We start from the raw sequence: 64,757 nt of genomic DNA on the forward strand, positions 1-64,757 counted from the left end.
AAAGGGAGCGCTTAGCTATTTGCACCTGTGCTAGAGTTGGCACACAACAAGTTCAGATGAAAGCAAACACAATTTGTGCTAAATACATGTTGGCTATTATTATTATTACTTATAAGCCCACCTTTGTAAGATGTGCATTAGAAACTATACTTCAATGCACACTTGCAGAGGTTGGTGTTCAGGTCGTGACTCTAAGATTTATTTTAAAATTTTAACTATAGGTTTTGACTGACTACCTGGCCACACTAAATTATTCATAAAGATTAACCATTACACTAACTATTCTGTGTATGTGTAAGAAATCCTTTCCAGGTATTTAGAAATAACTTCACCCTGACATTTATTTCACTGAGCTGTGACCATTTAGAAATTAGAAGTCGGGGTTTTGTTCAGTGTTTTAGTTACCTATCATTGCTTTAAATAGAAAACCACAAACAGTTGCTAGGAATTGGCTGCAGAGATAAGTGGGAAGGAAACCCATATGAGTTGGAATAGAACCAGGCTAATGAACAGCCCCTCACTCCAGCTGCCTTGCAGATCTGCTCACCAGCCTCTCAAGATGAAATTTCTAACATTCTCTTGTTGCTCCTCATTGCCACTGATGTGTAGCAACTGTAGGGGTAACACCTGAGGACCCTTCTCACTAATCCGCAGCAAGTGCTGGATGTTATGGAGATAAGCGGTTTCAGGTAGACAAAGGAGGGGAAAACCTGAGCGATGTAGGGAAAGGGTGTCATTGTTAGAGGTGCCACCTTACAAAAATGTAACATTTGTATTACTGGTATCCTGGCATTCAGAGTCCTTGTGTCCTAATAGTTCAGGGCCCTCCACCCAAAAAAGTACCACACCCAGGCCTGTGGATCTCTGAGAGCGTCTTTTCCTGTTCTCATCACAATCTTTTATTTATTTATTTAATTTTGAGATGGAGTCTTGCTCTGTCACCCAGGCTGGAGTGCAATGGCACAATCTCTGCTCACTGCAACCTCTGCCTCCTGGGTTCAAGAGATTCTCCTGCCTCAGCCTCCTGAGTACCTGGGATTACAGGCGCGTGCCACCACACCTGGCTAATTTTTGTATTTTTAGTAGAGGGGGGTTTCACCATGTTGGTTAGGCTGGTCTCGAGCTCCTGACCTCGTGATCCACCCCCCTTGGTCTCCCAAAGTGCTAGGAGTACAGGTGTGAGCCACTGTGCCCAGCCAAAATCTTTTATTTTTTTGACCCATCCCTCAGAGCCTCTTCTTAAAAGATTCACATTGTGTCTGTCTATGTATTTCAGGACACATTTATTCATTTACTCATTCAATAAATGTTTAGTGAGAACCTACTATTCCAGGCTCTGTTCTTGGAATTGGGGACACAACAGTGAAAAAGACAAGTTTCAACTCTTCTTTGATCATCTATTCTCATTATCAAGAGTGATATATAATAACATGTCAAGTAATTGTAAGCGCTATGAGGAAAAATAAAGCAGAGTAAGGGGTTAGAGAGTAACAGAGGCTGCTTTATCTGATAGGATAGCTACAGAAACCTCTGGGGGATATGGTCCTTGAGCCTGTGACCACGGGAATGGGGCATCATTGTGGGCAGAGGGACAAGTGCAAATGCCTTGAGATAGGAATATGTGCTCACAGATTAGCAAAAGGGCTGGCGTGTAAGAGTGAGGGAGTAGGAGCCAAGGCAGGGATCTGAATGTGGGGATGAAGCAAGCATAAATGTCTTAATTCACTTAATGCATGCTCCTCCAGAAACCCCTGAGCAGTTGGAGTGGTTGATGTTTCAGGTAAGCAGGGGGTGGAGGAACTTGGGGACCACAGAGCCTTTGAAAGCACTCATAATTCACAACCAACCCTGTGAATGGCTCTCTTTCCTACCAGATGCAAATCTTATGAGAGAAGGAATTATACTTTTTGGTTCCCTGCTGTGTCAGCTAACATGACATGTATCTGACTCCTACCAGGCACTTCATACTACTGTCTAATTGGATTGGACTCTAGCAGTCACAGCAGATCCCTGGCATTCACTAAGTTAACAACAGTCATTTCAGCTGCTTATGAGCAATCTCAAATCAGAGCCTGTGTAGGAATTTCCTGGAAAAACAGCTACTAGGTGGGAGATCAGCTATGAGAGTCAAACAGGCAATAGATTTGGAGTATTAAGGCTATGCACTGGAAAACCCTGGCTCCAGATAAGGATAATATTTAGAAAAGTGCTAGGATTAGGAATTTGCAAAGATCTCAGGATCCATTCCTTGTGAATATCAAGTGTCTACTGAATAAGTTTCTCCCACCTGAGAAACTCCTTAGGAACCAAGTGGCCTAACCTTGCCTCTCATGATGATATTAACTTAACTGTACTTACACATGGCCATCTAAAATTGTAAGTACTTTATTTTATCTATAGTTTCATATTATTGATTAGATCAGATTAATACAATTGGTTGTTGTCTTTTTTTTCTGTGCAGTGAGAAGTCAATGAATATTGTTGATTAAATGAATAAATGACCTAAAATCTCAATAAAAGTGAAAAAAAGGGCTAGCATAATAAGAAACAGCTAAAATAAATAGTTCCCTCTTATAGCATTATTACTTTCACATTATTTTTTAAAATAATATAACTAATACTAAGCAGGGGTTGAAATAACTTGAAGAGCCAGAGAATAAATCCTTTCTCATATTTCAATAAAAGATTTTCATTCTTCCATCTATCCATTCATTCATTAATTCTTTCAACAAATATTGTTAATTAAGCACTCTCTCCATGCTAGGCACTGTACTAGATGCTAAGGATAGAACATAAGACAGAGATTATAGTCAGCTTCGATGGAGACACAGACAAGGAGTTAGGCACTCTCACCATGCTACAGCTTCTTCTAAGAAACCATAGCAATATCCAGGTTTTCCTCCATGCTGCTAGTTTTAGAACCCCTGGAGAAATGTGTCTTCTGTTGGGAGCAGTCAGCCTCAAGTTCAGTGCCAAAGCTACATGGACTCTCAGAGCTGCTTCAGTCCATTCCTGGTTTCACTGCAGCCCTTTTGATCACTTCTCCCAATCATGCTTGACAAATGGACACAGATCACTTTTCTTGGGAGCAACGGCTGCCTTAGGGTACCTATATTCCTTTCCTGCCAGTTCTGCCAGGCACAGGATGAGCCTGCAGAGATATGGGGGCTGGCTTTGATCACCCCATTGGCTGCCTCACTCTAGGAAGTGGGTGTGACTTACTGTCAACCCTCTCCCTTCCTCTGTCCATGCCACTGACATTACTTGGCTCCTTTAGGGAGCAGGGTCATTTAAATGCCATTTGCTATGTTCCATTCTCTCTTCCCACCATCCAGCCCCCTGCCATATACCGAACGTGTCCCACCAAAATTCATATGTTGAAACCCTAATCCCCAAGTGATGGTATTTGCAGGTGGGGTGTTTGGAAGGTTTTTAGGTCATGAGGGTTAAGCCTTTATGAGTAAGATTAATGCCCTTAAAAGGAGAGATACAAGAGAGATTTCACTCTCTGTCATGTGAGGACATACCAAAAAGGTGGCTGTCTGTAAACCAGGAAGAGGGCCTTCATCAAGAGCCAACCATGCTGACACCTACATCTCAGACTTCCCAGCTTCAGCACTGTGAGAAAGGAGTGTTTGTTATTTAAGCCCCCTAGTCTAAAGAAATTTGTTATTGAGGTCTGAGCTGACTAAGCCCCCAAAGAATGCTCTAGAGGAGTGGGAAAAAGGAATAAAGAAATAAATTATGAGTATCCATGATGTGCCAAGAACTGTGTCTAGCACTTCCTATACTTCATTCATTTCCTCTCCCAATAGCTCAGTCTGCAAAGTAAAGCCAATGGAGTTTTGAACCCTAGCTCCACTATTGATTAGCATGACTGTGGGCAAGTGACTCACAACTCCAAGGCCCAAGTACCTGGACAGACAGAGTAGCAGGGTCATTACTAGTATACACCCTGTGTCTAAACCCAGCTCTGTGCTTGTAAACTGGGTGGCCTTGGCAAGCAGCTTCATCTCTATGTATTTCAGCTCCTTCTTCCCTAAAATGGAATGATAATAGCAGCAGCCAGAACAATAAGGGTTGTTGTGAAGTCTAAAAAGCTAATATAAGTAAGACACTTTGAGTAGTAAAGAACTCAAGGTAAGAATGAGCAATTATTCCTGTTGAATATTTTTAAAAAGTGTAATTTGACCACAGTGTTTGGCAGGAAGAAACACACATCAAAGTCTTGCTATTATTGATGTTTTTATTATTAATTATTACTTTAATAGTAATGTCATTACTTTTATTGCTATTGCTGTTGTTACTTTCAGGCTTAGAGGTGATAGACGCGCTGTCTTCTCTATGGAAGTACTTGAAGAGAGAATGACAAAGCACAAGTGCTCCAGCTCCTTGTCACCAAAGTATGGGCTGGGATCCTGCAGCATGGGCATCACTTGCAAGCTTGTTAGAAGTGCAGAAGCTCAGACTCCAGCCCTGACCTATGACTCAGATCTGCATTTTTAACTAATCCTCCCAGGTAAATCAAGGACAAGTTTATGGTTGAGAAGCACTGCTCTGGCACATTGGTTCTCAGCCTCGGCTTCCCATTAGAATCATATTTGAAAAATGCTGATGCCTGGGCCCCCATCCCCTTGCCGCCGCCCCGCCCCCCCACCCGGAAATTCTGTTTTAATTGGCAGGAGTACAAGGGTTTAAAAGCTCCCTGAGTGACACTAACATGCACTGAGGGTTGAGAACCATCCATCTAGCATTTCGTCCATGGGGAGTTTGGCTACAGGCGCAGATGGGAGTCTAGTTTGTTCAGCAACTGCCAGTGAGAGTTCTGGTTTGTTTTCCTTCTTTTCAGGCCCTAAAGGAAGTGGAAGTACAAAGGGACATGAAGAGGGCACATTCTTCTCTCCCCACACCCACCCTTCCCCCATCTTCATTCCAGCTAAGAGGACATGTGACAAGGCTGGGACAGGCTTGTCAGCCAACGTTTCTGTTTCTCTGTGTTGCACTTCACAGCATCCAAGCTGTACTGGCTGGCCGTGTCTCTCTCACTCAAGTCACTGTGCCAGTTGGGCTTGGCTTTTCTGTGGTGGAAGCTTGTTTTTCCTTGAAATGAGGTCCTTCTCTTGCTTTTCTGTTTTTGCCCACTGCTCACAGCACCCAGAGGTTGCTTGGTTGGAGAAAACTTGACCAGAGATCTCCTCTCAACCTCTCATGTGAGACTCTTGACGCCTGGTGGAAAATCCAAAATCTCAGCAGGCTCTGGCAAGTTATCTAAGTGAGTGTTGCTGTCAGGACAATGGCTCCTGCCTCATCACAAGGCCAAGGACTTGGACAGTGGGGGTGACTGTTGTTATATGGGGATGAGGGCCATGTGGCTGCCATTTTTTGAATATTCAAGAGAAGCTTGGAACTTAGAATTTAATTTTAAAATCTTCAGGTTTTTCAATGTTGGCAGCTAATTCAAAAAACTTAGAAGCCCTACTGGCCAAATTGACCTGTTGGCCCACTGACCTCTGAAACATTCCCTGTTTTCTAAATGACCCATTTGGGTTGGGAAGTTGCCCCAAGCCATGGAGACTAACTTAAATAATCTCACTCTACTTCTGGCACTGGTAGAAAAGATAAAACACCTGGGGTCTTCTGAGTCATGTGTCCAAAGGTTTTTAATTCAGGTGACTTGTTCTGGGCTTGTTAGGCAGATCCTCTGCCAAAGGAATGCCCTCCTATGCCCAGGCCCATAAGTGGCTGTTTCTAACGGCACCATCCAAGTCCTCTGTGTGTTCCTGGGGTCACAGTGGACCTGTATGTCTGACCTGGGGTCAAATATTGTAGGAGTTGTGCAGAGTATGTCATATTGCCCTGGGAGAGCTGAACAGATGCGATGAAAGAAAGGCTTACACTCTTCAGTCTTCTCCCTCCCCTCCTCTTCTCCCTCCCCTGAATAATAGACAGCCAAGCATTTGACAGAGCTCCTTGTTCAATGCTGCCATGTCTCTGCTAGTGATCAAATGTTTCTCCCTCAATATTCTCTTTATACAAGATGATGTGACTTGAGTTTGTTGCTAATATTAGATTTGCAACAGATGCCCTCATTGTTGGGTCCTGGGTACATGCAGAGCAGATTAATAATCCAAAGACAAAGGCCTCAACTGCCCAGTGACTTTAATAGCAAAACTTGCTGCAAGGGACAAGGGCTCACTCTGCATTGGGCAAAGTGAGGGGGACGGGCCTGCAAAAGGCCCAGAAACTGAGTCCAGCATCTAGATGCCATTGGAAATGTAGGTGGAGCTCTTCGTGGGAGGTGGAAGGAAGCACCAGGAAGAGGAATCTTCAAGGGGTCATAAGCAATAATATTCAGGTCTATGGTAAAAATGACAAGTCATCTAGTTACCCCTGGTGGCTACAATTTGGACCCAGGGGAACCAGGTAGCAAGCCTAAGAATTCAATAGATATGTCAATGGACATAGCCAATGTCATGGTTCCTTCTGCTCCTTTTCATTTCTCTTAATAAAGCTTTTTTTAGACAAATTGTAAACCTCCATGGTTACAAACCAAGAACCTCCTGGGTCTAAGCATGAATCACTAGGATTTTCTGCTCCCCACCTGATTTGTCTTCAGAATACTCTCATCTCACCTCTACAAGGGAAGGTGTTTCTTAATATCTACCAATGTGCTTTTTTTTTTCTAATTTTATTTAGTTGCCTGAACCTTATGGAAGTTAACATTGCAAACCATGAAAGAGAATGTGTCTATCTCTCTTTGTCGCCTCCTACACATAGGCATTTTCTTAAGGAGTAATGCTCTGGCCACAATGATCCCACTGCTATTGCACTGGAAAACTGCCTGAGACTTAATCAAAGTCAATGGATCATGGGTATTTTGGTCTTAAGAGGTTGTACTAGAAAGGTTCTGTGCTTTAAAGGTCCTATCTTGATTTGGAATTGAATTGTCAGGTTGAATCCTGAAGCTAACCAGTTTATAAACTGAATTTACTGTTTCTGAAATTATAAACCAGAGCCCTAAAATACTTGTCTTGTAAGTTCCAGATTTTCATAATTCTATGTTTTCTCTAAGTGAAACTCTGCCCATCTACTTACAGAGATGAAAGAAAGGACTAGCATTTATTGAGTTATGCTATGGGTTAGATGCTTCATATTGGTTATCTCATTTAATTCTCATGTCAATAATACAAAATAGGTATTACTATTCCCATTTTACAGATGAGGAATTTGAGGCTCAGAGAGCTCAAATAGCTTGTAAGTGGCCGAGCTCAAATTTAAACCAAAACCTCCTGATGCCAAGACCTGTGGTTTTTCCATTTGTCTGTCTTTTTGTTTGGGAGTCTTTTATAATTCCCTGATGCTGTTACATGTCAACTAAGACAGACACATACAGACTTAGAGATGGGACTAAATGTTTTCCCTATTTTTTTTCCTACCAATTAAAATAAACAGCAATTGTTTTAACTCATAAGTAATTACAATGAAATGGTTACCTAGGCAGATGCATTCCTGAAATAAATGTATAAAGTTCTGTGTGGAAAATATAGACGACCTGGTGGTAAGCTGAGATTGTGGGTTCCAGGATGGCTGAGACCATGTTTTATACCCTCTATGGCCCCAGCAATCTGTACTGAGTCTGGCCTGTGGGGTCCACTCTGTATTTGCTGAGTGAAGGAATAAGTTTCTCCTCTATCCACATCCATATTGATGTGAAGTCTGATATTAGTTTTTTCTATTTAATGTGGTAAAAGACCCAAAACATAAAACTAATCATCCTAACCATTTTTTAAGTGTTAAGTATATTCACATTGTTGTGAAAAAGATCTCAAGAACTTTTTCATCTTGCAAATTTCAATTTCTATACCCGTTAAACAACAACTGCTATTATTTTTAAACATCATCCACATTTAGCTTTACTAGAACGAAGACAGCTCTGCTCACATTTCAGGTAAACATGACTCAACCTCCTGCTGCTTATGCATCAGCAACTTTCTTGACTCAGTAAAACACTGTCTGCCGCCCACACATGGGTTCAGCCAGGCAGGCTTTCTTTGATTTGGTCATTATTAGAAAAAAAATCAGGCATTCTAACCCCAATAGGAACTACTCCTCAGCTTCCTCAGCTCTCCTGATAATCCAAACTGGATTAGCTTCCTAATCATTTGACAATTCCTTATATGTGCTAGAGAGACAAGAGAAGAGAGCCAAAGAAGTAGCTGTAGGGGTCTAGAAATTAATTGTTATTCTAGTTTGTGAAACATTTTTCAACATATCTCATAATTAAGTATGATTTTCCACCATTCCCATTGTCTTTCCAGAGCTTCTCCTCCTAAATTAGACTTCTCCGCAACATAACACACAGTACTACCCTTATCAGAGCATTTCTCATGCTGTATTGTAATTGCTTGTCTGTCTGTCCTCCCTACCATACTTCAAGTTCTGTGATGCCAAGGTCTGTGTCAGTCTTGCACTGGAATGAAGATGGGTCTAGCATGAACTCAATGTTACAGAACTCACTAGCTGCATGAAGGTTTCTCCACTTTGCTCTGCCCTAGTCTAGGGCAAAGCCACTTGCAAATAATTAGCTAGCTTGTGCTTTCTCTTCTGGTTGTCCACATGACACTGAGAGGTGCTGGCATGAGCACCAGGAGAGCAGGAACTAGGCTAAACTTTGCTTCCCCTAAATACCCAGCATCTAGTCCCATTGCTGGCTCATGGTAGATGTTCAAAAAACATTCTGAGGATGAATGAATAAGAGCAATGAAGACCCAAATGAAGTTTCGTAAAGAAAGTTTTATTCTTTCATTCATCTACTCACTCACTGTATTAGATGCTTACTCTATAGTAGGCACTATGCTCATGACTAAGGGGAAAGGTAGCAATTATGAAACAGGGGGTTACTGGCTTAATAGGCATAATTAGAAGGGGCTCTTAACCTCATAGAGGGGAGGAGGGAGTGAAGTTGAGGACATGCTTGTCAGGAAGGTGAGTGATTGAGGAAGTGATGGTTAGCTAGATTATTGGGAAAAAAAAAAAAGCTAGATGAAATGAGTAAAGGGATGAGAATGGGTGGTGAGAATTCCAGGACAAGGGGAATAGTTTATGATGCAAAGTTTCAAAGACTAGAGAGAGCATCAGGCTGAGTTCAGTGGCTCAAATCTGTAATCCCAGCACTTTGGAAGGCCAAGGCAGATGGATCGCTTGAGCTCACGAGTTCCAGACCAGCCTGGGCAATATAGCAAAATGCTATCTTTACAAACAACACAAAAATTAGCCGATGTGGTGGCACACACTTGTAGCTGCAGCTACTAAGGAGGGTGAGGTGAGACGATTGATTGAACCCATGACGTTGAGGCTGCAGTGAGCTGTGATTGCACCATTGCACTCCAGCCTGGGTGACAGAGAGAGACCCTGTCTCAAAAACAAAACAAAAGAGAGAAGATTGTGCATTCATGGAAACACAAGAAGCTGAGTGTGTGGGCAAGGTAGGAGTGGAGAGAGATGAGGCCTGAGAGGGAAAGGCCGGGTCTCTGGGGTCATGGAAGTCAGCTAGTATGTCAGGCTGCATCCCAAGGCAAATGGAGAGTGATTAAGTGCTGTAAGGGTAGGGTGACATCGTCAGATTTATGTTAGGAAGTCATCCCAGCTGGAGAGTGGATTAGAAAGGATGACAGGATAAAAACTGGGCATGACAAATTAGGATGGCTTGGTCAGAGGTGTGATGGTAGCGATGCAATTATCACCAGAGCAGTGAGGCAGGGGAAAACAGTGTCTAGTTGGGCTCATATTTTTAAATAACTTTGGACAGAACCAACCAAACCACAGAAGTGCATGTCAAATGTTTTATTCCACATCAGCCATTACTTTTCATCCTCAAGCCTTTGCTGAAGGCTATGGAACGATGTTAGCTTTGGCTGGGTCTCAGTGCAGAGACCTAAGAGGATCTGGTTTGAAACCTCTTTCCCTGTGAGAAGAGAGTCAGTGACCAAATGTAGAGACATCAGTGAATTATAGATGGACCTACATGTTTTACACATACAGATGCTGCTAAAGACAGTTTTCCCCTAAAATCAGCAGTTAGCAAATGTTTTAATTAGATCAAGGCATTCCTACCTTGTAGTTTGTTCCAGAATCTTGGGGTGAGAACATTTGTAATTTGCAAAAGTAATATTTTATCTGTGGAAGGCAAGCACATGGAAGAAAAATCTATTGTACTATAAACTAAAGAAAATAAAATCATCCTGGCTGTGGGATGTACAAATGTTCAGTGTTATATGTGTGTCAGTCACTGAGAGAGGGCTGGGGAAAAAACTAAAGTCTGCCACAGGGACTGAGTGGCAGAGATATTTATGCTTATCAAAGGTGGAGGGCAGGGATCAAGAAATTTTGAGAAAGTGAATTAAAGTCTTATAAATACTTTAGTCATAAAGGCCAACGATGTATTGTATTATACTTTCTGCATTTGTTAAAATACAACATAATCATATTTGGCATCTAATCACTCCAGATTTTGTGGTAGCCACTGGGATCCACCAACCACCTTTGTCCCTAGGAGTACATGATTTAATAAAGAAGACAGATACAGGGATCATTAACACTCTACCATGATAAGTATCATAACAGATACATGTTTAAAGAACTCAGAGAAGAGAGGGACTGATTTCTAGTTGTTCAACTGTGTTTATATATCTTTATGGCAGACATCATAAGTCAACATTGGGAAACCCTATATTCAACCTTATAAAATAATGTAAATATTTTTAAAATCCTATAAAACCTATAATCCTCCCAGCATCCCAGGAGCAGCATTGTCCCTGTGGGAAGACTTGATTGAAGCCTACAAGGATGAGATGACTGAGATACTAGTACCAGATGATCAGGGTCATCATCCAGATCAAAGGGGACTTCAAGTCTAGCCTCTTCCATGACATCACACTAAATGTGTCCCCTCCTTTTTTTAAAAAACTAAGATACAAACTTTGGTTTCATTTCTGGGACCAAACGTAGTCAACATTTTCCAGAATTAAAACCTGTAAGAAATTTGTTCTTAAGTTCCAATGTATAATCTCTTGAATAGCTTACTTCTTTATGGGCTCACCTTACAGATGTGCTGTGAGTTAAAAGAAAAGGCCAGGCTTGGGAAGCAGAGAGACCTCTTTCAAATCTGTCTCAGGACTCACTGGCGTGCCAGCTTAGGCAAGAATCAACAGGCTCTGGTCTCAGTCCCTGTAGTGGCACACTGGGGAAACAGACGACATCGTAAGATGAGGACAGGCCCTGGCCCTGGGTAGCTGCCCTGACCCTATCTCTGCTGCCACCATCCTACCATCCTAGTCCAAACTACCATCTCTCATCTGGATTGTGGCAATTGTGGGGTGTTTTTCTTTTCTTTTCCCCTTTTTTTTTTTGAGACAAAGTCTGGCTCTGTTGCCCAGGCTGGAGTGCAGTGGCACGATTTTGGCTCACTGCAACCTCCGCCTCCCGGGTTCAAGTGATTCTCCTGCCTCAGCCTCCCAAGCAGCTGGGATTACAGGTGCCCGCCACCACACCCAACTAATTTTTTGTGTTTTTAGTAGAGACGGGTTTCAGCATGTTGGCCAGGCTGGTCTCGAACTCCCGACCTCAGGTGACCCACCTGCCTCAGCCTCCCAAAGTGCTGGGGTTACAGGTGTGAGCCACCCATTTATTCTGTGTCACTTCAATCTACCAGTCTCTTCCCTGATAGCAAAAAGAATCGAGTCACCACCTTTAAAAGATGAAAATCCTCAACATGATTTACAATATTTTTCCAAACTGCAGGTCATGAGCCATTAGTGGCTCACAGAAAAAATTTAGTGGGTCAACACCAGCACTTTTTTAAAAAAGTGAAGTAGAACAGAAATATGAAATTGCAATGCCAATCATAAGCATAAGAATTATTTCATGAAACTTTTCTCATTATGGGTCTTCTCAAAAAGTGTTTGAAGGCCTCTGGCCTATAATACCCTGAGTAATATGACTCTTGCCTCCTCCTTTAGCCCCACTTCCCATCATCCCCCACGCCGTTCTCTGCTCTATACCCACACTAGCCTTCCTTAAATTCCTCCAATACGTCATGTGCCCTTCTGTGGGAGACCAGTCAGCACATGGTTTTCCTCCTTGCCTAGTTAATGTCATCCTCCAGGTCTCAGCTCAGATGCCACTTCTTCAGGCAAACCTTCCCGGATTACATCCTAAACCCCTGTAGCTGTCAGGGTCTCACAGATCTGTGTTCAGTTTTTAGTTATCCCTTTAATAGCATGTTTCCTCGGTTAATGACAAGCTTTCCCACTAGGCTGCCTTTGTGACCGCAGGGGCCCTGTTCTTGTTTACCCCTGTGGTAATCCAGTGCCTATCTCAGGCTGGCACCTAGGCATTCAGAGGGATAAATGAAGGAAAGAATTGGCCAACCTGTTGACCAATGAACTTGGCTGGCCTCCTTCCTTGCTTGGTATCGGTTTTTTTTCTAACCCTTGCACCGAGAAAACCACACAGGGCTGTACTGTCTGCCTAGTTTAGGAACTTCCTTTAACAGTATTTCTTTACTCTCTGAGTTTCTGGTGAGCTAAAAAAGCAAAACAAAAAACAAAAAACTGCATCAAAATTGTATGCGTGTGCTGGCCGTTGAGTACTTCGGTGGAGAGTGGGAGACGGATCTTCATGAAATTTCAGAGGGGAACTCTGCCCATCCACTCCGAACCAGCCGCAGCTCCGCGAGCATCTCACGCCACCCCTCTGCATCCCCAGGGCGGCCGTGGGGCGCGCGCGATCGGCAGGCTTCTTGGCGCCCAGTCCATGCGACTATCTCTTCCCAGCCCCGGGACTAGGCCCACCCCACTCGGATTCTCCACTCTTGGTAGCGCGCGTCCCCGCGGACTGCTGAGACCAGGCGGCACGGCGGCAGGTGACCCGCGTCTCCAGTCTCGGGCGCAGCCCAGGGGACGTTGTCAGCATCGCGGAGCCCGGCCCTAGGCCTCTTCAGCCATCTTCAGGGAGGGAGGCGCGGCCTCCGGACGCGGACCCGCCCCCGCCGCCTGGGCCGCCCCGCCCGGCTCCGCGGAGCGCCGCGCTTAGGTTGCGACTTCCCTTCCCTACCCTGCTCGGCTGCGTAGCGCGCTCCAGGACCAGCCTGCAGAGCTCGCGCCGCGGCAGCCCAGCCGCTCGGCCCCGCCGCGCTCGCAGAGGCCGCCATGGGCACCGCGCGCTGGCTCGCGCTGGGCAGCCTCCTCGCCCTGGCTGGGCTGCTGGAAGGCCGGCTCGTGGGCGACGAGGAAGCCGGCTTTGGCGAATGTGACAAGTTCTTCTACGCCGGTACCCCGCCTGCGGGGTTGGCGGCCGATTCCCACGTGAAGATCTGTCAGCGCGCGGAGGGCGCTGAGCGCTTCGCCACCCTCTACAGCACCCGGGACCGCATCCCCGTGTACTCGGCGTTCCGCGCCCCGCGCCCTGCGCCCGGCGGCGCCGAGCAGCGATGGCTGGTGGAGCCTCAGGTAAGCGAAGTGGTTCCCGAGCCGGGCTGCGCGCGCCGGGGACCGTGCCGCTGGACTTGCCCCCAGTGGCAGCTACCGCGAGGGGCGGGCCGGGAACAGCAATCCCTACGCCTTCGGTGCCTTGGGCCAAGAAACCTGGGTTCCAGATCCACCCTGTTGCGTCCCCGGAGTTTAGCCTGCCTCGCCCCCTGTCGAGGCTACGATAAGAGCCTGGCGATCTGCGAGCCTTCACTTCGTGAGCTGCAGGGGCGGGAGGTTCCCTGTGGGAGGAGGTTCTCCCTACATTTCTGAGCAGACATCCGCAGTGTTTCATTCCTGAATGGTGAAGAGCTTGATACAGAGACCCTGGAGAGTGTTCAGATCCGCAGAAAGCCGAGGCGGGGCGCTCACAGGCCTTCGTGCAAGTTATTGCCATAGCGCTCATTTGGAGGTGGGTAGGTGGGCATTTTCATGCCCATTTTACAGAAGAGGAGATTAACCCAGGGGGTTGAAGAGACTTACGGAAGACTACCCAGTTAGTAAGATGGGGCAGGTCTTTGTCCAGAAATTCACTGCCTTTTCTACTAAGTAAAGCTTCTCTTTTGCAGAGCTCATCCTAGCCTGAAAATCCTTCCTCTACACACGGCATTGAGTAAATTCGATCTGCGGTTGTGTTGAATTAGAACAATGAAATAAAGATACAGATTTTTAGAAACGCAATGGGGTACTTAAAAATGATAGGGAAACATTGACTACCTCCAACTGATGGAAAGATAAGCCAGTTTTTCCTGACTCTTCATATCTATATTATCATACCACTAGGAAATCATGTCAACCTCTCATGGTGTTCTGTCCCATCTGGTAAAGGTGACCAAACACTTGAGAAGCCCTCAGAGTCTTCCGAACCTGCTGGCCTGCTCTTAATACCTCTGCTCAGTTGGCCTCCTCTCTAGAACACCCTGCCAGACTCCCCTTTGCCCTCTCACCAGCCTCCCACCCCTGCCCATGCTGCTGGTGGAGGAGCTGACCTACCGCTCTCCCTTTGCTGACGGCCACAGCTGCCCAGGACCACACCAGTGGACAGGAGGCTGGCTTTCAGGTGCTTTATTCAGAGGCTGTGGGTTGTATCTCATTCAGATATTTCTAGCTCTGAGGTCTTGGCCAGGTCTCAAACAATCTGCACCTAGTTTTCTTATCTTCCTCACATCCTTCCACCTACCTCAACTGTTGATAACACTTGTTGAGATCAGGCATGTGAAAAAGACGTTGTCAGTTGCACACACAAGACACATTTAAATCCAAAATTAGTTTTCCACCAGCTGCACCCCTAGAGCTCACAGGGTGTTCCCCACCTCTCATCTTGCATTGTGATTGTGTGCCTGCGAAGAAAACAAATGAGCTAGTCCTTTCCCCTTGATCTCATGGACAGCTTGGGGAGACAGAACATACGTCTGAGGAAATCATGGGAATGCATGCTAAACAAATTTCAGTTAAATTCAGAACATATTTAGTGATCTCCTGCTGTGTGCCAGACATTTGGGATACCAAGAGATCTGAGTGCAGTTCTGGAACAAAGGCTACCTGATCTGCAGGTGGAGTTTGCTGGGTGGAGAGGTGGTGTAGTGTTTGATTAGAGCCATGCTATGTGGGTTCAAATCCTAGTTGCTCCACTGACTAGCTATGAACTTGGGCAGGTTAAATTGGAGATAATAGCATAGGGTGGTGTGAAGATTTAATGAGTTACCATATATAAAGTTCTCAGGTGTGTGACACATGAGTACTAAGTACTAGCTGTTGCTATGATGTAAGCAAAAAACCATAATTTAATAAGGGTGAACAAAGTCCTATTAGATTTAATCTGTCTTTGAGGTGATGGAAGCAAGCCTTAGGGTCAGGATGACATTTGTGCTGTGCGTGGAAAGGTAAGGCAGAGTTTAGAAGGGAGGCAAGGAGGAGGACATTTCAAGCAGAGGGAACAAACATCATGAGTGAGAAAGGCATGGCAGATTCAGGGATCTGTGCATGAAGAAGTTGGAACAGGTAAACTAATACAAATAGATTAATGTACTCAATTGCTCAGAATAAAAGGGAATCATGGAAGGGAGGGATCAGGTGGGGAGGAGCCACCAAGGAAGGCTTAGGGAGGCAGAGCCATTTATGCAGCTAGGGAAGGAGTGAGTCATAAAGGAGCATAGTTTGACAGAAAGAAGTACAGGGAACCAGGTAACATGGAGACCCTGGGTGGGATAATGAGGAAGGGGACTGTGGAGATTAAAGAAGATGGGAAGGGAGGGTGGAAATAGTTACAAATGGCAGCTTGAGAGGTAAGATGTACAACGGTTCTGAAGAGTACAAGGGGCCTGAGTTCCTGCTGTGCTGAGAGGTCAGAATGGTCACTGTGGCTGAGCACTGCAGGATGCTTTTCCCTGCAAGGTAGTTGGCCTCCCACACCAACCCCCTCAACCTCAAGTCAAGTCAGCCAGGATCCAGAGAGTATTGGGAGAGAGGGAGGGAGGAGGAGGTGTGAGGTGCAGCTGGGCCTGGAGTGCACTGCAGCAAACCTGCCCCCACTGCTGCCTGCTCCCTGAGGCCCTGCCTCCCAGCCAAGATCCCCACTGCAGAAAGATGCTCAGAGCTCAATGTGTACCCTTGGTTGCTTCCAAGCATTTTATAATGCTGAGTCTCCTTGTGCCCACATCACCTTTTTATGAGGTCAGTGTTACCAAGAGGCCCCCGCACACAGGGGAGGAAGAGGCAGGAGACCAGAGGAACTCAGTGCTTGCCTCCAGTGATGAGTCAGGCAGGGCAGCAGTGACACTGAATTCCCAAAGCCCAGTTCAGCAGCTTTTGAGGCCACACTGCAGTTTCCCTTTGAAAAGAATCTCCTAAGTCAAAGATCACAGAAACTTAGTCACTCTTGTGCTTAAAATCTGTAAAGTGTTGCCTGCCCAACCCCTACAGGACAAAGTTCACACTGCAGAATGCAGTTTACAGGCCCTCCATAGCCTAGCTCCTGTCTCCAGCTCCAATCTAATCTCTCACCATGCCCCACCCTCATATTTTATGTTCTAGCATTATCCAGCTGCCTGGAGTTCCTCTCATAAACCAGACTGTTTGTGATGTCTGTTTCTTAGCTCATGCTGATTCCCTTTGCCCAAATTCCCTTTCTACACAGACCCCATCTTATCCTTCACTTCCTGCCCTTACTCCATCCTTTAAGACTCTGCTGAGGTGTCACCTCCTCCAGAAAGAATTCCCCACCTGAACTGTATCCACCTCCTGAGTTAGGTCCACCCCTTCAGTGCTCTTATAGTTTTTCTATTTTCATACTTACCATATTGTTTTGTAATTATCTGCTTATGTATCTGTCTCCCCAACTTGAGCCCTTGAGGAATGATGATTGCATCTTACTCATTCTTTTCCTAGTGCCCAGCTTATAGAAAGCACGCGATAAGTGTTGAATAAAATAATTTGATGTTGGGAAGATCAATCAGGCAGGAGCAGGTGAGATGTTCTGCTTCAGTTTTCTCAGTGGAGCGCTTCCTGTTTCAGAAGCTTGCAGCATGGCTGGCCAGCAGCAACTGTTACAAACATGCTCCCTATGCAGAGCTGGAACCCTGCTCTGCAGCCACTCCATCAGTCTTAGCTTTGGCCTTTGAAACTATCCCAAATGATTTTGATCTCTGCTCTGCCTACAGGAGATGGTTTGGAGGAGTTCTAGTCAAGACTCCAGAAACCTGAGAACTGGATTCTGGTTTAGTGCAGGAAGCCTCAAACCTTTTAGTTTGTTGACTCCTTTCCACTTAATGGAAGAGTTTTTAGATAAGATACCAATGATGCCTTCCTAAAGTGCATTTCTGATTTATGCCAGAAGCCAACATATAAAGCTCTATCATTTTATAAACATGGAAGGAACTGAATATATAAATTATATAATATATATTATATATTGTACATATTAATTATATAATATATAATTTATATATTCAGTCATAATAGTGTATATTTGTTCAATCTTACAAAAATACTGTGAGGTAGATATTATCTTCTTCATCGTAGAAAGGAGGAAACTGGCTCAGAGAGGTTAACTGAGGTGTTTAGGGCCACACAGCTTGTTTTCGAACTCATTACTGATTACTCTTCTGATACACCATGGAGGTTCTTTGATCTCACAATGGATCCACTGCGTTAATGGTCTTAGGACTTTAATTTTCATCTTTTATGTGAGAATTCTAATTTCTACTCCACTTCTATTTCCTGACAGTCATAGGACAAGTGGGAGCACTTATTTGGCTGCATAAAGGTTGCTGAAGTGTCAGTTAGTCAGTTACTCTGGAATGAAGGGGATATTCTGGTTAACTGCAAAAACATTTTCCTGGAGGGCACAGTAAGGTCTTATTTCAGATCTTAGTAAATGCAAACGGTTGTCTCAAATTAGAACCTTGATTAAGTCCTTGATTTATAATTTCCATCCGTGGCTTATACAACCTGAAACAGAAATACTGTTCAATTTGTTCCAACCTCAGCCTTCTTTTCATTGTGTCAGAGAACAGATATATAGACCATGACACACTTAAATCTCTGTGTAAGGAATGCAGTGAACAGGACAATCCTGATTCTTACTCCTTAATTAAGAGACTTAATTCATATCCCTGCTCTTCCATTTACAAGCTATGTGACCTTAAATTCTTCCAGCCCCATTTTTTGGATCTGTTCGTTAAAGGTCGTAACAGTGTTTATAGAGAGGTTGTGACAAATAAACAAGATAACACATGAGAGCATGTGGCATGGTACCTGGAATATGGTAAGCTCTTAGTAAATATTAATATGTATATAAGGTATTACTTCAGTAGGTGCTAGGCACACGTGTGCGCACACACACACACACACACACACAAATGGAATGTTGGATTAGATAGGTGACACCTACAATTCTACAAATCTCTCCTAAAATGTAAAATATCTATCCATGTATCTTCTCAAATGCTTGGTATATGTCCCATATTCATGTAGCAGATGCTTCATAAATGCATGATGAGAGACGAAATGTGTGGAAGATTGAATGAATGGATGGAGGGTGGATTTGAGTGATTAAAAGCAAAAACAAACCAAACAGGTACCAAAGACATCTCCACCCTCTCTGTCCTGGGAAACCAAGAAGTGTGTTGTCAGAAAACAGTGAGCAATGGCATTCCAGTCTATTGTGCTGAGACTGGATAAGACTGGGAAGTGCCTGACCCAGGGGATGGTTCCAAAAGCAGTCACTCACAATTTCTTCCTTACTGTGATGCACACAGCAAAACAGGGGCCACACATGCTATCCTTTGTTGAATTTTTCCCTTCTGGCTTTTTCTTCATCTTTGGATTTATTGTTTCCTTTTGTTTTGCAGGCCAGTCTCAGGAAGTTAAGGTATTTACCTATGTTGGTGGAATATTTCAGGGACATTTGTCCTGAAGCAGTCCAGTAGTGACAATTCCCTACACTATTCTTTCAGTTTAGACTTATATCTGGACAGTCTAGGCAAGGAACTATCATTTATTGATCCCTTACCATGTCAAAGGTCTTCACATTCTAACTCATCTCATCTCTATAACAACTCTAGGTATTATGACCTGTATTTTATAGTTTAGGAAACTGAGGTTCAGAGTGGTTAAGTAACTTATCAAAGGTCACACAGCTTCTAGATGGCAAAACCTGGACAGGAGTTTATGAGTGCCCAAATCCAAAGCTCTTAACTCTCTTTCTTCTCTATCACACTGTTTTCTAACTAAAATGTTAGTTTTTTCTCTCCAGAATCCAAACTGGCTGACTAGACTTGTTATTTTATTTTTAATCCAGTTCTTTGGATGGTTTATGGTTTCACTATTAACATACCATTCTGTAAATGCCAGCTTCAGATTTCTTTTAGCTCCGTTACTGGTGATTCATGGTGATTGAATGGCGCTTTCCTTGGGGAATTGAGATTTTATTCTTTGGGCATAAAGTTTCTCTTCCTTTTAAACTCTCAGCTCTGAAAGTGAAAATTTTAGAAAGTAAATCCTCTTATTTGCCGGTAGCATTTGTTTTCAGTTATCTGGTGTGTCTTCTAGAATTACTGTTAGTCAAGAAAGCTTTTTTTTTTTTTTTCCCAAATTTCCTCATTTGAGATGCATGTTATATCTTCTGAGTGGTGACTTACCCTTTCATTTTCGTGAAACTTGACATCTATCATAGCAATAATTCATTGTCTGTCGATATATCTATTTGGCCACTGAAAGGAAGGAGAAATAAAAAAGAAACTGACTCATAGGCTGAACCAAGAATAGAAGCACTGTTTAGTATTCCAGTCATGCTTCATTGACCTAGTGCTGAACAGAAGTGTGGCTCAATCAAAAGGTCAAACAGAGGGTATTTTGTATTTTTAATCAAAGCTGAAAATATGGGTACATTTTACTTTGTAGAATAAACAGATGGCTGAAATATTATTTGAAAATATAAATGTAATTACATGTTTCAGTTGACTTATACTTTAAGGGCTGATTGGTCTTTAGTTTTTATTGACTTCCAGTTGGCAGGGACACCTAATGCTTTAAGAAGGCCCTGAGCCCTCTGTCAATTCATTTTAGTCAACAAATCTTTATTGAGCATCTGCTATGTGTCAGGCACTATTCTAAGCCCTGAAAAGAGAGCAGTGAACCAAACAGACAAAAATACCTACTCTCATAGGGTTTATATCTAATAGAGAATATAGATTATAAAATACATAAATAAAAGACAAAGCCCCAAGCGCGGTGGCTCACGCCTATAACCCCAGTACTTTGGGAGGCCAAGGCGGTCTGATCATTTGAGCCTAAGAGTTCGAGACCAGCCTGGGCAACATGGCAAAACCCCATCTCTACAAAAATCAGCCAGGTGTGCTGGCATGCACCTGTAGTCCCAACTACTCATGGAGGCTAAGGTGGGAGGATCATCTGGGCCTGGGAGGTAGAGGCTGTGGTGAGCTGAGATCATGCCACTGCACTCCAGTCTGGGGGACAGAGTAAGACCCTGTCTCAAAAAAAAAAAAAAAAAAAGGCATATTAGACAGTGATAATTGTTAAGGAGAAAAAGTAAGGAAGGAGGCTATGAGATATCAAGGAAAAGGTGAAGTTTAAAACAAGGTTTCCATCCAGGGAAGAGATCACTGAGGAGATGACTTTTGGGTACAAACATGAAAGAAGTAAGAAAGCCAATTATGCAGGCATCTAGGGGGAAAACGTTCTGGGTAAAGGGAATGGTAATTGCAAAGGCCCGGAGGCATGAGTGTGCTGAGGAAGAACTAAGAGGCTGGTTTGGCTAGAGAAGAGTAAATGAAGAGAGTAGCAGGAGATGAGGGCAGAGAAGTGGGGAAGGAGAGGGCAGATCATTTAGATTCTTCTGAGCTATTTGTAAAATATTGGGGTTTTACTGTGTGTGAAATGGGAAGCAATTGTGCAGGATTCTGAGCAGAGAGCTTCGATGTGATCTGGCTTACATTTAAATAGGACCATTTTGGCTGCTGCATTGAGAATAGACATGTGGTGTTAAGGGCAGAAGCAAAGAAACCAGTTAGGAGGTTTCAGTGATCTGACAAGAGACAGTAGTATCTTGGATCAAGATGATAGCACTGTATATTCTGGATATATTGTGAAGAAAGAGCTCATAGCCTTTGGAGTGCGAGAAAGGGAAGAGATGACTCCAAGGGTCTGGGCCTGAATGATCAGAAGAATGGAGTTGCCATGAATAAGACAAAGATACAAAAGGAGGGGCTGTTTGCGGGCCATATCAAGAACTCGCTTTTGTTCATAAGAGCAAGAATATAATACTGGTTGAGTATCCCTAATCTGAAATGCTTGGGACCAGAAGTGTTTCAGTTTGAGGATTTTTTTTTGGATTTTGGAATTAGTGGCTGAACCTCCCAAATCTGGAAATCTGAAATCTGAAATGCTTTAATGAGCATTTCCTTTGAGTGTCATGTCAGTACTCAAAAAGCTTTGGATTTTGGAACATATTGGATTTTGGATTTTCAGATCTGAGATGCTCAACCTGTAGTGGCTACCAGGGGCTGAGGGGTGGGGAAGATGAGGAGCTGTTGTTTAATGGGTATAAAGTTTCAGTTATATGGGATAAATCAGTTCTAGAGATCTGCTGTACAATGTAGTGCCTATAGTCGACGATATTGTATTGTGCACTTCAAAATTTGTTAAGAGAGTAGATTTCATATTAAGTTTTCTTAATACACACACAAAACAAACAAAAGGACACAAGGAAAGTATGGGAGGTGTTGGACATGTCTCTCTCCTTGGTTGTTGTGATTGTATCATGCATATTTGCATACATTCAAACCCAGCACATTAATTATGTGATGAGTTATTACATATTTATTGCACATTTAATTCATCACATTAAATATGCACAATTCTTTGTATATCAGTTATACTTTGATACAGCTGTAGGAGGAAAAGGTACTCAGTTTTGGACACTCTGAGTGCAAGATACCTTCAGGTATTCAGTTGGCCTTCAAGTAAGTACAGTCTAGAGCTCATTGGATGCTTATCATGTAGCAGGAGGCACTTTTCTAGTGTTTTTCTTTTCACACGTAATTTCATGTAATCCTCAGCACCATCAGAAATAGGTACTATTATTATCCTTCTTAGAGGAGGAAACAGGCCCAGAGAGGTTAAACTACTATTGTATGTTTACACAGCTAAGAAGAGGTGGGGCTGGGGTTTGAACCTGAGCTGTCTGACACCAGAGCACACATGGACTGCTTCTGTTACAAACCTGTTGATGTGTTGGGTGAGCTCCTATTGAATGCTCTTGAATGAAGTTTGTCTTTTAAAAGTTCACGTGTTCATTTACCAGGATTTTATAGAGGGTGTGTTTCTAGCTCTGGCAGTCACACGCCCATGAATATCAGAGGCTCACGACTTCCAGGGTGTGCCTTTGTGGCTATAGGAAGGGTGGGGTTATTGCAAGTACTGCATTGGGCTGAGGGTGCTCTGCCCCCTTGTACAGTCTTGTTCTATACTGATCCATCTTGAGCTCTTCTGTGATCCTTATGCAAGCAGACATTTTCCATAAGGCACCAGGTTAGAGCTGGGAAAAATGGATCACCCAAAAACTGTGTTAACTCTGTTGAGCAACAGATTTTGTCCCCTGCATCTCAGTGAGTAGCAGAGATAAGAGGGTAGGGGATAGGGTCTTGCATCTCTGGGAGTATGGAGACATTGCTGCCAGACAGGCTGTTGGATTGGATGTGGTGCATGAGCCTGAGGAGAGCCCATCTCCTGTCTCAATGCCAGCTGTCCCTAGGGGTGGGAAGGAGGTGCCCAGGCCAACTACACCCTCCAGAGCTCCACTCGTTGAGCAGAGGTGGCAGACCCACACATCCATCATCCAGCCCTAGTCTGTTCAGGAGCGCCTTCTCTGCAGCCAGCTTGGCTCCCAGGAAGGAAGACCAGCAGAGCACTTAAACTTAATAACCCAGTAATGTGGTAAGTCCTACTTTGGGACAAGAGGAGGGACTTTGCTCTAACTCAGAACATATACCTCCTTGAACGTGCCAAAATTCCTTTCTCCTTTATGACTGTTTAGTAAGCTAAAGTCCTTCACCTTTGCAAGTTGTTGCATTTGTCCCTATATCGACTTGATCACAGCTTGATAAATGTGCCTTCCCTCTATGTTTGTGAGATGGCAGCATTGGTTTCAGGAAATCTGCTTGCTGTTATCTTAGTGTTTATAACTAAGGGAAGGAATTGATCCAAGTCAACTTTGTTGATTAAATGGACCAGGATGAATGGTTAAATAGGAACCCCATAATTAAATGGCTACTGTTGATGTTTCTGAAAGATTGGGCATCCACTATGGTCTCAGGAAACACAGAAACACGGGGAAAGGAAAGCCAAGTGTGTGAACCATAAAAAACTTTTATTCTCATTCTTGGATATCTCCATTGTATCTAGAGCCATAGTATCCATCATAGAACCAGATACATCTCCTTCATAGACATGAGGTGTTTGGGGTGGTTGATGACCTTACTTTCTGCTCCTTAGTGGACAGACTTCCTTCCTGTACGAGTCCTGCACAGACTTATCTGAACTCTGGGGCCCAAGTTCCCATCATCTACCTAAGTCTCTGCAAGACAGCTTCCTTACTGGTTAACCCATCCACCTGGTTCTCCTCTAGCCTTTCTCTACTCTGAAGGCCTCTTTGGAAACCCTTCAGGACTCCCCATTGCTCTTCAGATAAGGACACAGCTCCTTATCATACTCTACACAGCTCCTTATCCTGCATAGTCTGTGCCCCTTCCCTTTCCAGCCTTATCTGGTTTCACTCAACTTGCAGGTCTTTAACTCTGGCCACTTTGGCTTCTTTCTGGTTTTTATTATTATTATTTTTTGAGACGGGCTCTTGCTCTATTGCCCAGGCTTGGGTGCAGTGGCGCGATCTCAGCTCACTGCAGCCTCTGCCTCCTGGGCTCCAGCGATCCTCCCACCTCAGCATCCCGAGTAGACCACAGGCGTGCGCCACCACGTCTGGCTAATTTTATGTATTTTTTTTCTTTTTGTAGAGTTGGGGTTTTGCCATGTTGCCCAGGCTGGTCTCAAATTTCTGAGTTCAAGTGATCCTCCTGTATCGGCCTTCCAAAGTGCTGGGTTACAGGTGTGAGCCACCATGCCCAGCCTACTTTTTTTTTTTTTCTTTTTAAAATGTCCGTGTTCTCTCCTATCATAGATCTTTGTACCTGCTGGGTGTTTTTTTTTTTTTTTTTTTTTTTTTTTTGCCTTCCATGATATTCCCAAGTAGGTCAACTGCCCATGATACTCTCTAGTAGCACCAAACACACCTTTCTTTGCTAATAAGTTGCAATTATACATTCATTTGTGTGACTAATTGAGTGGCACCCATCTAGATTCTAAGTTCCCTGAAGGCAGGGGCCAGGACTATTGGTGCTCACCATTGAATCCTGGTTGTCTAACACAAAGACAGCAAACTTGATCTGTGAAGGGCTAAATAGTAAATATTTCGGGCTTTGTGGGCCATATTGTCTCTGTTGTTACTATTCAACTATGCTATTTTAGCACAGAACAGCCACAGACAATACATAAATGAATGAGTATGGCTATGTTCCAAGAAAACTTAATTTATGAAAACAGGTGGTGGGCTGGATTTGGCTCATGAGCTGGAGTATGCCAAAACCTGGTCTAGCGTAATTCCAGCCCTTAGTTTGTGATCAAAAAAGTGTTGTTGAACAGTAAGCACTTGGCAAATATGGATTGAGCAGTGGCAGTAAAATGTGCAAGCTGTGCAGTCCTGTTCTTATTATGGCACAGCAGCCTAGATCTAGACGTACAGACAGTTTTCAACTAACCTTTTTATTGTCTCGGTAATAGTGGTTGTTATTTACAATACTTAGTTTTTTAAGATTATAAAAGTAACATATGCTCATGGTGAAAATTTTTTTTAGCATTTCAGAACTGTATAAAGAAAAGCTCCCACTTCTGAAAGATACCCAGTCTTTACAATTTGTGTGTATTTATGTAACATTCCAGAAATTTCCATAACACCTAGAGACACACGGACTATTTCATAACTTTTATTCTAGTTCCCAAGGTTCAGCATTTCTTTGAACTCTATGAGGCCACATCTAACAAGCCCCTCAAACAACCGCCATACCAATAGAGAAGAGTGTAGGGACCCCTTTAGTAGGTGAGTTTGCACATAAATGTAAACAATTTATTTTATTAAGCATTTTAACTTAGAAACAGAAGACCTCAGGACTTCAAATATAAAGTCTACCTCATCATATTTTCCTTTTTAATTTTTCTTTAATTTTCTTTCTTCCACGGACATTTTCGATTGTCCAGCTACATTGCATATTTCTTTCAAGAATATGTAACTCACAGGTGGCTTGAAAAAATCCGACCTTCCTTCTCCGACCTTCCTTCTCCTTCCCTGTTCCTGCACAGAAGGGCATTATCCTTTTCCTCTTAAAGAAGAGGAGGCAGAGGCCCAGGGAGTCACTGGTCTGCCCGAAGTCACAAGGCCAGTAAGCGGCAGAGCTGACAGATCTCCACATTTTTAATCTGGTGTTCTGTTACTAAAGCCTACTCCCATTTGGCTTCACGTTTAGAGGGCCTTGAAGAAGAGCTACCTTCATAAAGCCCGGGAGAAAACCCAGGAGAAAAAAAGGGAAATTATTTTGCCTGAGGGCAGATTTTATTAACCTCAAATTATATTTATTACATATCATCGTGAAGCAGATGGCTCTTTCCTGCTTAAAAAAAAAAAAGGTGGTCAGTCATGGTGGCTCATGCCTGTAATCCCAGCACTTTGGGAGGCCGAGGCGGGTGGATCACCTGAGGTCAGGAATTTGAGACCAGCCTGGCCAACATGGTGAAACCCTGTCTCTACTAAAAATACAAAAATTAGCTGGGTGTGGTGGCACACGTCTGTAATCCCAGCTACTTGGGAGGCTGAGGTAGGAGAATCGCTTGAGCCTGGGAGACGGAGGTTGCGTGAGCTGAGATCGCACCACTGCACTCCAGCCTGGCTGACAGAGCAAGACTCTGTCTCAAAAACAAAAACAAACAAACAAAGAAGTGCTAAGCTTAAACAACTTGAGGAGGATTTAGGTTGGATACAAAAATGAGAGTTATTATGTTATGGAAAAGAGTTAAGGGCTGTTAAGTCCCCTTCTCTAATGATCTTTAAGATCTTTAAAATGAAGGTTGAATTTTGCCAGTTGGCTTTGGAGAAAGGCAATTTATTATGGTTATAATCTTGTATAGAGACAGGCTGTGGACTCTCCCAGTTTTCAGATGAGAGTGACTCATAATTAAGTTGACGGTGGTGTCTCTCAGACTCCAATTCCATGCCCAGGTAGCTTATTGGCCGGGCTTGTTACTGCTGTTGCTTTCACTGCTGTCAATATTGAGTAACATTCTATTTTTCAGTTCCTCCCACAGTTAAAGAGGAAGCTAAGGAACTAGGGAGAGTGATGTGTGTGTGTGTGTGTGTGTGTGTGTGTGTGTGTGTTTCCTCTCAGTGATTCTAACCATTCATTTCTGCAATAAATGTGGTCACAACCAATCAAAGACAAGAGTTTATCATGACTTTGTTCCCTTCTCTACCGGTGAATTGGGGTTTAAGAAGTAGGCATGGAATTACAGGGAGCTTCAGTAATGGAAGCAAGCTCACCTTGTTTATTTGTTTGCTTGGTTATCTTTTTATTTATTTATTCATTCCTGGTCAGCAGCTCTAGACTCATAGTGTTGCAAAGGATTAGTCCTCAGACATCCAGCTGCTACTGATTTCATTAGTGTTGTCATTTTCATCAGCATCAAAACCGTTTATTGAGATCTTAGGACTAAATCAAGAAATAGGAATCCAAGACATCGTCCTGGAACAAGACACAGTCCCTGCCCTTGGGTGTCTTCTTACTTAATCGGAAAGGCAGATCATGACCAAGAACTGGTTTACTTAACTCTCTCTCACTAGATTGTTAGCCGCTAAGGGGCAAGGATTAAACATGCAGAGTGGTTAAGAAAATGGGTTTTGTAGTAGGAATCCTACCTCTGCCATTTTTCAGCTGTGTGACCTTGGAAATGCTACCAAATCTCATAGAGCTCAGTTCCCCATCTGTGGCATGGGACTAATCAATTGTCCCTCCCCTACAGAGGAGTTAAAAAGATTCAGGGAGACAATGTGTGCAAAAAGCAGTTAGCATTGTGCCTAAAAACTCGGCGCATACATGTTTAGCATGTTGCATGAATAAGTAACCTTTGCTTCCCAGACTGTGTCTGATTTGTAGACGGCTAGGATGAGTGTAATGCTCCTGTGTCTGTGGGGTGTTATTGCTGCAGTGCCCTTCATTTTACAGCTGCTCTGTCACCACCTTGCTCGTGACTGCCCACAGCTTTTAGTCTGGATTCAGTGGGTCTGTGCTATCCTCTGTTATTGTTACCCCTCTTCTCTTTAGAATAATTTGGTAGAAATTTCTTCTCTGTCCCCTGGGATGCCCCCTCTGATCTGCTCCCAGACTTACGGGATCAAGACAACTTGTCCCAGCTGGGCACAGTGCCTCACACCTGTAATCCCAGCACTTTGAAAGACCGAGGCTGATGGATTGCCTGAATCCAGGAGTTTCAGACCAGCCTGGATGTGGGGACACCCCGTCTCTACTAAAAATAGAAAACATTAGCCGGGCATGGTGGCATACGCCTGTAATCCCAGCTCCTCAGGAGGCTGAGTGGGAGGATCACCTGATCCTGAGAGGTCGAGGCTGCAGTGAGCTGAGGTCGCACCAGCCTGGGCAACTGGAGTGAGTCCCTGTCTTAAAAAAAAAAAGAAAGACAAGTTATCTCTTCATTTGTTCCCCAGTTTTAATCCTGGAGTTTAGAAGTTTCCATTGCTTGCAAGATTCATATCCCTATTCCCTCAAAGGCCTTACTGGGTTCTCATAAGGATAGTATTTCTGATATTTCAAATTCATTGATGCATGAATCATAAAACTTATGCAAGCTTACTCAAGTGAAGGGCAGGGCTGTTGAAAGATATCACAGGTAGATTCAAAGGCATGGGAAAAGAGATACACACTGAGCTCAAAGGAACCAGACTTGGGAACCTTCTAGAAACCAAAGGGTCCCACAGAGTCTTCAGGGTCTTTTTCCTACCCTGTCTCTATCTTCTCTCTTTTAAACAGTTTGGCTTTCCCATGGCTTAGCCTGGCTGCCAACCCCCAAGTGCGTCTAGGAGCCTTCACACCCTTTGCTGGCTGTTGTTAGTCACTAAGTTTCTCACACTGAAAACCCAAGAGAGCCATATGGTTGGTTGCTGGCCAGATTGGGTGGCCCTTGGTTGTGACTGGCATGGAGGTGGGTGGGAGAGAGTCATGTGTAAGAAATGCTACTCTTTCAGAGACAGTGTCAGAAATACTTGGGTGTGGATATATCTCCCAGGACTGGGTGAGTTGGGCCTTGGAAAAGATTTCACTGGGGCCGTCTCAGTCGGGGGCCTGGCTGGAAACAGATGGCACTCTCAAAATAGTCTAACCAACAGGGTTTAATGAGGAAACTACAGTTGTTTCTTGGTATCCATGAGGGATTGGTTCCAGGACTCCCTGTGGATACCAAAATCCTTGATGCTCAAGTCCATTATGTAAAATGGCATAGTATTTGCCATAACTTAGGTACATCTACCTGTATACTTGAAATCATCTGTAGATTACTTATAATACCTGGTACAATGTAAATGCTATGTATATAGTTGTAATACTGTCTTGTTTTATTTTTTTGAATTATTCTTTTTTTTTTAAGTTCTGGGGTACATGTGCAGGATGTGTGTTTGTTACATAGGTAAATGTGTGCCATGTGGTTTGCGGTGCCTAACAACCCATCAGCTAGGTATTGTCTCACATGCATTAGCTTGTTTCCTTAATGTTCTCCCCCCAGCCCACCCTTCCCCAGTGAGTATTGTTCCCCTCCCTGTGTCCATGTGTTCTCATTGTTCAGCTCCCACTTATAGGTGAGAACATGCGGTGTTTGGTTTTCTGTTCCTGCATTAGTTTGCTGAAGATAATGGCTCCTAGCTTCATCCATGTCCCTGCAAAGGACAAGATCTCGTTCCTTTTGAATTTGCATTATTTTTATTGTTGTATTATTAAATTTTTTCCCTGAATATTTTTGATCCACAGTTGTGGAATCCATGGATGCAGAAGGCACAAGAATTAAGAGAGCCAACCAGTTATGGGGATGCACCTAGGGACTAGCAACAGCAGGAAGCTGTGACCATCCTAGGCCTGTGGGGTAAGGGTAGGAGCCTGGTGAGAGCTGTGTCTATAGAAAAATTCAGCCAGAGCCAGAGCCACAGCAACCAGGCAGGGAAGCAAGGGAATGAATATATGATCTGGTCCCTCTGTCTTCCCACCTTCCCATTGATGGCTCCAGTCAGAAGCCAGAGGGAAACAGGGCTCAGCTGATGTGATTCCTACAAGTCAGCCTCCCATAAAAGTCAGCCTCCCATCTAAATCAATCAGCCTCCCCAGATGCAGAGTAGGGCAGAGAAGAGGGGAGATGGATCTGGAAGACAAAGGATGGACACCCAGCACAGGAGCTGTGAGGTCAGAGCAGAGCCTTGGCACCCAGATAGGATTTAGGTAGCATAGAGGAATGGTGAAGCCATCCCCAGTTGGTAGTGACAGGGGCAGTTGTAGAGGGAAGTGGGGCGCATTTACATTACAGCCATGTAACTGACATGGATGAGTGGGGGGATTGACCTATTTTGGTTGAATGTAAAGGAAGGTTTGAGAGAAGAGGTTGGAGAAATTTGGCGGGGAGGCCTATGAATATGCCAGTTGGTCATTTAATCAGGAAGTCGTAGGATGTTATTGAAGGTGTTAGAGTAGTGAAATCTTCAAGGGAATATGCATAGCAAAAGTAGACTTCTCACTCCACCTAGGACTGAGGAAGGAAGTCCATGCTTACACATGTTACATGATCAGAGTATTAGCTGATCTAATAGGTGGAGGATCCAAAGGACCCACAGTATTTTGTTCTCTATCTTGGCATTATCACAGCTCTTGCAATTTGTAGATAATGCCTCTCTTAATATCATGGAAATAAATTAAGCTTAGCCAGGGCACTCCCCAAAAGGATTTAAACATTTGTTTTTCAGCATGAGGTTCATAGACACCCCCCCTTTCCCCCATCAGCATCACCTGGCATGGTGGTGAAAATGCATATGGAGGTCCCATCCCAGACCTACTGAATATATCTCTGTGGTGAAGAACAGGAGTCTGCATTTTTGACAGCCACTGTAGGAAATGAGTGATGTCTCCTTAATTCAGTTGAATTTGAGAGCTATTGATTTAAGGAGACATCACTCATTTCCTGCAGTGGCTGTCAAGGCAGGGGCTTAATTCCTTCAGAGAGTGATCAATGAGAACCTGATGGAGATCTAGCCCCATGCTTAATTCCTTCAGAGAGTGATCAATGAGAACCTGATGGAGATCTAGCCCCATGCTTAATTCCTTCAGAGAGTGATCAATGAGAACCAGATGGAGATCTAGCCCCATGGTTCCTATTACAATCATATTAGAATCACCTGGGGAAATTTAAAAACACCCTGATGCTGGAGTTGGGTGGAGGGGAACTTTTTTTTGGTTTAAGAAGTCTGGGTTGTAGTCCCAGCTACTCGGGAGGCTGAGGCAGGAGAATGGCGTGAACCCAGGAGGCGGAGCTTGCAGTGAGCAGAGATCGCGACACTGCACTCCAGCCTGGGCGAGAGAGCCAGACTCAGTCTCAAAAAAAAAAAAAAAAAAAAAAAAAAGATCTGGGTGAGGCCTGAGGATATTTGTAAAGCTCCCAGGTGATTCTGATGTGCAGCCAGGCGTAAGAACCTTTGATCTTGTCTGAACTCAGAAGGTGGAAAAAATTAGAAATGGAGCCTTCTCAATGTAAGGGACTCTGAATTCTGTACCACACAGTCAATGCTAAGAATAATTGCTCTGGAAAGGAAAGCAGAGTGGAAAACAGGCTTCTGTGAGTAACGTGGAAGGAAACCAAAGAAGACCAGGGCTGATGTAACCTGAGAAGGTACTGCAGTCTGGAAAGGTCTTAAAGGAGTCCGCACACTTTTTTTGTTTGTTTGTTTGTTTGAGACGGAGTCTTGCTCTGTCACCTAGGCCGGAGTGCAGTGGCGCGATCTCGGCTCACTGCAACCTCTGCCTCCCGGGTTCAAGCGATTCTCTTGCCTCAGCCACCCGAGTAGCTGGGATTACAGGCGTGCGCCACCCCGCCCGGCTACTTTTTTTGTATTTTTAGTAGAGACCGTGTTAGCCAGGATGATCTCGATCTCCTGACCTCGTGATCTGCCCGCCTTGGCCTCCCAAAGTGCTGGGATTACAGGCGTGAGCCACCGCGCCCGGCCGGAGTCCGCACATTTTCTTAGGCTCCCTGGAGGAGCTTGAAACTCCACGCTCTGTGTGATGAGCAGCCAGAGGAGTCCCCGGGAGGGTTTGTTTCCCCCAGGCCACCCATTGGCCTTCACACAGGGCTTTCTTGCCTGCATTTATTGCCAGTTTGGAGTTGGTGAATTTAAAGAATTCTTCCTTTTATTTTTACTTTTTCAACTTCTCAAGAAAAAGAGAAGTCTGAAATGCAAGTAGAACACCCACCCCTTCGAACATTTTATCTTCTGTTCCACCGTCTTCTGACTCGGGAGAGAGCTCTTTAGCCATTTGTCTTTGTTTTCCCACAGTTTGCCAACACCTACGGGTGTGCGCAGCACAGGCCAGAGCTGGAAATGCGTCCTTCTTCCCGCAGCCAGGAAGGTGTGTGAGTGGTGCTGGGAGCCCAGAGGAAGGGTGATTCACTGGAGGAAGGCGGAGAGGACAACGACATGCTCTGCTAAAAGCCCTTTCAGGAAATGAAAAGCTCTGCATTTCTCTTTTCTAAATACACACACACACACCCCAAAAAAAAGAAAAAAGAAAAATGAGCATTCCCTTAATTCTTCTAAAGCTGTTTCTATTCCCAAGAGGATAAAGAGTATTTTTAGATGCCAAGCATGGAAGATTTTTTTTCCTGAAATGGGTGGGTTGGAACTTTCTTTCCTGAGAGCTGAAAAGGCCTCATGCTTTATTCCTCCTCAAATGTCCTTAATCTGCTGTGGCCCCACCATCCTCCCCCTCCATTGTTGAAAGGCAGCTCCTTCCCTCGCTGGGTATTTTCCATGGTAAGTAGGTTCTCCTAGGACTCACCCGAGCCTCAGATTGAGTTCTTCCTACTGTGTTTGACTGTGCAGAGGACCTTTAGGCCCCTGAAGGCAGCTCTGATAAGATTATCTGATGTTCTCATTATCAGCTACACCCAGGATCTTTTCTAAGGAGGGGCTTTTTGACCTACCTGATGATGGCAGCAGGGGTAGTGGCATTCCTTTTACGTCCCAGTGTGTGTGAGTGTGTGCCTATATTGTAGTTCACACAGCAGAAATAAAATGGGAACACCCACTGTTCAGCTCATTCTATTATTTTAACTCTTGTTGAAAAATAAAACAAACCCCTAAGGAAATAACGTCTTTGTCCCCACGGAGTTGGATAGCTCCCTAGGTCATCTCCTGACCACAGGATCTTGTCTGAATCATCCCCTACATGTGCTTATCTAGCCTCAGCTTAAAATTCTCCAGGGGAAGGAAACTCCACCCTTCATGAGTCAGAGTCATTAAGAGTTTAATAACCACTTTGATGGTCTGTTGTCAGGACCACCTTTTCCTTGCAGCAGATCGAGGAGCAGAATTAGAGGAGAGCCAGTTCTCTCTGGAGACTCATCTGCAAATTGGAGGAAATCCTATGTGCATCAGAAGATTGTTGTGGAGCTCCAATGAGATCATTCTTTCAACAAATGCCAGTCACTCCCTGGTGTGCAGGACCATCATGCTAGGTCTGGGAACACAGAGATAATTGGGCACTGGCCCTGGCCCTTCAATTCAGTGGTTCAGACTGATGGATAAACATACTGTCTCAGTGCAGTGGCAGACTCCTCTGCTTTGTCTTTGGAGGTCAGCCTGCCAAACTCAGCTGCCCACTTGTGTCCCCACACTCTGAGGCACTATCTTCACTCACACTAGTTGCCCATCAGCAGCAGGGCCACACTTGGCCTGCTACCTGCTGCCATGCTGCTCCTTCGAGAATCCAGCCTTCTCCCCATCACCACTGAGCCTGTTTTGCTCTTTACCTGCACCTGCACTGCTCAGTCTCTTCACATCAGTGGTGCCATTAGCCAGCACCTGCAACCTTGGGCCCATGCCCACCTGAATTTCGAGGTCAGGTACTTCAATCTGTTTGTAGGGACAAGGCTGCCAGGGTTCATATCCACCACACCTAGGCCAGTTCTTTTTCTGTTCTTGTCTCTGGACTGCAGATCATTGCTGGGGGTGTAAGTACAAAAACTCAAACCCTGGCCTCAGCAGAGCTGCCCTGCCCCACTTGTCCTGGCTGACGTCCATGGGGCCTTTCTTTTCAGCAGTCTTTTTTCCTCTTCTGTAAATTCCCTGGCATGGTGACCTTAGGAGGCTAAAGACATTCCGAATTCTCCCTATGCTCTTGGTCCCTGGTCACCACGGCAGAGAAGCAGATCACCACTTCCCTGAGTAATTGCCAACACCAGCCCCTCATCTGCCCTCCTTTCATCCTCCCCTGCATTCTCAGAAGAGGTTCTCAGAAGAGGCTGACTCTTCTCCATGGGCTCCCAATATCATCCCCTTGCTCTGCCCATCTTCTTCTTCCATTGATCCCATCATGGTCACCAGTGTACTAATTAGCAGATACCTACCAAGAACCTACCATATACAGAGTCTCCATTATGACTTAGGTAGACAAGGAATACAAGAGATGATCCCAACTTTTGAGGAGCCTACAGTCTGTAACAATACCAGAGGCAAATGCACAGAATCCCCCTCCCTGGTACACTGGGTTCCCTTCTGTCTCCAGCTCTTTTTTTCCTGACTTTCAAGTCCATGTATATATGTGTGTGTGTGTGTGTGTGTGTGTGTGTGTGTGTATGCTTTTTAAAGCCAATGACCAATGGTAGTAACACATTACAAGCCTCTCTCCCCTTTTCCATTCTTCCAAGTCATTCTAGCCCTCTGTAGAGACTCCTTATCCTCCTGTACATTCTAAGACATTCTGTCACTCTCTGCTCTCAGGGCTACTCTTACTCCATCGTCCCGTGGTGTAGTCCCCTGACTGGTCTCAGCTGGGACATCTGATCTCTTTCTTAGTCTTCTGGCCCTGTGGGATCCTCTGTCACATCAAAACACTTGCACAAGGTTGATGCTGGGAAGGGAGTTAAAGGAACTCCCTTGTCCCTGTCATGTCTCTGAGCTATTGCAGAGAAACGGCTTGTGAAGATGACATGATTCTAGCCCTAGAGAAGTTGAGAAGAGTGCTTGGGCCAAAGAAGGACAGAAAAGGAGTGGAGGAGGCCAGCAAGCAGTGTTGGTACTAGCAGACTCCAAATCTTCATGCTTGTGTTCCCTGAGGGCCACTTCCCACAAACAGCTCCCCCTCCCTCCTCAGTGACAAACTCCCTATGGCAAATCTGCACTGGTGACTCTGGCCCCTGACATTTGCATGGATTTTGCAGCCCAGAAGTCCTTAGGGATGGGAGTCTGTTCAGTGCCTCCCTGCTCCTCCAACCCATTGCCTTCTGAGCATTACCCTTGGGATGCTCTAGAGTAGAAGTCCCCAACCTTTTAGGCACCAGGGACAGGTTTCATGGAAGAGAATTTTTCCATGGACCGGGGAGCAGGGGGATGGTTTCGGGATGATTCAAGGGCGTTACTTTTATTGTGCACTTGATTTCTATCATTGTTACTTTGTAATCTATAATGAAATAATTATACAACTCACCATAATGTAGAATCAGTGGAATCTCTGAGCTTGTTTTCCTGCAACTAGATGGTCCCATCTGGGGGTGATGGGAGACAGTGACAGATCATCAGGCATTAGATTCTCATAACGAGCACACAACCTAGATCCCTCACATGCGCAGTTCACAATAAGGTTTGCACTCCTATGAGAATCTAATGCCACAGCTGATCTCATAGGAGGCAGAGCTTAGACGGTAATGCAAGTGATAGGGAATGGCTGTAAATACAGATGAAACTTTGCTTGCTCGCCCACTGCTCACCTCCTGCTGTGTGGACCAGTACTGGTCCGTGGCCCTGGGGTTGGGGACCCCTGTTCTAGAGTTTCAGGTAACCTGCCCTAAGATGCTCTGTCATGCAGAGACTCAAGTAGCCCCAGCCTCCCAACGTTCCCTTTACCTTGCATGGAAGACGATGTTTGTTTATCCTTGTAACCCACTGATCTCTCAAGGCTGAGGTCCTCTTTCTCTCCTGCCTCTACCTAAAGACTTCTTAAATGAGAGGCCTCTTGCTGCAGTCTCCTGTTGCCCATACCCAGTCACTTCCACCAGCTGTCTTCTTTCGTGAGCCCTCTGTCACTACTGGTCTCTAATCACCAAAGCCCTAGGCCTTAACTTCATCCTTCTCTTTCCTCTCTGCAGCAGGTGGCACACACTGTTGATCATCCCCTAGCCAAAGCTTTTTCCTCCCTTGACTTTTGGCATGACCCTAGACAACTGATTCTCCTTATAGCACCATTTTTGTCTCTCATTTGTTCCTTTATCCTCCTGTTCTCTCACAGTGTCTGCTCTGTTGCTGTCAGCATTCCCCTCCTCATTCAGATGCTTGGGATGCTACTGGCATGTAGTTAGGAGCTTTGAAATCAGAGAAGCTGGGCTTAAGCCCTGGTTCTTCCACATACTTGTTTGATGACTTTGTACCTGCCATTCATCTGAGTTTCAGTTTTCCCATGTCTAACATGGTGATGATAATGATGCCTATCTTGTAGGGTTATGTGAAGGGTAAATGAGAGGCAACAATGTTTTTGAAATTTTCGTCTGATCCCCTGCTGCCCTTTCCAAGTAACCTGTCACTTTTCCTTACCCAGTGTCCTGTTTTCACAGGCTACCTGTTTCTGCCTTAAAGCCTTTGTGTAGAAATCTTGCTAAAGCTTTACTGACCTATCTGTTTCACCAAATCTGTCAACATCTTGTGTATCCTTCAAGTTCCACTTCAGGATTGTTTCCTCCAGTGTCTTCCCTGACTGCACTCATTGTGCCCTTCCTTCCTCTGAAATTCCGTTGTTTTTCTTTCTAACATTTATTTAGCAGTTTATATAAACTGGATTATGCTATTGCTTTTCTTTTGATTTTCTGTTTAAGTTTGTATGCATTTGCCTTGTTTCCATAAATAGATGGTGACTTTATTGATGCGAAGGCCCATTTTAAGGCATATGAAACAGTGATTAAGAACACTAGCTATGGAGCTGGACTTCCTAAGTTGGCACGTGGTCCCATCACATACTAACCGTGTGACCCTTGGCAAATTACTAAAGCTTTTTTTTTTTTAATTTAAATTTTTTTTGTGGGTACATAGTAGGTGTATATATTTATTGGGTATATAAGATATTTTGATACAGGCATGGAATGGTGCATAGTAGGTTTATATATTTATGGGTTACATGAGATATTTTGATACAGGCATGCAATGTCTAATCACGTCATGGAAAATGGGGTATCCATACTCTAAAGCATTTATTCTTTATGTTACCAACAATCCAATTATATTATTATAGTTATTTTAAAATATACAATTAAAGTGTTATTGACTATATTCACCCTATTGTGCTATCAAATACTACGTCTTATTTATTATTCTTTCTTTCTGTTTTTTGTACCCATTAACCGTCTCCACCTCCCCAACACTCCCCACTATCTTTCCCAGTCTCTGGTAATCATCCTTCTGCTCTCTAACTCCATGAGTTCAATTATTTTGATTTTTACATCCCACAAATAAGTGAGAAAATGCAATGTTTGTATTTCTGTGGCTGGCTTATTTCACTTAATGTAATGACCACCAGTTCCATCTATGTTGTTGCAAATGACAGGAATTCATTCTTTTTTATGGCTGAATAGTACTTCATTGTGTATATGTATGTACCACATTTTCTTTATTCATCTGTTGATGGACACTTAGGTTGCTTCAAAATCTTAGCTATTGTGAACAGTGCTGCAGCAAACACGGAAGTGCAGATATCTCTTTGATATACTGATTTTCTTTCTTCGGGGTATATACTCAGAAGTGGAATTGCTGTGTCATATTGTCACTCTACTTTTAGTTTTTTTAGGGACCTCCAAACTGTTCTCCATAGTGGTTGTACTAATTTACTTTCCCACCAACAGTGTAAGAGGGTTATTTTTCTCTGTATGCTTACCAGCATTTATTTTTGCCTATGTTTTGGATATAAGCCATTTTAACTAGGGTGAGATGATATCTCATTGTAGTTGTGATTTGCATTTCTCTGATGGTCGACGATGCTGGGCACTTTTTCATATACCTGTTTGCTATTTGTATGTCTTCTTTTGAGAAATGTCTATTCAAATCTTTTGCTCATTTTTTTATTATGTTTCATTGATTGATCAATTAACTGATTGATTTTGAGACAGGCTTTCACTCTGATGCCCAGGCACAATCTTGGCTCACTGCAGCCTCTACCTCCTGGGCTCAAGTGATCTTCTCACCTCAGCTTCCTGAGTAGCTGGGACTACGGGTGTACACCACCATGCCTAGCTAATTTTTTGTAGAGATGGGGTTTCACTATGTCTCCCAGGCTGATTGCCCATTTTTTAATTGGATTATTAGATTTTTTTCTTATGGAGTTGTTTGAACTTCTTATATATGCTGGTTATTAATCCCTTGTCATATGGGTAGTTTGCAAATATTTTATCCCATTCTTTGGGTTGTCTCTTCACTTTATTAATTGTTTCTTTTCCTGTGTAGAAGGTTTTTTAACTTGTGATCCATTTGTCCATTTTTGATATGGTTGCTTGTACTTATGGGATATTACTCAAGAAATTTTTGCCCAGAGCAGTGTCTTAGAGAGTTTCCCCAATGTTTTATTGTAGTTTCATAGATTGAGGTCTTAGATTTAAGTTTTCATCCATTTTGATTTGACTTTTGTATATGGTGAGAGATAGGAGTCTGCTTTCATTCTTCTGCATATGGATCTTTAGTTTTCCCAGCCCCATTTATTGAAAAGACTGTCTTTTCCCCAGTGTATGTTCTGGCACCTTAGTCAAAAATGAGTTCACTGTAGGTGTGTGGATTTGTTTCTGGGTTATTTATTCTGTTCCATTGGTCTATGTGTCTGTTTTTATACCAGTAACATGCTGTTTAGGTTACTATAGCTCTGTAGTATAATTTGAAGTCAGGTAATATGATTCCTATGGTTTTGTTCATTTTACTTAGGATAGCTTTGGCTATTCTGGGTCTTTTATGGCTCCATATAGATTTTAGGGTTGTTTCTTTTGTTTCTGTGAAGAATTCCATTGATATTTTGATAGGGATTATATTGAATCTATAGATTGCTTTGGGTAGTATGGACATTTGAACAATATTGATTCTTCTAACCTATGAACATGGAATATTTTTCATTTTTTGTGTGTGTCCTCTTTGATTTTTCAGTAGTGTTTTATAGTTTTCATTATACAGATCTTTTACTTCTTTGGTTCTGGTAAATCCCAGGTATTTACTTTGATTTTTGGCTATTTTAAGTGGGATTACTTTTCTGTTCCTTTTTCTGATTATTCACTGTTGACATATAGAAATGTGACTGATTTTTTTGTAGTTTATTTTGTGTCCTGCAACTTAACTGAATTTGTTTATCAGTTCTACTAGTTTTTTTTTGTGTGGCATCTTTAGGTTTTTAATATAAGATTATATCATCCACAAACAAGGATAATTTGACTTCTTCCTTTCCAATTTGGACGCCCTTTATTTCTTTCTCTTCTCTGATTGCTCTAGCTAAAACTTCCTAGCTATGTTGCATATGATGGTGAAAGTGGACATCCTTGTCATGTTTCGTATCTTACAGGAAAGATTTTCAGTTTTTCCCCATTCAGTATGATACTAGCTATGGGTCTATTATATATATGATGAGGTATGTTCCTTCTATCCCTGCTTTTCTGAGGTCTTTTATCATGAAGAGATGTTGAATTTTATCAAATGCTTTTTCATCATCAGTTGAGATGATAATAATGTATTTGTCCTTCATTCTGTTGATATGATGTGTCACATTGATTGATTTATGTATGTTCAACCATCCTTGCATCCCAGGAATAAACCCCACTTAGTCATGATGAATGATCTTTTTAATGTATTATTGAATTTGTCTTGCTAATATTTTGTTGAGGATTTTTGCATCAATATTTATCAGAGATATTGGCCTCTGGTTTTCTTTTTTGATGTGTCTTTATCTGGTTTTGGTATCAGAGTAATACTGACCTCATAGAATGAGTTTGGAAGTATTCCCTTCTTTTCTGTTTTTTGGAATAGTTTGAGTAGCATTGGTATTAGTTCTTCTTTAAATGCCTGGTAGAATTCAGCACTGAAGTCATTAGGTCCCAGGATTTTCTTTACCAGGAGACTTTTTATTACACCTTCATCTTGTTACTTGTTATTGGTCTGTTCAGGTTTTGGATTTCTTCCTTGTTCAATTTTGGTTGGTTGTATGTGCCTAGGAATTTCTCCATTTCTTCCAGATTTTCCAATTTATTGGCATACAGTTGCTCATAGTAGCCACTCATAGTAGATACTTTGAATTTCTGTGGTATCAGTTGTAATGTCTCCTTTTTCATCTCTGATTTTATTTATTTGGGTCTTCTCTCTTTTTCTTTTAGTTGCTCTGGCTACTGAGTCAGTTTTAACTTTTCAAAAAATCAACTTTTTGTTTCATTGATCTTTTGTATTGTTTTCTACATTTCAATTTCATTTATTTCTGCTGTGATCTTTATTTTTTCTTTTCTTCTACTAATTTTAGCTTGGCTTACTCTTGCTTGTCTAGTTCTTTAAGATGCAACATTAGGCTGTTTATTTGACATTTTTCTACTTTTTTGTTGTAGGTGCTTATGCCTATAAACTTCCCTCTTAGTACTGCTTTTGCTGTATCCCATAGGTTTTGTTATGTTGGAATATGTTTCCATTATTATTTGTTTCGAGAAATTTTTCAGCTTCCTTCTTAATTTTGTCATTGACCCACTGGTGATTCAGGAGCATACTGTTTAATTTCCATGTATTTGTATAGTTTCCAAAATTCCTCGTTACTGATTTCTGTTTCATTGTGTTCAGAGAAGATGCTTGGCATTATTTCAGTTTTTTTGAATGTTTTCAGATATGTTTTGTGACCTAACATATGGTGTATCCTTAAGAATGATTCATGTGCTGAGGAAAAGAATGGGATTAAATATCTATTAGATCCATTTCATTATAGTGCAGATTAAGTATGATGTTTCTTTGTCTTTGATTTTCTGCCTGGAAGATCTGTCCAATGCTGAAAGTGGTGTGTAGAAATCTTTAGCTATTGTTGTATTGAGGTGTATCTCTCTTTTGAGCTCTAATAATGTTTGCATTATAGGCTGGGCGTGGTGGCTCATGCCTGTAATCCCAGCACTTTGGGAGGCTGAGTCAGGCAGATCACCTCAGGTCAGGAGTTCCAGACCAGCCTGGCCAACATGGCAAACCTTGTCTCTACCGAAAATACAAAAATTAGCCATGCGTGGTGGCACGTGCCTGTAATCCCAGCTACCTGGGAGGGTGAGGCACGAGAATCACTTGAACCTGGGAGGCGGAGGTTGCAGCGAGCTGAGATTGAGCCACTGCACTCCATCCTGGGCAACAGAGTAAGACTGTCTCAAAAACAGAAACTTTGCATTATATATCTGGGTGCTCCAATGTTGATTGCCTATATATTTAAAATTTTTATATCCTCTTGCTGAGTTGACCCCTTTATCATTATATAATATTACCTTCTTTGTCTCTTCTTGTAGTATGTGTCCTGAAATCTATGTTGTCTGATATAAGTATAGTGACTCCTGCTCTTTTTTGATTTCCATTTACATAGAATATCTTTTTCCATCCTTTATTTTCAGTCTATGTGTGTCTTTATGGGTGAAGCATGTTTCTAGTAGGCAGCTGATCAATGGGTTTTGTTTTTATCTCCATTCTGCTCATTTGTGTCTTTTGATTGGAGAGTTTAGTCCATCAATGTTATTATTGATAAGTAAGGACTTACCCTGCCATTTTGTTGTTTTCTGGTTGTCTTGTGGTCATCTCTTCTTTCCTTTCTTCCTGTCTTCCTTTTAGTGAAAGTGATTTTCTCTGGGGTTATGATTTAGTGGCTTGCTTTTTATTTTTTGTGTATCTGTTGTATATTTTTTGGTTTGAGGTTACCATGAGGCTTGCAAATACTATCATTATTTTAAGCTGATAACAATTTAATTCCATTTGCATAAGCAAACAGATAAACAAGCAAAAAGAAAATTAATAAAAACTCTACACCTTAACTTTATTCCCCCACTTTTTCACTTTTTGTTGTTTCTATTTATATCTTATTGTACTGTCTGTGTCCTGGAAAGTTGTTGTAGTTACAATTTTTGACTGGTTCATCATTTAGTTTTTCTACTTAAGATTAAGAGTAGTTTACACACCATGGTTACAATGTTATAATATTCTGCGCAGTTACTATTACCAGTGAGTTTTGCACCTTCACATGATTACTTATTGCTCATTAACATCCTTTTCTTTCTGATTGAAGTACTTCCTTTAGCATTTCTTTCAGGACTGGCCTGGTGTTGATAAAATCTCTCAGCTTTTGTTTGTCTGGGAAAGTGGTTGTTTCTTATTCATGTATGAAGGTATTTTCACCAATGTACTACTCTTAGGGTAATAGTTTTTTTCCTTCAGCAGTCTAAATATGGAATGCCACTCTCCCCTGGCCTGTAAGGTTTCCACTGATGAAAAGTCTGCTGACAGGCATATTGGAGCTCCACTGTATTTTATATGTTTCTTTTCTCTTGCTGCTTTTAGGATTCTTTCCTTATCATTGACCTTTGGAAGTTTGGATTAAATCTCTTCGTCTTCTTTGGGTTAAATCTGCTTGGTGTTCTATAACCTTCTTGTACTTGGATATTGATATCTTTCTCTAGGTTTGGGAAGTTCTCTGTTATTATCCCTTTGAGTAAACTTTCTACTTCTGTCTCTTTCTCTACATCCTCTTTAAGGCCAGCAATTCTTAGATTTGCCTCTTTGAGGCTATTTTCTAGATCTTGTAGGTGTGCTTCATTGTTTTTTATTCTTTTTCTTTGGTCTCTTGTTACTATGTATTTTCAAATAGTCTGTCTTTAAGCTCACTAATTCTTTCTTCTGTTTGATCAGTTCTGCTATTAAAAAGACTCTGATGCATTCTTCAGTATGTCAATTGCATTTTTCAGCTCCAGAATTCCTGCTTGATTCTTTTTAATGATTTCAGTCTCTTTTTTAAATTTATCTGATAGAATTCTGAATTCCTTCCCTGTGTTATCTTGAATTTCTTTGAGTTTCCTCAACACATCTATTTTGAATTTTGTCTGAAAAGTCACATATCTCTGTTTCTCCAGGATTGGTCCCTGGTGCTTTGTTTAGTTTATTTGATGAGGTCATGTTTTCCTGGCTGGTCTTGATACTTGTAGATGTTTGTCTGTGTCTGGGCATTGAAGAGTGAGGTATTTATTGTAGTCTTCTCAGTCTGGACTTGCTTGTACCCATCCTTCTTGGAAGGCTTTCCAGAGATGTGAAAGGACTTGGGTGTTGTGATCTACGCTGTATCTGCTTTAGGGGGCATCCCAAGCCCAGTAACACTGTGGTTCTTGCAGACTCACAGTGGTACCACTTTGATGATCTTGGGATGAGATCAGAAAGAATTCTCTGGGTTACCAGGCAGAGTCTTTTGTTCTCTTCTCTTACTTTCTCCCAAACAGACAGAATCTCTCTCTCTGGTGTGAGTCACCTGGAGCTGAGGATGGAGTGACACAAGCACCCCTGTGGCCACCACCGCTAGGACTGTGGTGGGTCAGACCTGAAGCCAGCACAGTACTTGGCTCATCCACAGCCTGCTGTAACCACTCCCTGGCTACTGCCTATGTTTGCTCAAGCACATTGGGCTCCACAATCAGCAGGTGGCAAATCCAGCCAGGCCTGTGTTATTTCATTCAGGGCAGTGAGTTCCCCCAGGCCCTGGGCATGTCCAGAGATGCCATCTGGGAGCCAGGGACTAGAGTCAAAAACCTTAGAAGTCTACCTGGTGTTCTAGTCCACTGCAGCTGAGCTGGCATTCAAGCCACAAAAATGCAGTCTTTCTCACTCTTCCCTCCCCTTTTCAAAGGCAGAGGAGCCTCACCCTGTGGGCTCTGACACTGCCACCACAGTCTTTCGAGGAGTACTGCCAGAACACCCTGTCAGTGTTCCCTCAAAAGCTCTTTAGTCAGCTTGTGGCAAATGTTACTTGGCCTGGGACTTACCTTTGAGGGCAGTGGGCTCCCCTCTGACCCAGGGCAGGTCCAGAAATGCCATCCAAGAGCCAAGTCCTAGAATTGGGGGCCCCAAGAGCCCACTTGATGCTCTCTGTGGCTGAGCTGGTACCTGAGGTGCATGATAGAGTCCTCTTTACTTTTTCCTCCACTTTTCTTGGGTAGAAGAACTCTCTCCCTGTAGCCACCACTGCTGGTATTGTGCTGAATCTCACCTGAAGCCAGCAAGTCTCAGAGTCGCATCTAAGGCCCATGACATGCTTACCTAGGTGTTGCTGCTGATTATTAAGGAACCAAAAGCTCTTCAGTTAGCAGATGATGAATCCTCCCAGGACTAGGTCCTTCCCTTCAAGACAACATGTTTTCTTCTGGCCCAGTGTGACTAGAAATGTCATCCAGGGGCTAGGGCCTAGAAACGGGGCCTCACAACCCTGACCAGTGCCCTATCCTGCTGTGGCTGAGCTGGTATCCAAAATGCAAGACAAAGTTCTTTCCACTCTTCTCTCTCTTCTTCTCAAGCAGAAGGAAGAGGTCTCTTTTGGAGCTGTAAGCTGTGCAACCTGGGGTTAGGGGAGGGGCGATGCCAGCACTCACTTAGCCACCTTGGCTGGTGTCTCGGTAGGTCACATGCCCCCTAGATCACTGGTTCTGGGCCCAGTTCAGCACTAGGACTCACCTAGGAGTTGCAGTCCTTGTGGCCTAGACTGCCTTTCATGTTTATTTAAGGTCCGTAGCACTTTAGCCTACATTGGTGAGGCTTGTGGAAAGTCAAGTTCCAACCACTGGGATTGGCAACTTTTCTCTGGCTAGGGCTGGTTTAAGGCTCTCCCTCCATGGGCAGGCATCAGCTGAGTTTGGTCCAGTTTTGCTTCCTGCTATGTAACAAGGGCAGCACTGAGTTCAATGCCTCGCAGTTGCTGTACTCCCCTCTCCCCAGTACCTAGAATTACCCTCTGCATAGAATGCCAGTGCTGCTGTGGGATGGTGGAGGGGTGGTGCTGGTCATTCAAGATTGTTTTTCCTATGTCTTTAGTACCTCTTTTAGTGATATGAAGTTAAGACCAGGGACTGTGAGTGCTTACCTGATTTTTGGTTCTTATGAAGGTAGTTTTTTGTGTAGATAGTTATTAAATTGGTGTCCTTATGGGGGAATGATCAGTGGAGCCTTCTCTTCTGCCATCTTGCTGTGCTCCCTCTTCATTTTCTTCTTCAGTGACTGAATCTCATTGTGCCTCAGTTACCTCACTTATCTTGTATGTGGTAGTAATAATACATAGTTGTTGCAAGTTTAAATGAGAGGATAGTTAGCTCAGCCCCTTCCTGATTTATTAATAATACATTTGGAGCTCATAGAAGAGTGTTTGGCATACAGTGCTTAAGAAATGATGGTTGTTGTTATTATTTTCAGTTTCAATGCTTCCTTCTGCAGTGCTAGTCGTCTGTAATATAGGCTTAACAATATTGTGGAATGGGTGAATGTTTCCCTTCCAATACTCTTTTCAATTTTTCATTGTTTTCCTTACATGCATATTATCATAAAAATTTATTTTCCCCTCATTTAATTCTGAAACAAACAAAAAAACTACCTATGGATTTAAATAGGTTTTACTGTCTGATATAAGGAAACAGACCAGCTCTTTGAGATAAATTTTTTTCTTGGTACTGAATTTCAAAAGGAATTTATTATAAGATTATTTATGGGGCAGGAGGCTAGTAGAGCAAAGACAGCTCATTTTTCTAAAACCTACTTAACATGTTGAGATCAGAAAGAAATTTTGCCATTAAATACAGGAACTGTATCAAATTACATTGACAGTCCAGGGGGATTAGGTCAGCTGGGAGGTAGATAAGACAGAGCTTTGTGTGTTCCCCTATATCTAGAGATTCCACTGGGATACTAAAGAGGAAGATCAGTGGTGTGTGCAAATGAGCAGGTATAATCCAGAAATTGCCATCTGAAATAACCTCTTAGGTTTATTTTTGTCTTTAGGGAGCAATGCTGTCAGTAATTTACTATAATTACAATAACCAGATCATTAAACCATGTCTGTAGAGAGCATGGAAAAATACATCTACCCTTTAAGTGACAATGTATCAAAGAATATACTAAGACTATTTTAATCAAATAGTATTACTATTGTTATTTTTCTATATATTTTTTTCAGTTTTTGTGACAGAGTCTTGCTCTGTCACCCGGCTGGAGTACAATGGCGTGATCTCAGCTACTGCAACCTCCACCTCCCTGAGTTCAAGCCATTCTCATGCCTCAGCCTCCCAAGTACCTGGGACTACAGGCACATGCCACCATGCCTGGCTTTTTTTTTTTTTTTTTTTTTTTTTGGTATTTTTAGTAGAAACAAGGTTTCACCATGTTGGCCAGGCTGGTCTTGAACTCTTGACTCAGGTGATCAAGTTCCAACCACTCAGCCTCCCAAAGTGCTGGGTTTATAGGCGTGAGCCACCATGCCTGGCCTATTACTAGTTTTAATACAGTTTCCTATAGATGAAGTGGGCATTTAAGTTACACACACACACACACACACACACACACACACACACACTTTGGCATCCCTTCAGAAAATGAGAGCCTACCAAGACATACTTAGTTGTTTTGTAGAGTTAGGTGAGCATGGCAATGATGAGGGCTGATATACTGATTTTATTTAGATTTTTCAGATGATTCTTCAACAAAAGCTATTAAAACATGAGTCATCTTGGAATCAGAAGAAAGTTTTGTCATAGGTTAAAAAACTGATCTTAAACAGGAAGATAGCATAGTGAGTGAATGGGCATTTCCCTCAGTGGAAATCAGTTAGCATGGTATTAAAAGGTCCTAGGGGCCGGGCACCATGGCTTACGCCTGTAATCCCAGCACTTTGGGAGGCCGAGGCGGGCAGATCACTTGAGGTCAGGAGTTCGAGACCAGCCTGGCCAACATGGTGAAACCCCATCTCTACTAAAAATACAAAAATTAGCCGGGTGTGGTGGCACGTGCCTGTAATCCCAGCTACTCCAGAGGCTGAGGCAGGAGAATCGCTGGAACCCAGTAGGCAGAGGTTGCAATGAGCCAATATCAGGCCACTGCACTGCACCCTGAGCAACAGAGCAAGACTCCGTCTCAAAAAAAAAATAAAAGTAAAAATAAAAGGTCCTAAGATTTAATATATTTTTATAAATGATATGTTAAAGTGACTTCATAATGTAATCTCCAGGTTTTTTTTTGACAACTCCAAGTTGCAAAAGATAAAATTGACAGAAATGAATTTCAGGGAGATAGAAATACCTGCATGAACAGAGAAAAGAGTTGTGGGTAATAGTTAATACAAAGGAATTAGTAAGAAAACAGAATCAGGTTGTTTACAAAGTGGCCAATGTGATTTAGGAAAGGGCTGAGAGTCCCTGTAGCCCATTGTTAGTAAGAGGCTTCAGCCTGTATAGTTCTTGTTACTATCAGTAAAAGTGTTGAAAAATACTGTCCTACTCATACCAAACACTGATTCAAGAGGTGGTATAAATACCAAAAAAAAAAAAAAAGAAATTTAAGCAAAGCGGATACATTTTGGGATGATAAATCTATAATGAGTTATAAAAGGAAACAAGGCTTGCTTTAGGAGAAACGTTTTAAGCCTGAGACAATGGAGAAAACATCTGGTCAACTGAGCAGATGTGGAATTCCTTTCCTCACACTGCAAACACATAGAATATTGGATAAAATGTAGCATTTTTCCGGCTGGGCGTGGTGGTTCCATATTTGCTCTGCTTTCTCCATGTGAAAACCCTGAATTGAGAAAATAACTCAGAAGCTGGTCCCAATTCATTGAATGCTGTAGGGGTCTGGCAGGGGCAACTTTTGAAAGCAATCCTATTGGTTTTTTTTTTTTTTTTTTTTTTCTGACAAAATACCGTGGACCTCTCATGATGACAAACTCATCAGCAGAAATTGCAGAGTACTTTATACACACTCCTTGAAGTCAACCAGTAGAAGCAACAAAATAAACTGAAAAACCAAATAGAGAAATCTTAAAGGAACTTTAAAAATCAATGTCTAAACTATTAAAAGATAAAAAAGGATTTCCCAAGAGAGAAAAAAAGGAGAATTTGAAGTAAAACAAAATAGAGATGCTAGAAAGAAAAATCATTGAAATGGAAAAAGTTCCATTCCTGCTACTAATTATTGGAATACTGGAAAATTTTCTTCATCATTCTGTGTCTTGGTTTCCCTATCTGTAAAATAAAGTAAAAATGCCTTCCATATAATGTTATATTGAAAGCATTAAATTGGTAGTTCAAAAAACATTAGTCTCCAATCCATCTCCCCATCACTATACAGGTATAGTAGCCAGATATTCTGTCTCAATTTTAAACACTATGTTCTATCTTGTCATTAAACCATAGAACCAGGTTTGGGGTTCATAAGAATATAGTAAACATGGATATGAGGTTCTGAAGAAAGCAGGGGAAGGGGAGGGAAGATGTGCCCCAAGCTGCCTGTATTTCTGGAGCATATGGTTTAGTTACTGCTTTGCCTTGGAAGGCCCAGGGCAAGGGGGTGCACAGGACCCAGTGTAGAATTGGGCCATGGCCTTCCCAGCCACCTTGGTTCCATCCTGGCTTATTTCCCATGTAAGTGTATGGGAAATTTCCCTGTGGAGTTGGGCAGAAAAGGCCTTACCTGGTTGTCAGGTGCAAGGCCGTGGCTGAAATCTGAAGCCCCATGAACTTAAGTGATCTAAGAGGATGCAGAAACACCCAGCTTAGTCTCCTCTGATTGCAGCACTGGAAGACCACGCATAGCAGTTTGAGAGTGAATCAACCCCCACAGTCCATTGTAAGTCCTGGTTTCTGCTTAACAACAGGACACTTTGTCTCTTACACATGCCATGCACATTCTCTCTCATTTACTTCTCTCTCATTTGCTTCCCTTTTTTATCCTCCCCTGTTCTCCTTCTGCCTCTTTCTATTGCCTCCTCCCCTTCCTCATCCAAGTCCCTCTTCTGTGTTCATTTTTTTAGGCCTTCCATCAACCCCCATAGGCACGTTTCACCCTTGGGTGGCTCTTGGGCTAGAGACACTCCAGCATGCTCCCCCTATGCTCTGCCACAGGGTTATCAATTCAAAAACAATCTTTAGTTTCCCCTAGAAGGAATGAAGGCACTGCACCAGGTTAAATGCATACAAAATGCCCTAGTAACATGGAGAAATGTGCATCTTAAAATCCCCAACCTTACACCCAAGTCTTCATAGATCTTGGCTCTGCTATATCCTGATCTTATGATTCAAAAATGAGGCTGATGTTCCCTTGGGATGTATCTTTCAGATATAAGAGAGCAGAGACAGCAGCTTAACCAAATGAATGAGCTTCTTTTTTTTAATTTTATTATTATTATACTTTAAGTTTTAGGGTACATGTGCACAACGTGCAGGTTTGTTACATATGTATACATGTGCCATGTTGGTGTGCTGCACCCATTAACTCGTCATTTAGCATTAGGTATATCTCCTAATGCTATCCCTCCCCCCTCCCCCCACCCCACAACCATCCCCGGTGTGTGATGTTCCCCTTCCTGTGTCCGTGTGTTCTCATTGTTCAATTCCCACCTATGAGTGAGAACATGCGGTATTTGGTTTTTTGTCCTTGTGATAGTTTGCTGAGAATGATGGTTTCCAGCTTCATCCATGTCCCTACAAAGGACATGAACTCGTCATTTTTTATGGCTGCATAGTATTCCATGGTGTATATGTGCCACATTTTCTTAATCCAGTCTATCATTGTTGGACATTTGGGTTGGTTCCAAGTCTTTGCTATTGTGAATAGTGCCACAATAAACATATGTGTGCATGTGTCTTTATAGCAGCATGATTTATAATCCTTTGGGTATATACCCAGTAATGAGATGGCTGGGTCAAATGGTATTTGTAGTTCTAGATCCCTGAGGAATCGCCACACTGACTTCCTCTCTCCTACAAGGGATGTGGTAGCAGGTGAAGAGTACCCAGGATCATTGCTCCTTCTAAGAATGGGGGAAGGCATGGAGTGAATGAGTAGGGTCAGCCGATAGATTACTCCATTAGACTTCAACAAATATTCTTGCCTTTATACCAAGTTGCTCATCCATTGCCCTCAATACCCCTACGCATACCTACAAGAGAGTGTCTTCATTTGCCATTGCAGAGCCAGAGAGATGCGCAGTTGGACTGCCCTTGGACTAGAGGTGCAACACAATTCCTATGGCCTTGACTCCCCTGGGGGGTTATTTTATATGTTTAGTGAGTAGCACCAATTTTAGGGAATCAGTTAACAAGAATTTACTCATTTTAATTAGGTTTGTATTTTTTTATTTCCTTTTGAAAGTAACACATATTATGGGTTGATGTGGGTAGGGAGGTACAAGGAGAGAAACAAGAAAATAGAGGAAAAAATATGACTTGCATCCCCAGGAATCAAACAACCATGTTGACATGTCATATGTTTATTTCAAAAGTTTTCCTTACATACTCGAAGGCTTTTAAAAAAGTGATTATTTAATTTTATATCCTGCCGTTTCTTTTCAACATTATAGCATATATTTTCTCATCATTACGCACCCTTCTGTAATTCTAAGTGCTTTCTAATGATTTTTTTTTGAGATGGGGGTGTCACTCTGTTACTCAGGTTGGAGTGCAGTTGCACAGTCTCTGCTCACTGCACCCTCTACTTCCCAGGCTCAAGCGATTCTGCCACCTCAGCCTCCTGAGTACTGGGACCACAGGTGTGTACCACCATGCCCAGCTAATTTTTTGAATTTTTTTTTTATAGAAATGGGTTTTCGCCATGTTGCCCAGGCTGGTCTCAAATGCCTGAGTTTAGGTGATCCACCTGCCTCGGCCTCTCCAAGTGCTGGGATTACAGGCGTCAACCACCATGCCTGGCCATAATGGTTTTTAATGAGTTATTTCTTTGATGGATATAACATAACATTGTTTACGAAACCTTTCCCTGTTTTTTAAAATGTGGGATGGTTCCACTTGCTGCTATTATAAATACTGCCGCCCCAGGGCATAAAGATTAACAAGATTGCCTTGAGATTCTAGTATGTGTCAGGCCTTGGGCTGGGTTCTGGGGGAATATACATGGTTTCTGGTGTCAAGAATTTACAAGTTAGTTTGGGGGATAATGACATAATCCTAAATTAATCCTAAGCACTTTCCTTTTGTCCTTTCAGATAAGATGAAAATAATCATAAATAATATTGAATTTTTTTATAAAGAAAGCAGAACCAAGAAAGGATGTATATATAGATTGCAATTGATATATAGCACATGTCTAGATTGATGAAGACAGAAAATGAATTGTTAATCGTAGCAAATATTGGGGAGATTAAGTTCAAACAGCAACTGGTCTAATTTGAATTTTAGTTTTGCCTGATAAATATCTAATAACTGACACCAGACTATACATTTTCCCCCATGTAATTTAAATGCGCTGATTAGAGTTGATTATTTTTCATAAATCCGAAAATGTGTAAACATTCATTAGGAACATGTGCATTAAATTGCAACCAACATTGGTGGCTGATTAACTGAGTTGCAGTTCTGGCTTTATGGGCCTGTTGAGATCTACTCTCCCCTTGTTTTCTGTTTTATAGTTACTTTGAAGCTCATGGAAGAGTATTCCAAAAAAGCGTTATGAAGTTCATGAAACTACAACAGATTTTGTTTGTTTGTTTCTGTTTTTGAGACAGAGTCTCGCTCTGTTGCCCAGGCTGGAGTAAAATGGTGCGATCTCGGCTCACTGCAGCCTCTGCCTCCCTGGTTCCAGCGATTCTCCTGCCTCAGCCTCCCAAGTAGCTGGATTACAGGCACCCGTCACCAATTCCAGCTAATTTTTGTATTTTTAGTAGAGATGGGGTTTCACCATGTTGGCCAGGCTGGTCTCAAACTCCTGACCTCAGATGATCCACCCGCTTCAGCCTCCCAAAGTGCTAGGAATACAGGCGCGAGCCACCGCACCTGGCGCCAGACTACAACAGATTTTTAAAAGAACATCACGATGGTGGGTGTGGGTGTGAGTGACGGGGTGTTACTGTAGAGCAGGGTGGGGTAAACACAGGTAATAGATTAGGAAACAGCCTATCTGAAAGATGCTTTGAAACACCAGGATTTTGGTATATCAGAATGAAGTGTGCATGTGCCAGAGAACCAAGTCCTTCCAAACTCAAGTGTTTGAAGTAATAGACCAGTGGGGACTTCTCCAGAGTCTGGGCAGGATGATTCTAGTGCTGCCTCTGTGCTGTAAGCAGGGATGCATCTCACCACTTGTTTTCTTCTTGCAGATCGATGACCCCAACAGCAACCTTGATGAGGCGATTAATGAGGCAGAGGCCATCACCTCTGTGAACAGCCTGGGAAGCAAGCAAGCCTTGAATACAGATTACCTTGATTCTGATTACCAAAGAGGACAGCTGTACTCGTTCTCTCTTAGCAGTGATCTCCAGGTGGCCGCATTTACTCTCACAAATTCAGCCCCAATGACTCAGTCCTTCCAGGAACGGTGGTACGTGAATCTCCACAGCCTAATGGACTGGGCTTTGACCCCACAGTGTGGCAGTGGGGAAGACCTATATATCCTCACAGGCACAGTGCCCTCAGACTACAGAGTTAAAGACAAAGTGGCAGTCCCTGAATTTGTTTGGCTGGCGGCCTGTTGTGCTGTCCCTGGAGGAGGCTGGGCCATGGGCTTTGTCAAGCACACCCGGGACAGTGACATCATAGAAGATGTGATGGTAAAAGATCTTCAGAAACTGCTTCCATTTAACCCTCAGCTATTTCAGAACAACTGTGGTGAAACTGAGCAAGACACAGAGAAAATGAAAAAAATCCTGGAAGTGGTTAACCAAATCCAGGATGAAGAACGAATGGTGCAATCTCAAAAGAGTTCTAGTCTCCTTTCTAGCACCAGGAGCAAGAGGTCTGCTCCGTTGCCTCCAGAGGCATCTGAGGGAAGTAGTAGCTTTTTGGGAAAACTCATGGGCTTCATTGCTACCCCATTCATCAAGCTTTTTCAATTAATTTATTACCTTGTGGTAGCGATCCTGAAGAACATTGTCTATCTCCTGTGGTGTGTTACCAAGCAGGTGATTAATGGCATAGAAAGTTGCCTTTACCGCCTGGGCTCAGCCACCATCTCATACTTCATGGCCATTGGGGAAGAGTTGGTGAGCATTCCCTGGAAGGTGCTCAAGGTCGTGGCCAAAGTCATCAGGGCTATCCTCCGGATCCTTTGTTGTCTGCTGAAGGCCATTTGCCGAGTTCTGAGCATCCCTGTCCGTGTCCTTGTGGATGTGGCCACTTTCCCTATGTACACCATGGGCGCTATTCCAATTGTTTGCAAGGACATTGCACTGGGCCTTGGTGGCACCGTCTCGCTGCTCTTTGACACTGCTTTTGGTACCCTGGGTGGCCTATTTCAGGTTGTTTTTAGTGTCTGCAAGCGGATTGGCTACAAAGTTACTTTTGACAGTTCTGGGGAGTTATAAACTCAAAAAACTAATAGTATCCAGTCACAGTGAATTTGAAAGCTGGAATATTTTGTCTTTACAATGGGTTTCTGTTCACTGTCAGTTATCATTATATTTTGGCCTTTGGTGGGGATGTCTGCTTGTTTTTGCAAAAGAAGATGGCAGAATTTAGACTTGACAGAGGAGAAATGCTCAGGGTGAGATTAGGTGTAGTAATCTGCTGTTTACCTCCAGTGACATGTGCAAACTCCCAAGCCACTAATAACTTCAGTTATGCACTCTAACACAGACGACCACCTGAAACGCACTGGTATTTATTTCTGATAATTAAAAATTACAGGGGAGGGAAGAATTAGAAAAAGAACAACTTTAAACCAAAGTTGTCTGAGAAAAGGAGAAAGAGAGCTTGTTCTTCGCATTGCTCTTTGTGATTTAAGGCAAAACAGATTAAAAAAAAATCTGCAGCCAATTTCTTGGCATTTGCTTCTCTTTCTCCTCAACTTGACTGACCTTGGTGGAATGCAGATAATGCCTCTTCCTCTTCGTTGAAATAACTTTGTGGGGATGTAGAATTTTCTATATCTCTTAGCTTTCCCTGGTTCTCAAGGATATGTACAGTTTTCATTTTCCTCCAAAGTTGAAGTTTGCTACATTTTTCTTTTAGGTAATGATAAGCATTTTTTAAAAAATAATTTTTAGGTAATGGTAAGCATTTTATGCCAAATGTGGCATAACAGAGTTTGAATTGAAGGGCAAAGTTTTCAAAGTTTTTTTTTTTTTTTTTTTTTTTTGGCCCCTTGAATGGTATAATACAGTCCTCTCAGGTGAAAAGAAGAGAAGAGAAGGTGGACAGCCCTGCTCTTAGGTGCTGCAGATCCAGGGACATCTTTTGTCCAGCTTGGATTAACTTGATGTGTATCCCTGCCTGACAAGGTTGAACTGAAAGATCTATATGTTAAGCTAACATGAAAATTCATATTCTGCAACATAGTAGATTTTTCTAATGCAACGAGTAAGTACCTAGCACGTAAAAATACTCTGACTTATGTCCCTAAATGGTTGTTTTGATACAACTGTATAGAAAAGAGCCACAAAATAAAGATAAAAGTTATTCTGGCCATCTCTGAAAAAAATATATTAAATATTTAAGAATAATTGTATCTTAGGAATTTATTTTTATAGTGTGTTTGAGGCTACAACTCCCCCATTAATACAAGTTAAATGTGAAAGCTCATTCTCAAAATTTTTTTGATCAAGCACTTGTCATTTTAAATCTTGCACTAAAAAATGGTAACAAGAGGGACCAAACTTTGCTTCCCACAATTGGGATGGAATCATCTGGATTTTTCTGAATGTTTTAAAGAATTGCTGAGAGGTAGGAAACAGCCAAGTATGAAATACTGATCTTGGGGCTCATGCCCAGGATCAATCAGAAAGTTATATGCAAAAATTCAGGGTCCCAACAAGGAGAGAACAATATGTCAACCATTTGCATGGGGTCGATGGATGAGAAACATGAGCATAGCAAGAGTTACATTTTGCAGAAAAATAGCAGAGGCACACCCAGAATAGAACAGCAGCCAGCAAGCTGCCATCCTGATCAATTTGTGATGCAAGTTTAGGGAGTATGGGCACCACATGGGTCCACGCTAGGGAGATGTGCACCAGGCTTATCTAAGAAACTTAAAGCAGTATTTTACCAACTCTTATCTTAAGGAGCATAAAGTTTGGATGTCCCTTTATTTCAGCAGTGTGAAGGTAAATGGAAGGGTGAGGGTTTGACTTGGTACTGATTGGTCAAGAATCCTGCTGGATAAAGAAAAGGAATTTTAGAAGTGACCAGAGGGACAGTCCAGCCAAACAATTATTTAATAAGGAACCCAAGGCCCAGGGAGGCAACAGGCTAGCCCTTAGTTTCATGGCTAGCTGAGAGCAGATTAGGAGCCAACATTGTTTGCACATGTCCCATCACACCTGAGATGTCAGACATGGGTAGTTCGTGCTATTATTCAGGTGCCTCTCTGGACCGTGGCAAGATTTCCTCATTCATCAAACAGACTCCAGGCCCTGACTAATCAGTTGGATTTGGCATGTGTGATGAAAACAATTAGCCGTCCACGTACAACATTATGCTTACTGCATCCCATGGAAACTTAATTCCCTCCTAGCACATATTTGCATACTGAAAGGCCCGAAAAGGGCATCCATGGCAGTTTGAGCCCCTTAGCACCATGTAAGGAGCACAGCATCCAAACGGCTTCTTGAGAACCATTTGGGAATGTCTTCTTTTTCACATCCAGTTGTTTAGTGTCTATTTATTCTTGCGTGGCCTGTTTTGAAATCTAAAAAGGGACAATAAAGCAAAAAGTATCTGTAAGGTTAGGTGGCTGAGACCCACTGCCCTGAGCTACTAGTGTGGCTGTGCCTGTGGGTCTCTGGAACCATCTGCACTGGACCTGAAGCCGCAGCAGGTGGCTGGACTGCTGGCCTGTCCCTAATGAGCTACGCTGGGCTTTGAGGTAGAGGTTGGGATTGATAAACCCCAACTCTGGCTTAAAGATCTTGCTGTGGCTCTGTTATGTTCTGAGGCCTTGGGATCAGCCTCTTCCTCATTATGGAGCTGATTTTCTAGTCTATAGATCAGCTATGCCTTTGGACACTTCTCTTTTCCATTGTGCCTTTTGAATGTTGTCTTCTCACTCAGCATCAGCACTTTGACCTAAATGCAGACTAGGGAGTTGGGAGAAGGAACCAAAGTGAAGCATCCTTCATTTATTCAGTCATTCGTTCATCTGTCAAACACGTATTTGGACATCAAGGTTGCAGAGATGAACAATGCATGGATTTCATCTTTGAGGAGTTCAAAACCTAGTGGAGAGAACACATGGTACAATCGTAACACGTGAAGGACAAGTAAGTGCTGCAGTAAAGATACTAATAACATGTTCCTTGGAACAGAGGAAGAAAAACCACGGAACCATGGAAATTAGGGAAGCCTTTACAGAGGGTGTGACAAAACTCAATTTGACATTTTCAAGCTATGTACAATGCTGTGCACCTTGCAGATGCTCAATAAAGTAATTATTGACAACTCATTAGCAGGTCTGTAAAATATCTAAAAGGGGAGAATCCTAATGGTTGAAATGAGGCTTGGGGACTGTGAATTGTTGCCATTTTCTTCTTGATCCACATTAATTCAAGCAGCTTCCAGTCATATCTGGCTTTTGTTCATTTCTTTAAATGTTTGCATCATACATGAGAAAACAGAGAGGTCTGGATCAGTGAAACAGGACTTAGAATTATTTTTCAATGTTATTGCTCTGCAAAGTATTCGGGACAATAAGTGTTTTTGATATCCTTCATAATTAAGCACCAAAGACTTACTGCTTCACTGAATCTGAATCACATAGAAAATTATAGAAATAATTTTATTTGTTTGTTTATTCATTAGGAAGCTCCCACAGTGAGAGAAATTACGGGCAGTCTCTGACGGGGGTGGTCCTCTCTGTGGCCTTTAGTAGGGTGATCCTCTCGGGTGGAGGTGGCAGTAATTCTTGGCTGCCTTCCCAGTGTGGGTAGCATCTTGCCTAAGCTCACCACAGAATACGTGTTTTTCCAAATGTTGTACTACAAGCCATATAGTGTGGACTGCTTGCCTTTCATTAATGGGTTCTCAGTCTTCCCATTGTCTCTCTCTGTAGGTATTTTCCCCCAGGTCATGGATTGATGTCTAACTCCAAATCAATTTTTAAGCTTAAATTTCAACAAAGAAAGTGCTTATAACCACTTGTCATCCTCAGTTATCCATGGTGAGGAGGTGGATGTAAGATGACTTCTGGAGGCCCAAGCTCTAGGGTCAAAATGATGTAGGCACAAATCCTGGCTTCCCCACTTGTTGTGTGATCTTCGGCAAGTTACTCACCTCGGCTTTCTCATCTATACAATTACAAGTACCTATCTCAGAGGGTTGCTATGAGCATTAAATGAGTTAATGAACATAAAGCATTCATCACTTACCATGCTTGGCACATGGTAAGTGCTCAGCAAATGTTAATTGTTGTTGCTAGATCTGTTGTGGGCAATGATATTTACACTTCTTGGACAAAATTGGTTTGATGGTGCCTTAGAGGTCAGGATGTTTCTAGATCAGCGCTGGAAGAACCAGGATCAAAGTGTGGTCTGGAAGTCAAAGTCATGAATGAAAATGAAGCAAGCCAGAACCTCATCAGTGGTGTCCATGAATCTGAAGGTGCAGATGAGGGTTGGACTTGGAGTCTCAAAAGAGAAGGGTCAGAAAACTGAAACTCAACATGTGGCCAGCACTATTCAGTTTTATTTCATAATCAAGCCTCCAAAATCCAAACACATTGTCAGCATCTGCTTTGAAGGTAAGCATTGCAGGTAGGATGAGGCAACCCAAAGATGGCACTGAGAAAGAGGCAGAGCCTCTTGGACACTGTGCCTGGTGAGTGTGGGTTGGTGAGGGAAAGGCAGGTGATCATTCTGATACAGGGCCTTGGGGTTAACTAGTTGTAGTTGTCCTATGACACTTTTGGGAAAGTCTTCAAACCTTTGTGAGATTTAATTCCTTATTTATAAAATGTGGGTAATAAAAATATCACCCCACAGGGTTTTTGTAAAGATCAAGGGAAACTAGCTTTGTAAACTATCAACTATCATAAAAATATAAAGATTCATAATTATAAGTTTCCAACGTTGGTCCTATTTCTTAAAAAATTGGTGCATACTTCCATTTTTTTAAAGGTAAGTAGATGTGATTGAAAATTAAAGTGCTTATTCAGAAAGCATAAATGGCTTAGCCAGAAATTGGGTTTGACAGTAAATGTTGAACATTATGCCTTGGGAACTTAAGATTCTCAGAATGCTGCCTCATCCAGCCTTAAGTCCTACTTTCTTAAAACCTAATCAATCCCATTTTCAGTAGATTCCTCCACACACCTCATGTCCATTTGCTATCTGGGTCGGCTGAATCATTGAAATGAGTAATAGGCACTGAAATGAAAGACACCGTATGAATCTTGTAAAACCTGAAAAGAAACAAGTGCGAGACAGTGAACAGTCCTGGTGAGTCTGAGAACTGGCAGAAGCTGCCTAAACCGCCTCTGGCAGCCTGCACACTCAAGGCCAGCCCAGGCCTGCCACTGACATCTGTCCCTGAGAACATCAGACAGCAGCTTCTGGGCTTTATTTAGGCTGCACCAAGTGTGTGTTTCTCCAGCATTCATGCTGATTTGGCATATCCAGATGTATTCTGTTTACTGCGTCTAGAAGGAAACTTCTAGGGGAATAGAAGTCTCAGAAGTGAGGACGTGGCAGGCTTGTGTAAAGAGGAGAGTGCACCTGGAACACAGGAGCCCTGAGTTTCCCTCCTCTGAGTTACTGTACATTTTCTGGATGTCATTGCTGGTATATTTGCAAAACGAGAGGGACCATCTCTAGGGTCTTCTCAAATTGCAGGCAATAAATCCTTGCTTTTCAACAAGTACTTTCATATATTTGGGTCACAGAGATTCTGATTGCATTCTCTCAACTTATCTCTCCTATCTGAGGGTTACCAAAAGTCAGAGAAATTCCCTGCGACATTATCAGGAAGGTCAGGGACTGATTCATCCTGAAAACACCATTTTTATTATTATCATCAGCATTTCTTCTCCCCAGACTTAGAGAATTAATTAGCAGGGTTGCCATTATGGTGGTGGCCAACCTAAGAGTAAGAAATGTTAGTAATGCTCCTGGCTTCTATTTAACTCCCTCAGTAGCCTCAAGTGTTGCCAGAAATCTCACCACTTGGCACGCTTCCTGTAGGCTAGGAAAATGCAAATAATCTGAAAGAAGTTAACACATTGTGTCAATGCTAGCAACTTAGGGTAAATGATTTTATGAAATCCTTCCTACTAGCTGGGAACAATTCTACATGCAAGTAATCGTTTTTTTTTTTGAGACAGAGTCTCGCTGTGTCGCCCAGGCTGGAGTACAGTGGCGCGATCTCGGCTCACTGCAAGCTCTGCCTCCCAGGTTCACGCCATTCTCCTGCCTCAGCCTCCCGAGTTGCTGGGACTACAGGCACCGGCCACCACGCCTGGCTAATTTTTTGTATTTTTAGTAGAGATGGGGTTTCACCATGTTAGCGAGGATGGTCTCGATCTCCTGACCTCGTGATCCGCCCGCCTCGGCCTCCCACAGTGCTGGGATTACAGGTGTGAGCCACCGCGCCCGGCCACAAGTAATTGTTTTGATTGGTAAGAGGTATGGTGGGAACACCATACTGAGAGTCAGGAGGTGCCTGTCTTAGACCAGCATCCTGTGGAACTGGAGCCTTACCCCAAGTGAGCCCTTTATTGTAAGGGCTGGAAACAAAGTAAAGGACCCTGTAAGATCTTAGAAATCAGGCCACAGAATTTCTCTCTAAATGTCTAATATTCGATCAGTCCATAATGGATCAAAGTAGAAATGCACACCTGAAAGAAATAACAAGCGTGTTGGGCCTATTGCACTCATAACCAGTGGTGTGCTGGGAAATGTTGAACCACCAGCTTTCTGTGTTTGCGGGGAGAGCACCCTGATTTGTAATGTTTGCCAGTTTCTGTGGTGTCAATATTTCCATCACAGCTGATGTCAAGCTGCCAATGTGACATCACTGAAAGCAGCATTGGGAAGAGATGTACACAGCCTGTGCTCCTGAGCTGGTGCAAGTCACTGGGAACTGGCTCCCCCATACCACTACTTCATCATCCAATTGAGTGCATAAGATACACAGAAGGAACATTTCCAGCAGAAAAGAGTTGAACAGCTATAGTATGGCAGAGGAAGGAAAATCACTGAAACAAATACTGACCATGCCCTTTTGAGTACTATCCAGGAGAGAGGAAGGCTTGACAATCTGAACTTTAAGTATTTCGAAATCCAAAGGCTACATCCCCAGCCCTGTAAAATAAATTCATAAGGTTATTTTAGCTCAGTGCCATTAAACAATAACTTATCTAATGCCTTATTTTCCATTCTTTTCCAGTCAAACAAGCTTCTGCTCATGGCCTGGCTTTCTTTTTTTCTTTCTTTTTTTTGTTTTATTATACTTTAAGTTCTAGGGTACATGTGCACAATGTGCAGGTTTGATACATAGGTATACATGTGTCATGTTGGTTTGCTGCACCCATCAACTCATCATTTACATTAGGTATTTCTCCTAATGCTATCCCTCCCCCAGCCCCCACCCCCACAACAGGCCCCAGGGTGTGATGTTCCCCGCCCTGTATCCAAGTGTTCTCATTGTTCAGTTCCAACCTATGAGTGAGAACATGTGGTGTTTGGTTTTCTGTCCTTGTGATAGTTTGCTGAGAATGATGGTTTCCAGCTTCATCCATGCCCCTGCAAAGGATGCGAACTCATCCTTTTTTATGGCTGCATAGTATTCCATGGTGTATATGTGCCACATTTTCTTAATCCAGTCTATCATTGTTGGACATTTGGGTTGGTTCCAAGTCTTTGCTATTGTGACTAGTGCTCATGACCTGGCTTTCTATGTTGGTTTGCCTCTATGGTCCAAGTACACTGAACATACAGATTTCAAACTCTCTTGGCAATGCTATACTAAAGCAACTTGAACAAGTGGTTTCTGATTATGTTTTGGCTTCCTGTGTAACTTAAGCACATAATGTACATAAGATGATAATGGGAGTGCTGTAGTCTATATATCAGCTCTATTTTTAATGTAAATTAATAAAATGTCATTGTAGTGTTGTCCTTAATCTCTTGTGTGTCCTAGCATGAATCCCTTTCTTAGAGCCTTGTTGCTTCCAGAAGCTCAGCAGAGCCCACATCTGAGCTTTCAAATCTGGAAAATATTTCAGGTTGTGGTATTCAAATCAGCAGAGAGAATTCTGCACAGCCTTGGTTAGCTTTCCCTGAAATACCACTGCCATGTTTCCATCTCCTGTCTCAGACTCACCTCTAAGCTCTGCAACCTCTATCTGTGAATCAAATGTCACAGGATGTGTTGAAAATCAATAAAAACTCATCCTCTGCCATTGGATGGCAGAATGCATTAGTTAGGATACCTTTGCCTGCGTGCAATAGAAACCCCTCTCAAACTAGTCTTGTCCCAAATTTACTGGATCATGTAACAAGAATTTAGAAGGGGCCTCTTGAATCAGGGACTCACAAAATGACAGAACTCTATTCGCTATCAACAACTCTTTGTTGTCTTCATTCTCACCTAGAGTAAATGATATTTCTTCATACACTGTGAAGCACAGGGAGCTCTGAATATTCACCCTGATGGTCTCATATCTGGAGGAGGAAAGCTCCTGTGTTAGTTCTGGCTGGGAGAATCCCTGGGAAGGTTTCTTTTTCCTAGTTGGGTACATGCAATCCTTGGGTCAATCACTGTGGCTGAGTGAGTGCAATAAGATGATTGACCCAGACTGGGTTATGGATCCATATGATGGTGTTGGTAGTTCTCATAGGAAGGACAGAGGAGAGGACGCAAGATAGACATCCACAGTAGTCCCTCATAGACTGACTTACAGCTTTATTTAAGACATATAATGATGCCGTTTAAATTTGTTAGGTGGCTTTTAACTTGCAAAGCTCTTTCATGTTTATCAGTGGACTGCATCAGAACCACAGATGTGTTTGGTTTCTCTTAAAAACAGAAGCTATGGCCAGCATTTCCTCAAGGCCATAACAAGGTAGAGCTGAGTAGACAGGGCAAGCATCCTAGAGTTTGTCATAGTCTCCATGGTGTCTCTGTTGCCTCTCTGACCTGATCCACTTTGCTCATTTAACTTACTTACCTGGCTCCTGTAGCCTTTTGGGTTTGCTGATCCCCGATGTGATCTCACGTCATTCACATCTATTCTGTGAACACTGATTATTCCCATTTTATTTTAAACCAAGATTCAGAGATTCAACTGACTTTCCTATGGTCATACAATTAGAAGGTGAGACCCAGAACCTAGATTTTAGAGAGGAAGGCTGTTCAGTCTCCTGCACATGTAAGTTATGCACAGGTTTCATATCTGCTATGTGAAGGGAGCCCTCTAGGGTTGTGTAGTCAACACTATATGTGGAAGCCCTGAGGCTATTTTCCCTTCCATTTCACCATAGTCATAATACTGTCACAAAGTTAGTTGAAATAATACACTTCCTTCAAAATTTATTGTAGAACAAGTACTTGTGACTAAGTAAAATGATAAATGATCAGATTGGAACAAATAATTCAGTTAATTATATCACTAAGTCTTACCAGAGACAATAGTAAAACTTGTGTGACTTATGCAAGGTCTGCAGTGGAGAACTCGCTCTGTAATGTCCACAACTATTTTAGGAGTGATTTTATTGTCTTGAAATTTTTCTTGCTATACAAATAACCTTAATCTCCCAGTTTCCATGTGATTAAAATGAGAGGCTTGCATTCAGTTTTCTAGTGAGACAGTGATGCTTAATCCTGATTACATGTTAGAATTGCCAGGGAGGTTTCATTGATTTTTTAACTAATGTTAGGGTCCCATCTCTAATGGTTTTAATGTAAGCGTCAACAAAGAAGATATACAAATAGCAAAGAGTACATGAAAAGATGCTCAACCTCATTAGTCATTACAGAAATTCAACTTAAAAACACTATGAGATCAACTGTACTCACTATATAGTATAAAGTAGACCCATGCAAGAATGGCGAGGATGTGCAGCAACGGAGCTCTCATTTAATGTTTGTGGAAATGTAAAGTGGCACAACTACTTTGGAAAGCTGTTTAGAAGTATCTTAAAATGATAAACTTATGTCCACCATATGATTCAGGCTTTCCACTCCTAGGTATTGATCCAAGAGAAAAGACAACATACATCAATACAAAGACATACCATGCAATGTGCATGTTATTTGTAACAGTCCACAACCAGGGAGAAAAAAAAAAAAACAAATGTCCAGCAACAGTTGAATAAACTATGGTATAACCATACAATGAATGCTGTTTATCAATAAAAAGGAACTGACATATATAACCGCATGGGTAAATCTCAAAAAAATTATGCTGAGTTAAAGAGCCAGACAAAAGACAACATATGATATGATTCCATTTGTAAAAAATTCTAGAAATGTAAATTGTAGTGACAAAAAGCAGATCAATGTTTTCTTGGTGATGGGATGGGGAAGTAGGGGAAAGATTACAAAGGGCATGAGGAAACTTTACAAGATATTGTATATGTTCATTATCTTGATTATAGTGAAGAGTCAGGATGTATATTTATGTCACTGTGCATCAAATTGATTGTTAAATATGTGCAGTTTATTGTATATCAATTATACCTCAATACAACTGTAAACAACAATACCGATGCCTAGCTCTCAGTCACAAAGATTCTGATTTAATTGGTTTAGGTGGGGCCTTGGCATCTGTAAGTATTAAAAACATCACCTATGATACTGTTGTACAGCCAGGGTTGTTTCTGTGATTTTTAGATCATTATAACTGCCCTGGGCCAGGTAGTTTGGGAGAAAACTCCCCCACTTTTTAACTAGAGCAAAAGGGGATCACCCACAAGAGCTGCTGCTCATGCATGCAAAGTGCTCCAGTCAGTCACCTCAGTGTTCAAGGCTCAGACCTGGCCTCTAGAAGATGGAGCTACTTGGCCTTTCACAGAGCAAAAGCCCCCTCCATCCCTGCCATCTATCCATCTACTCCAGCTGGCCTAATGCCCTCTTGAGACTTCATTTTCCCTTCAAAACTGCTTCTGGTGAGCATGTCAATGATATGTAAACTATATAAAGATGTCAGTGTGTATGTGTAGAAATAGTGTGACTTGCTCCAGCTAGACATCTCGTAGTAACACCTGTCGGTATTACCTTGGGCAGGATAAGACACTGACATCAGCTGCTTGAAGGCAGCAAACTGCAGATCCAGAATCCTGAAATGTGGAGGAGAAATGCTCCCCACTCTGGTGGTCCCAGTGACGGCAGGAAAACTTGACTAATAGGGGGCTGCACCTTTTGGCCAATGGTCTTTCTACTCCACCTGAGACACAGTGAGAAAGATCTTGTTTCAAATTCTACTCCACTTCTTAGTAATTTAAGCCAGTCACTTAAGCTCGTTTTCCGTTTATTTCCTCACTTCTAAAACAGAGATAACGTAATATTCCTTGTTTACCATAACAAGGTCATTGTGGGGATCAAATAAGAAAATGGATGTGATCATGCCTTATAAACACAAAGGCATTATTATGTACCATGATTATCCTAGTGTTTTATAGAAGGGAGCAGTAAAGGCGTAGACTCACTTGATGGGAAACTGGATGAGCCTCCTGGAGTCTGAGTGGGTGTGAGGAATGACATCATTGCAGTCTCCAGAAACTGGACTTGCTGTTTCCATGACTTGAGTAATATCATAATCATAATGATAAGGATAAGAGTATCTACAAAGAATTGTACACTTAGGTCTAGACACTGTAATAAGTTGCACATCTATTTTATTCTGAGCTTACAGAGGAGGGCACTGAGGCTTAGAGAGGTTAACTACCTTGTCCAGAGTCACACAGCCAGTAACTGGACTTGGGTCTTGACATACCAAAGTCCTGCTCCAGAACCCACAGCAATAACCAAATGAGCCTTCTCCTACAAGGGAATGACTCTCAGCTCAGTATTTTAATAAATGACTTAGGTGCTTTCTGCAGGTATTCTTAATCTCAAAGTAGGCAAAGCTCTGCTAGGAGACAGGTGCTTTGTTCTAGAATTTTCTGTGCTATCTGAATATGACAGAGGGTGTTTATGATTGAGTTTTCAATGCAAATGTTT

The 64,757-nt window shown here is 42.6% G+C and overlaps 1 protein-coding gene and 1 long non-coding RNA gene across 2 annotated transcripts; one reads left to right on the forward strand and one right to left on the reverse strand.

Moving 5' to 3' along the window:
- Positions 1 to 9,365: 9,365 nt before the first annotated feature.
- Positions 9,366 to 13,114, reverse strand: LOC129008065 (uncharacterized). The gene is made up of 3 exons (XR_008492463.2): positions 12,430 to 13,114; positions 11,099 to 11,239; positions 9,366 to 10,176 (listed from the first exon to the last, which is right to left on the reverse strand). It is a non-coding gene; the product is annotated as an uncharacterized LOC129008065 (long non-coding RNA).
- Positions 13,055 to 60,709, forward strand: ENDOD1 (endonuclease domain containing 1). The gene is made up of 2 exons (XM_054439801.2): positions 13,055 to 13,508; positions 51,767 to 60,709. The coding sequence occupies exons 1-2, from the start codon at positions 13,209 to 13,211 to the stop codon at positions 52,967 to 52,969; spliced, it is 1,503 nt and encodes a 500-aa protein (XP_054295776.2). The 5' UTR covers positions 13,055 to 13,208; the 3' UTR covers positions 52,970 to 60,709.
- Positions 60,710 to 64,757: the final 4,048 nt, after the last annotated feature.

The sequence above is a fragment of the Pongo pygmaeus genome, chromosome 9, assembly GCF_028885625.2.
Source record: "Pongo pygmaeus isolate AG05252 chromosome 9, NHGRI_mPonPyg2-v2.0_pri, whole genome shotgun sequence".
Taxonomy (NCBI): Eukaryota; Metazoa; Chordata; class Mammalia; order Primates; family Hominidae; genus Pongo; species Pongo pygmaeus.

Coding starts and splice junctions, on each gene's coding strand:
- ENDOD1 (XM_054439801.2), top strand. CDS start 13,209: ATGGGCACCGCGCGCTGGCTCGCGCTGGGCAGCCTCCTCGCCCTGGCT. Junction 13,509..51,766: donor GATGGCTGGTGGAGCCTCAG/GTAAGCGAAGTG, acceptor TTCTTCTTGCAG/ATCGATGACCCCAACAGCAA.